At 47.7% G+C, this 71,001-nt stretch overlaps 2 protein-coding genes across 3 annotated transcripts; one reads left to right on the forward strand and one right to left on the reverse strand.

Moving 5' to 3' along the window:
• Window positions 1–204: 204 nt before the first annotated feature.
• Window positions 205–3,240, reverse strand: TP53RK (TP53 regulating kinase). 2 transcript variants are annotated; one of them, XM_090285311.1, is made up of 3 exons: window positions 2,793–3,240; window positions 1,314–1,402; window positions 205–968 (listed from the first exon to the last, which is right to left on the reverse strand). In XM_090285311.1, the coding sequence occupies exons 1-3, from the start codon at window positions 3,073–3,075 to the stop codon at window positions 486–488; spliced, it is 855 nt and encodes a 284-aa protein (XP_090141437.1). In that variant the 5' UTR covers window positions 3,076–3,240; the 3' UTR covers window positions 205–485. The 2 variants fall into 2 exon arrangements, with proteins under 2 accessions (XP_090141437.1, XP_090141436.1); XM_090285310.1 differs by lacking the exon at window positions 1,314–1,402 and having other exon boundaries at window positions 205–964; window positions 2,793–3,218.
• Window positions 3,241–7,034: 3,794 nt separating this feature from the next.
• Window positions 7,035–20,240, forward strand: SLC2A10 (solute carrier family 2 member 10). The gene is made up of 5 exons (XM_090286510.1): window positions 7,035–7,115; window positions 12,825–14,108; window positions 14,675–14,797; window positions 15,738–15,873; window positions 17,900–20,240. Exons 1-5 carry the CDS (start codon window positions 7,112–7,114, stop codon window positions 17,976–17,978), a joined length of 1,626 nt encoding a protein of 541 aa, XP_090142636.1. The 5' UTR covers window positions 7,035–7,111; the 3' UTR covers window positions 17,979–20,240.
• Window positions 20,241–71,001: the final 50,761 nt, after the last annotated feature.

Raw genomic sequence — 71,001 nt, forward strand, 5'->3', positions numbered from 1 at the left:
TACATGTAATGCACATGTAATCTTTCTTAGTCTCTGATTCTACTTCATTTTAAAAATGCTGGTTGCATCCCACTATACTGGTTTCAAGAATGTCATAAACAGAACAAAAAACCAACACTGGGGTTAAAGGGCTGGTAAAGACATACTGTCACCGAGACTTTGTTCCTGTCTCACCAGGAATCAAGAGAACAAACTTCTCAGTCCGTGGTTCAATGTTTTTTAATGGGCTGCCCACGTACCTGAGGCGTAAGCCTGTCTGAGGTTTATTTCACACTCAGTTCTGCCTAGAACATGGCTTACGAACATAGGACGCTCTTGAGAACAGTCTACTGCAGATAATAATGACACTTAACAAGCATGATCACAGACAGCACATATAAATATCTCGACACTTTTTTTTAGGTCTGATCCATCCTCATGAGCATCCCTTCAAGTTCACTTTGAAGTCACGGGCTTAGCTCCCTGTGGTTGTCACACACAGGCCTCTACCCGACCATGGACCTCTTCCTGCCCCTCAGGCGCACCTCGTCTAGTTTTTTGAGCACGGGCTTGGCCTTTTTGGAGGAGGTGGAGTAGCTCTTCAGGAAGGCTTCAAACACACTCTCGGTGTTGGGATGGGTACTGAGGAAGGCTTTCTCCAGCACGTAGAGGTCAACACCCTTGTCTTCTGGAAGTGCTGAAACGAAACTCAGCCCAAAGTCTATGAGCACAATGTTCAGCTGTTCCGGGGGGCATTTCAGGAGCATGTTCGAGGTGGTGAGGTCCCCATGAATGAGGTCCTCGTCGTGCATGCGAGCCAACACCTGCCCGACTGTCTTGGCTAAGCCGAGGAGGCTTTCGGGAGTTTTTTCAGCCTCCATAACGGATTGAATATAATCTCGAACAGTCACTGAGTCTTCGATTTCCTCCATGAATAAGCAGTTGGAAGCATAATCCACAAAAAAGACAACTGGAGCAGCGAGCCCTGCAATCAAGACATAACCAGTTATTGAATTAGATTCCTCTTTTCTAATGATAAGCTTAAATTTCAAAGATTGACCCACTTTTTTACAGTGCATACCTGCTTATTTCAGGAAAGAGATCTAGAAACGCTGTAGAATGGTAGAACTGAACTCTTCTGAAAGCTGCCCCTGCTCCTGCTCAGCCTGACTGTGCCTCAAACCACCCCCCAGCAAAGTCTGGCAGGGCCAAAGCTCCCTCCAACTTCCCACCCTTTATGATCTGACTTCGTTCCTACTTGTTTCCTAAAAACACAAAACTACACAGAAAGCCAGAAGGGTAAGTGCAGCCCAGATAAAGAACTCTCTATATGTCAAGGATAGAAACAGGAGGCCAAGCAGGGTACTGCCCAGAAATTCATCTTCCAAGTCAGAAAGGACAAATCCAAATCCTACCTCCCTACCTTAGTAGTTGTGAGGAAGGAGTGAAGAAAACAAGATGTTAAGCTGACTTAAAATGGAGTCTGTACAGCCAAGCTGACTAAATTTATTCAGACCAAATGGGCTGAAGCATGAGACTGTACTTCACTTGAATCAGGCTGAGGACTTAAAAACTTTTCAGTGGTGTATCAATACCTGGAGAGATATATAAATACTATAGATAACCTCTTAAAGAAGTTACGGGAGCATATTCATGGATCCAGACTGCCTGAGGTTCATTACGCAGACCACCACTCACCTACAGGATCACCATCTCAGACCAATCCAGAGGCTAAAAATACAGGACGAGTCTTCTCAAGAATGTACTTCTGACTATGAGAACTCTCAACTTTCCTCTTTTCTTTGGGACACTCTGGGTGTTACCTGGTACTGTTTCTGATTTGAAAATCATTTACACTGTCGACACTTATATAACCTTAAAGTCACATCAACTTCTCTGCACCTCCACTTCTGCTTCTATAACTTAAGAAACAAGACTTCAAAGATTTAATGACTCTACTGAATGTCAACCATGCTTGGAACACTTTTCTAGATACTGGGAATATATTGGGGCGGGAGGGGGGGAAGGCAGAGATAGAGCAGGAAATAACATGGCCACAATCCCTGCTTAATGAAACATATACCCTAGAGAGGGTGTACAAAGAAAACGTGAACACACAAATAGCTTCGTGAAAGCCAAACAGGGATATGGCTGCTAGTTTGCTACCGAATTTCCTCCAGATCTCCTAGCACCCAACAACGTCCTGGTGCACACAGGTGTCTAAAAAAATACCAATGTTAAGAAAGAAAGGTAGGAAGTGTAAAACTGAGTCAGAGAGATACAAACCGAGCACCTGGCTGGGTCACTAACTAGCTGTGTAATCTTGGGCAAGTTACTTCCCCTCTCTGAGACTCAGTTTATCATCTGAGAACAGTTTTACGGTGATGGTGCACCTGGTGTTTTAACGAAAAAACAAATAAGTGACTTAATGCCATCTAACTTTATTAAGCACTGTGTGCCATAGAGTCAAACGTAACACATGGTCCCCATGTCCCTACGAGGTTATTATTGCAACCGTGACGGCACAAATGGGGAAACCGAGACTGAGGGCGGTTAAATAACGGGCTCGGCCTCGAGCAACAGTGGCAGAGCCAGGAATTGAACCAGGCTCAACGGCTCCAGGACAACTGTTCGTCGCTCCAAGGCCAAGAGGCTCCTTAAGAACGAATGAATGAAGAGAAGTAGGAAAGCATGACATTTCTGAAATACCCAAGGCCACGCAGAAGGCACGAGGCGCAAGGGAGTCCCGTCCCCGCGTCGCCCGGGCCCAAGCGCCTCGGGCCTCCCCACGCCCTCGAGGTGGGCCGGCTCACCTGCGCGGCGGCAGCGGAGCAGCGCCCGGGCCTCCTGCACGGTCCGCCGCCGGCTGAGCCGCGCCTCCAGCGCCGGGTGCCGGTAGCCCTTGGGGAAACGGTGCTTCACTACAGCCGCGCGCCCCTGGAAGCGGCCGCGGAACACGCGCGCCTCGGCGCCCTGCTTCACCAGCTCCAGTCCGCTCAAGAAGCGGCTGCTCCGCTCCCGGGCCGCGGCCAGCGCATCGGCCTCCGCCGCAGGTTCCTCGCTCGTCCCGCCGGCCGCAGCACCGACCGCCGCCATTACTGCGCCTGGGCGCCCGCCGGCTCTAGCCGAGGGCTGTCGGAGATGCTTCGGCTCGCTCCGGAAATCCTCGGCTCTCTTCGGCCAATAGGACGCCGCCACTTCCGCTCTGTGGAAGCGGTTCCGCCTCCCAACCTTTGGGCTCTTGCCGAAGCGCCTCGACAAGAGTCTTGGGGCCCCTCCTCCCAGCTCTTCGGCTCTTTCCGGGGCTGCCTCTCATGAAAAACTTTTCCCGGAATCTGAGTTCTTTTCTGGAGCTGGGGGTTTCTATTAAGGAGGCAGCCACAAATGCCTGGCACAGTGTGTAAATCAGCAAAAAACATCATTTTTCTGAGTTTCGGCATCTTTAGTACGAAGATAATCAGTTTTACTTTGGTAATCGCTTATTAAAATGAAGATGTTGTTCGTGAAGTTGCCTGGTGGATGGCACACACTCTTCATATATCCACTTTCCTTCGCCTGCCTATCGCTGGGACTGTTTAAAATACTGTAGAAAGGCTTTTTGGTCCTAGGGCTGCTGTGACGCCAACTCTGTTCCGCGATTGCATTCATCACAGGACAGGTCGCCTTTTCAAACATCAGACCCTTTGTGGTGGCATACTGAGGTTTCCAGCAACTTTCATCAGCCCAGACTACTCAAAGTGTACCCAGAACCAACTCGATTTATAACGCCCAGCTCCCCAAGTGTGTGGCTGCGTTATCATAATTGCTAGTGTCCACATAGCCTTCTGTTCCTATGGTTACCAAATCTGTCTGAACCCCGCCTTTGGAAAACCTACTGTGCAAACATATTTACAAGTCCCAGACTTGCTATGGTCAGACTGGTTCTGACTTCAATGGCAGGAAACCCAGTTTAAAACTTTTCAATGGCTGCCCACTGTGCTTAAGATAAAGACCCATGAGGTCCTGCAGGGAACCATTATGTCCTGTCTTCCAGACTTATCTCCCACCGAATTCCCCTTTGCCCTTGATCTTCAAACACAATTGCCTTCTCTTAGTCTTTCATTCTTGCCAGGCTTCCTCTTGCCCACAGAGCCTTTGCACCTGTCATTTCCCATTGCTCTTCCCTCCCTTTGTTGCCTAGACCTAGCTAGACATGCTTTCATTCTCAGCTCAAATATAATCCCAGGGAAGCCCTCCTGACTTCTCAGATGAGGGAAAATCCAACTTTGATAAGCTCTGCTGTCCCTATGAACCTCTTTTCTTTTGCACTGTTCTAGACTGTGTTTCCTGTTTGTTTGCATGACTATTTGATTGGTGGCAGGATTTATATCTTCATGGGCCTGAGTTCCTTGCTAACTATTGCCTGGAAGTCCCCCTCACTTCTTGTCACATGGGCCTCTCCATCGAACAGCTCACACAGCATGACAGGTGCTTCATTAGCGTGAATGAGTGAGAGATCAGGAGAAGATGAGCAAGAGAAAGTCCTATAACCTAATCTCCAAAATGACTTTGTCACTTTTGCTGGATTCTATTTGTTAGAAAGGAGTCACCAGGTCCTGCCCACCCTCAAGGGAAGCCATATTTGAAGATGCTACTGAAAGGCTTGATTAGAACTTTTCCTTTCTCATTTTAGAAAACAAATAAAAAGGGATTTTCTATTCTCTAGGAGAGGAGAACATGACAGCAAGCATGCAAATATCCTCATGACTTAATGCAAGCCACAGAGATCAAAGAATATCTAGGGGCTTCATGCTCCTTCCTACCATATAACTTCTATAGGTCATCTCACAAGAATGGAAGACTTGCTGTGCCAGGTCTCCTGGTGACAGTTCCAAACACTCACAGACGAAGAAGGAAGTGTCAAGTGGCCATGGCCAAGAGACCTCCTTGGGCTCCTCTCCATGCCAGAAAGAGAGCAGAGGGTGATGGATAAGTGCCTGATTTCCCCATGACTGAGCTTGACTCCTGGCTCAGCTGTATACGAGTGTATGTCCTTGAGTTCTGTTTATCTTATTTACTTGTTTATTATGCTAGCAAGTTACTTCACCTCCCCTTGCCTCAGTTTCCTCATTCATAAAATTGGGTTGAATTGCCATAGTCCCTATCTCATTAGGTAGTTGTGAGGGTTAACAGTAAGCTAATGTATGTAAAGTGCTTAAATCAAAGTATATAATTATTTCTCCTAGTTTAAGCTATTGTTCCAATTACTGTTGCTGGATAACAATTTACTCCAAAACTTTGCACCTTAAAATAATCATTTAATTATACTCATGGAATGCGTGGGTCATAAATGTGAACAGTATGGATGGCTTGTCTCTGCTCTACAAGGTCCAGGGACTCAGCTGGAAAGACTTGACACTGGGAGCTAGAATTATCTGAAGGCTCACTCTGGAGCCAGTGCTGGGATGACTCAAAGGATAGGGCCACCCACTGAAGCATCCCCACGGGTCCTCTCTCTGAGCCTTGGGCTTCCTCACAGCATGGTGGCCTCAGGGTAGTTGGACTTCCTAGAGGCACGGGGCTCCAGGCACAAGTGTCGCAGTGACTCCGCCTTAGAAATCACACAGTGCTACTCTGTGTAACCTACTGGTTGAAGCAGTCACAAGCCCACTTAGATTTCAAGGGAGGAAACAAAGAATTTTGGAGCCATGTTTTCAAATCACCCCAGTTATTATTATTTTTGAACTATATAAGGGTCCCCTGGCTCAGAAGGCCTTGCCAATGCAGTCTTCTTCGCCAAGACACCTGGTTGTGTCTGTGGCACACAGTTCCTGCTGGGTGAGGGTATGTAACACATGTCAACCAATGGGTCTGTATACGAGCATACAATAAGATAAGCTTGTGGCCGTGTGTGTGCTGAGCTTGTATATGCGTTTTTGCTTGAGAGTGAGAATTAGTGGGGTTGCCCCAGCCTGGCTCCTTTCCAGAACTCCAAACTCTTATATGGAACACCCCACCTATTTCCACATGGATGCTGAATGAGCACCTGCAAAAGGGGATCTGTTTCCACCTTTGCTCCCTATAATCTGCTAGGACTCCCCAATTATTTCTTGAGTCTCACTCAGACTAAAACCACATTCCTGAATGATCTGGCCCTGGCAAGCCCCACTCTCAGGCCCCATCTCCCTTCACTCTCCGTCACCTGCTGTGCCCCAAACACTCTGGCTTCATTTCCATTGTTTTTTATACTCCACAGGCTCCTTCCACTGCAGGGCTGTTGCCTTGACCCTTCCTTCTTCCCGGGACCTGAGATCTCAGCTCAAATATCCCCTCAGAGCAGCCTTGCCAGACCCCCAAGCCAAAGCAGCCACCTCTGTCTGCCTGCCCCATCGCCCTCTCCTAGTTCTCTACCTAGCCTTTATCTTAGCTGCTGCTTCTCTGGCTTGTTATTTAACTCTCTTCTTCCCCCACTAGGAAACACATTGCACAAGAACAAACAAATCTGTGTTGTTTTCCCAGACCATCCCCTAGGCCTAGCACAGTGCCTGTGGTCATTTGGGAGGTGTTCAAACTTATGCCCGGTGGTTGAAGGATGAGTCCCTGGGAGTGTCTGAGCGGCTGAAGTGGGTATGTGTGTGTCCACATCACTGTAGAGGCGAGAAAGAGGGAGAGAGGGAGGGGGAGGGGGAGGGGGAGGGGAGGGGGAGGCGGAGGGGAGGAGAGAGAGAGAGAGAAAGTGTGTGTGTGTGTGTGTGTGTGTGTGTGTGTGTGTACAGGTTGGAGACTAGTATGGACTGTAGTAATCGGCGGGGGCTGGCAGGGGGGGGGGCTGTGGAGGGAGGGATGCATGTGTGGGCCCCCAACAGAGATGACAGTGGGCAGCAGCCTGGGGAAGGACAGTGGGAAGCATCCCTCCAGGGACTTCAGCTAGTGAAGGGCCCCAGCCAGGCCCGGGCGCCCCTCTCTCACGCCTCCAGGCACCGGGGGCCCGGGCTGTCCTACGTGGCAGCGGCGCTGGGGGCGGGCAGGCAGAAAGGGAGGGACGGAGGCGGGCCAGCCAGAAAGTTTGTCCGAGGCCACGGTGGGGATTCCGGCCCGGGGATGCGCGCCTGGCTTCTCAGCGTCCGCAGCACGCCTGGGTGTCCTGCTCGCCATGGGTAAGTCATGACCAGGCGCTTCCTGCCAGGGAGTCCCCGAGACCCCATCAGTACGAGCGCCCTCCGCCCCTTGCAGCACACCCTGCCCAGATACCGCCCACTCGGGCGGACTGCGAGCCCCACACACCAGGCCTCGCCTGGGGGCTGGGAAGGGACTTGGGCGCACTTCCTAACGTGCTCCTTTCTGCCCAGAAAAAAGTGACTTGGGGAGCTCCTAACTTAATATTGAACGCTCACTTGGGCCAGGCCCTCTCGTAAAGGCTTCGAGCCTTACAACAAGCCCAGGCAAGTGAAATTGTTCTATTCTGCAGATGAAGAAACAGAGGCTCCACAAGGAGCAAAATCCATTAATAAATTCATTGAACCGCTCTGTTCACCAGGCCTAAGGATGGCGCGGTTAACAAAGCAGACAGAACCTCGGGTCTGGAAATAACTCAGCAGAAGGGAAACAGAGGAGATTAGAATGCAGAACTGTGTGTGGGTGTAAGGAATTTCTTTGTTGCTATGGGGGACCAAGGTTTTTATATTTGTCTCTGGATTCAGAGCCTCAAAAAATCACTGGGTCATTCATTCACCTGCTGTGTGGCGGACATCAGGGACTCAGTGGAACCCCTAGAATGAGGTGGTGTGACCGTGATGAGGGAGGCAGGTTCTGTAGGGAAGCAGGAAGGGAGGGCCTCCTGAACTAGGAGACAGAGAGTAAGATGCTAGGAAAGTTTCTGGGCCAGTGAAATGGGAAAACTAAGACAAGAAAATTGAACAAGGCCAAACAGTTTCAGCAATTTACAGCCAGCTGGTGAATCACAAGACGTTATCTCCCCTAACCAAGGACATTGGAGAGTAAATGGTTTATACCTCTCCTTCCCAACCAGAGGATATGTAACCTCTCTGGCCATAAACCACAGGTGTCTGGGAGGAGAGGAACGCTAATGCCGACAGAGATGACACTGGGACAGAGGGAACCAGCTTGGGCAGGAGCTGCCGACTCCCCTTTCAGCTCCCCCTCCTCTCACTCCCAAAAGAAACAGCATGTCTGCCCTCCCCCTTGGAATTTCCCCCTTCCAAAGTCCTACGTTTCCCCTACACAAACTTGCTTCTGAAAGCTCAAGGAAGGGTCGATGTTAGGGCTTTTACCTGCCACCTTCTCAAATTGCTGGCCTCTGATATTAATAATTAATTATCATCCAATCGCTGTCTCTGCTTTTTGGCTGAGCGGCGACAGACTGCACGAGCCTCAGACTGAAAAGAAGTAGGCCTGCTAAGATCTGAGAGAATGGCTTCCAGATTAAAGGAACAGCAAGTGCAAGGGCCCTGAGGCAGGAGTGAGATGGTCCAGACCAGTGTGGCCGGAGCACAGTGGGCAAGGGCTAGATTATGCAGGACTTTGTAAGCTATGGTGAGAAGTTTGGATTTTATTCCAAATGACATAAGAAGGTAGAGAAGGGTTTGAAGCTTGGGTGGGACATGAACAGAATTGTGTTTTAAAAACTTTGGTTTGTTCTGTGGAGAATCACACTAGCTAACACTGGCTATAAGGTAGGCAGACATATGAGGCAGGTATTACTATTTTCTTCATCTATAGATGGTGGAGGCTTAGAGAGGTTAAGTGAACTGCACAAGGTCACAGTTGTGAAGAAGAGAAGCTGGGATAGAAGCCCAGCACTCTGGCTCTAGTCTGCATTCTTAACCATGGTACCATCCAGCCTTCCACGCACAACTGTAGACCAACTCTAGCTCTTGCTCCAGAGTCTTAATTTGGGGGTCAGCATTTGCTTTATTCCTGCCCGTGGCCCCTTCCAGGCCCTGGACCTTGCCAGATGCTCAAGAGCCAAGATCCTTGACTTCCTACATCCCCAGAGTTTGTTCATTCATTCATCCATTTATTCAACAAGTATGTACATGTATTGAGTACCTACTATGTGTCCCATACTTTCCTTAGCATCAGGGAGACAGCTGAACAAACAAGCAATTCCTGTTCCTTTGGGGCTGACATTCTGGCACAGGAGACCAACAAATATATGTAAAATATATAGTTATTTCAGATGGTGGTGAGTACCACGGAGAAAAACAAATAGGGAAGGAGGGTACAAAGTGCTGGATGTTATGGGGAAGTTGCAATTTTAAGTAGAGGTTCAGGAGAGGCCTCACGAGAAGATGCTGTTAGGCCGAAGAGCAGAGGGAAGGAGGGAAGGAACCCTTGGCATGGAGGGGAAGGCTTCCCTATCAGAGGTGACAGCTGGTAAAAAGCCTTGAGATGTGCTTGGAGTGAGGAGGAACACCAAGGAGGCTGATGGGGCTGGAGGAGCAGAGTGAGAGGAGGCAGCTGCTGCAGGGCCTTGAAGGTCATTGTAAGGATCTTGGCTCTTTTCAGAGAGAAGAGGGAGTGCTGGAGGGCTTTGAGCAGGACACCATCTGACTTAGGCTGTCACAGGATCCCTCTCATTGCTGTGTAGCGTAAGATTAGGTTCAAATGTCCTGGACACAGCCCCTGGAATGCCACTTGGTGATACCACCCTGGTCCCCAACTCAGTCATTGGTTATTTCAGTGAAAACCTCATTGAGCCCCTCTTGGGTGTCAGGGCAAAGCTGGCACCCTGGGGACACAGAGTGTCTCTGTCCTGTCCTGTCCAATTTAATAAGGAGGGCACACCAGTGAACCTGCAATACTGTGTGAGCAAATGAAGGGAGGATGCAGAGTTAGTTGGAAGTGAAAATGTGGCTTGGAAAGTTGAGAAAGACTTGTGGGAATGATGTACAATGACCCTGACTCCTTTGAGACTGTCCTTCATAGCTCCTGGGACAGTATCATTTCACTGTTTTGTGACGTCTGGTTTTCCTGAGAGCTTTACTTCCCCTCCACCTCTGCCTGGTATGTCCCTGCTCTCTGTCACGCCCCATGTATCTCTGATTGGCCCTTCCTGCTTGAAGTCAGTTCAGCAAAGCTCTTAAGTATGTGGGTTTGGGAGTGGGATTGGTCAGTGTTTGAGTCCTGATCCCGTTGCTTCTCAGCTGTGAGAACACTCTGACCCTCCATTTCCTCGTCTGTAAAATGGGGACAACTGTAGCTTTACCACCTAGTGTTGTTACAAAGGGGAACTGAGAGAAGGCACCTGAAGTTGCCTTGAGGAGATGCTCAGTACATGACTATTTATTAGGACTGTTTCATTTCATGTTTATTTTTGCTATTCTCTTACCACTATGACTAGAATCTGTTCTGATGCATTTTCCAGGGAAACTTGTAGACAGTCAACTTTGGCTCTGAGCCCTTTGGCTTGGTTCCCTTTCACCTCAAGAGGAACCCAGGATATGGCAAACAGATTGCCTCACATGGCCTGGAAGAACCTTCCTTTCTGGCTGTAAACTCCAAGAACCGAGGGAGGTGGGGCAAAGGGAGGTGAAGCCAGAGTAGGACCTGGGCAGCATAATCTCCCCAGGGTGTTTATTGATACTCCTGAAGAGGTAGGACAAGGCCAGCCAGTGAGTGGTAGGAGACTATTTCCCTCGGGGGCAGGGGTGATGGGGAGAAGAGTGAGCAGAAAGGGAGGCATTTTTTCACCCATGGAACTCCTCCCCCCTGCACAAAAATTGCCTAACAGAGATGCGGAGAGGCAGAGATAAGAGATAACAGATTGAAATCATATTATGCCAAGGTTTTCTAATGGAGTGGTGAAGGGAATGGACCATGGAACCAGATGTCCTGGCTTTGAATCTAGGCACAGCTACTTACTACTTTTGACCTTGGGCAAGTCACTTCTCTGATTGTTTATTCATTCATAAATAATACAAAACCACAGCTTAAAAAGTTGTGGTGAGAAGCAAATGAGTTATTGCTCTTAATGCACTGAAAGCAGTCCTTTAAGTGCAGTAACTCATTTGGGCCAGAAAAAACATTCAATAAATCTGGTTATAGTGTTATGAGTGTTGTTATCAGGTCTGGGTGGTTTGGCTGGGGCCAGCTCATGAAGGGCCTGGGGTGAGACAGATACTGATGGATTATTCTAGATACTTCCAGGAATATTTAAGTTTAAATATGCAAATTAAGAATACAAAGTAGCCCTGACTGGTGTGGCTCAGTTGGTTGGGCATTGTCCTGCAAGGCGAAAGGTCAACAGTTCGATTTCCGGTCAGGGCTCATGCGTCAGTTGTGGCTTGGTCCCCAGCTGTACAAGAGGCAACTGGTTGATGTTTCTCTCTCATATTGCTGTTTCTCTCCATCTCTTTCTCCCTCTCTTCTCCTCTCTCTAAAAATAAATAAACAAACCTTTTAAAAAAAAATCAAAGTGAATTGTATAACTGAACTGCTGATATGGTAGCCTCTAGCCACACGTGACTATTTTTACATTTAAATTAATTAAAATTAAATAAAATTAAAATTCAGTCCCTTTATCACATTAGGCACGTTTTAAGTGCTCAGTACCCACAGGGGCTGGTGACTACCATTGATCATCTCTCTCCCCAGCTCAATCCTTCAAAGGCTTCCACCCACTGACAGTGAAATTCATCATTGTCCTCATGACCTACAAAGCTCTATGTGATTTGGTCCCTGCCTACTTCTCCTACCTCATCATCTCCTCTAACTCTCACTCACTGGGCTCCAGCCCTTCAGTGATTAAAAGCCTGCATTCTCTAGCTACATCAGCTCTGCCACTTACTTGCTGTTGTGACCATGAGAGACTTTCTTAGCTTCTCTGAGCCTTGGAGGATGATGCTAATAATAATGTAATAAGGTTGTTGTAAATGAGGAATTAAGTGAGTGAATACATGTTCAGGTCCTAAAACAGGGTCAAGTACTTAGCAACTGCCATATAAGCACTAGCTGTTAATATTAATGGTTATTGTTCAAACATACCAAAACCTGTGCTGCTTCAGGGCCTTGGTTCTTGCTGTTCCGTCTGTCTAGAATGTTGTTCTTACCCTCACTTCAGTCACATCTCTGCTCAAATTTTCCCTCTCAGAGAAGCCTTAGCTGACCTCCCTATTTAAAATAGAATTCCTCCATCACTCTCAATCCCCTTTCCCTGGTCTGTAAGTTATACCATATATTTATTCGTTCATCATCTGCCTTTTTTCCACTAGAATGTCAGGTCCTTGACAACACCACTGTATTGCCAGCCCCAAGAATACAGCTTGGTGTATTGTAGATGCCAGATAAATAAGTTTTTAAGTGAATGGCTGGATGGATGGGCCGGCAGGTGTGTGCATGTAGGGGTACATAAGGAATGGAATACAAAGATGGAGGGGTGAAGGGATGTATTTGTGGGTAGATGAGTCAATAAATAGAGGGATGTTTGGCTGAATTAAGGGGGTACATGAATGGACAAATGAATGGATGAATACGTGGTAGAGTAGATGGATAAATGGAGACATATATGATGAAGGGAGGGGTAGATTGATCAATAAGTAGATGTGTGAATGGATGAAGGAAGGAGTGAATGGATGAAGGATGGATGGATGGAGATGGATCAATAAATGGGTAGATAGGTAAATGGGTAGAGTAGATCGATGAAGGAGTGGGTGGATAAAGGAAGGAGTGGATGGATGGTGGATGATGAGTAGATGGCTTGATGGATGATGGATGAATAAGTGAATGGATGGATGGAGTAGCTGGATGAATAGATGGAGCACTTGATAGATGGAGGGTGGTTGGATGGGTGGAAGTTCTGGCAAGGAACCATTCTGAACTTGGCCCCTGTCACTTTTGTTTTCCAGGTCACCCAGCACCCCTCCTTCCCCTGTGTGCCTCTGTGTCTTTGCTGGGTGGCTTAACCTTTGGTTATGAACTGGCAGTCATATCGGGTGCACTGCTGCCACTGCAACTTGACTTTGGGCTAAGCTGCTTGGAGCAGGAGTTTCTGGTGGGCAGCCTGCTCCTGGGGGCTCTCCTTGCCTCCCTGGTAGGGGGCTTCCTCATCGATCGCTATGGCAGGAAACATGCCATCCTTGGTAGCAACTTGGTGCTGTTGGCAGGCAGCCTCAGTCTGGGCCTGGCTGGCTCCCTGGCCTGGCTGGTCCTGGGCCGCTCAGCGGCTGGCTTTGCCATCTCCCTGTCCTCCATGGCCTGCTGTATCTACGTGTCAGAGCTGGTGGGGCCACAGCAGCGGGGCATGCTGGTGTCCCTTTATGAGGCAGGCGTTACTGTAGGCATCCTGCTGTCTTACGCACTCAACTATGCGCTGGCCAGTGTACCCCGGGGATGGAGGCATATGTTCGGGTGGGCTGCTGCACCTGCTCTCCTGCAGTCCCTCAGCCTTCTCATTCTCCCTGCCGGTACAGATGAGGCTGCAGCCCACGGGGACCTCATTCCCCTCCAGGGAGGTGAGGCCACCAAGCTGAACCTGGGGAGGCCAAGGTACTCCTTTCTGGACCTCTTCAGGGAACGGGATAACATGCGAGGCCGGACCACTGTGGGGCTGGGGCTGGTGCTTTTCCAGCAGCTAACAGGTCAGCCCAATGTGCTGTGCTATGCCTCCACCATCTTTCACTCAGTGGGCTTCCGTGGGGGGTCCTCAGCTGTGCTGGCCTCAGTGGGGCTTGGCGCTGTAAAGGTGACTGCTACCCTGACTGCCATGGGGCTAGTGGACCGAGCAGGCCGCAGGGCCCTATTACTAGCTGGCTGTGCCCTGATGGCCCTGTCAGTCAGCGGCATAGGCCTCGTCAGCTTTGCTGTGCCCATGGACTCAGGCCCAAGTTGCCTGGCCATGCCCAATGCCACCAGCCTCTCCAACCTCCCTGGAGACTCTGGCCTGCCAACGGGCTTGTCTTCACATCCACTGCCAACAACCAGCAAGAGCCAAGAGGAGCCAGTCTCATCAACCTCTGAGAAAACCAGGCATCGCCCCAGAGCTGGGGACCCCACAAGCCCTCCTGGGCCAGCCCTAAGCACCGCCTCCCACGCACCGCCTTCTCCTGCCCCAGAGCGTGCCCTGCTGCACTGGACAGCGCTGGTCTGCATGATGGGCTTTGTGAGCGCCTTCTCCTTTGGCTTTGGACCAGGTAGGTGGGAGTTTCTTGCAGGTAACTCTGAGCCTTCTACCATTCCTAGGGGGAAGCTTGGGGACGGTGTCCTTCAAGGTTTCAGAAGGACTTTAGAGGGGCCTTGACCGTGAAGCCAATGAAACTGTAGCTTCAGGGCCCCTCCTTTATTTGTAGACACTCCTTTTGAGGGCAGGGGCCTGAGTTTATGTTTGTAATAGTTTTTACTTAAAAAAATACCCCAAATTGTTTATGTTTCAGTCTTCATAATACCTGATCTTGCTCCTGGATAGCTAGCTCACTCAAAAAAACTTTGCTTGAAGGCAATTTAATGAATAGGATGACCAGCCATCCCGGTTTTCCCAAGACACTGAAAATCCTGTGTCCCAGGCATCCCCTGGGTCCCGGGAAAACTGCTGGTCCCTCTAAGGGGATTATTAGAGTCGAGTCGAGGAAGCAGGAGGGGAGAATGTGGTGTCAGGGGCCTGACACTGTTTGAATCTGATGGAGGGCTGTCTGCTGGACCGTGGGTGCCGGGCCCCAGTCCCGGCCACAGCCTAGAAGCGCTCCCTGCCCTCCTGTCCTAGTGACCTGGCTTGTCCTCAGCGAGATCTACCCCGCGGAGATCCGAGGGAGGGCCTTCGCCTTCTGTAACAGCTTCAACTGGGCCGCCAATCTCTTCATCAGCCTCTCCTTCCTCGACCTCATCGGTGAGTCCTCACGACCTAACTTCTTGACCCAGTTCCTTCTAGGTGCGGGAATAATGTCCTCCCGACAGGGCCAGGGCTTCCTTATCGGTCTGGGTATAAATGACAGAAAACCGGATGCGAACCAGTTTAGGAACAAAAGGGAATATTTTTGTAAGAAGAGCCATTGGCTTCAAGCATGGCTGATCCAGAAGCGCCAGTACAGTGGTGGCCATCTTTCTTCTCTCTCCACTCCGCCTCCCACACCGTGGGCTTCATTCTCAGGCAGACGCCGCAGGGTGGCAGAGATGCCGCCGGCAGATCTCAGACTGGAAGAGAGCTTTCCTTCCCAGCGGATCGTCCCAAGACCTGGGCCTGCTTCTCATTGGCTCAGCAAGGTCACATGCCAATTCCCTGAACCAATCACTGTGGCTGGAGGGTTATCTCCACCCCCCAGGCGCCACGCCTGGGTCATAAAGCCACGCTGGACCCAGGGGCTGGAGACGGCCTCTGAAACTGACAGAAGGGGTCGGAAGTTGGCGTGGACTCCTTCCCCAAAGGAAAATTGGTATCAGAAAAAGGAAGAGGGTTCTTTTTCGGAGCTGGGCTTTTCCAAGGCTGCATCCTGCAGCTGTTTCACTGCTGAGGGGACTGTTATTTCCCTCCGTTCACATTTTCAGATCCTGAGCGAAGTCCACCGGTTAGCGTTTCAGTTGTCGGTGAGGGGGCTTCCCCAGAAAAGACAAGATGCCCTTGTCAGCGTTTATGGATCTGAGCCCTGACCCTCTCCCTGTCTCTGGGACAACCAGTCCTACTCCTGCTTTAAGGTCCTTATCTCACAGTTGTTGGTTATTATGCAAATCGACCGTCTGGAGAATCCTCTGTAGGTGAACCCTTTGGATGTGCGACCTGGAACCAGCTAGGGGGCCGCGCCCTGCCCACACTCCCGTTCCCCTGTTCCCAGGCACCATCGGCTTGTCCTGGACCTTCCTGCTGTACGGGCTGACCGCTGTCCTTGGCCTGGGCTTCATCTACTTATTTGTCCCCGAAACAAAAGGCCAGTCGTTGGCAGAGATAGACCAGCAATTCCAGAGGAGACGGTAAGGGGGACAGGGCGGGCCTCAGGGGACAGTCCCATCCAGCCCGAGCTCTCCACTGCGGGACTTAAGCTGTCATACTTTCCCTCTGCAGAAGAGTGTTTTTCTTTTCTTCTTGCCTCTCTTTCTGCCTGGGGACGCTGCACATTTTGTCCTGTCTTCATACCAGAACTGGTTTCCTTGAGCAGTTTTTGTGTCTTCCTACAGCAGAGTTTCCTTTGACTTTAAGCCCAGGTGAAACCTTTAAGTGGTGCAGTTGTGAAGGAGGAGAATCCTAAAAGCAGACAATCTTAGAGTCACAGAAGCTTGGAGAAACCAAACATTATCACTGTGGTCTATTAAAATCGCATCCAAAGAACTGTGGGCTTAATCTGCTCATTCAGTGGGTATTTATTAAGCCCCTATTATGTGCCAGGCCACTAGTGTCCTGGGCCATAGGCTCTGTGGCTGAGAATAAGATGGAGAATACCCTTGTCCTCATGAAGCCTCCATTCTAGTGGGAGAAAAGGACAGAAAATAAGCAAGTCAACCTAGGCACTGACACCTGAAAGAAATGAAACAGAGCTGAGAGGGTCCGGTTGGTGAAGAGGGGCACAGAGGGGGAGGGGATTGTGGCTAAATTAGAATGGGGTTGTTCAGAGGGACGGCCTCTCTGAGGAGGTGCAATGTAAGTCAGTAAGAAGGAGGCATCTACGTAACGATGGGGGGAGGGCAGGAGCATTCCAGGTAGAGGGAACAGCAAGTGCAAAGGCCCTGAGGTCAGAGTGTGTCTGGTATATGCAAAGAACAATAAAGCCAATGTGGCTGGGACAGAGGGAGGGAGGGAGGGCTGAAGAGAGGGAGGAGGGCTAGAATATCAGATAAGCCAAGTGGGTAGAAGCTAGATCACATAAGGTCTTCAGGTCACAGAGAGGAGTTCATAAGTTTAGTACTATGGGACCTTGGGCTGTTCAATAGGAGAAGAGAGGAATGGGTGCATCAGAAGGGACCTAAAAGCACTATAATCCTAAACGTTTTGGCAAATGCCTCTTGTAGTAAAGGGGGGTTGCCAGCTGCCTGCCCAGTCTGTTCCTAGGAGGCCCTAAAAGATTGGAAAAATAAATCATTCTAATATTGAATTAGAAATTGCCTCCCTGCAGTGATCTGCCAAGCCACATCCCACCCTGGCCCCTGAAGGGATACAGAATTAGTCTAATGTATAAACTTCTGACCTAGTCCACCCCACCCCAGAGTGTCCTCTGCCAGCTGAACACCCCCAGTTAGTTAGGTGACACCTTCTGCAAGCCCCTCAGCAACCCCACTGTATTAGTTAGGAGATAGATGTGGCTGATTAGAATAGTCCAAATGATGGGGTCCGGGGCCCCAGGAGGTCATCCGGAGACCTAGGCTTCATCTCTCTTGTTGCTCTTGTTCCCTTTTTCACGTGGCCCATGACACTGAAACACCCACCACATTCCTGCAAGCGGAAGGGGGAGAGGAGGACACAAGCTGAGAGACTCGCTGGTCACTTTCTCCCATAGCCCTTTGGCCAGAACCTGGCTGCACCTCTGTGGAGGGGGCAGCTGGGAAACAGTTTGTAATCTGGGTAGCCATGTGCCCAGCTAAAAATCAAGGATGTTGTTACTAGACATAAAGTAGGTACACATACTAGGAGCTACCTGGATCTCTGCCATACTGGCTTTCTTGGGAGAAGATTCCAGATCCCTTCTCTGGAACAAAGAGTGAAGGAGGCAGAGGCAGGTGGAAGCCAGCTTTGGGATAAGGCAGGATGTGATTGCAGCCAGGGGGAGTGTCGGGCTGGACCTGGGGCCTCAGGGGCACATGGGGAGAGGGCAGACACAGGGAGACGCAGAGGAGTAGGTGGGTAATTCAGAAGATGGAAATGCATATTAAAGCAGGAAGTAGGAAGGGACTGGTAGGAGGGCAGTGCGAATGGGATGGGGGGGTCCCAGGGGATGTTCCATTCCCGTCTCCTCCAGGAAGGCTCCCAGGCCCTGCCACCCGCTGACTACTCACCTCTGCTTGACAGGTTCGCCCCCAGCTTTGGCCACAGGCAGAGCACATCTGGTGTCCAGTACAGCCGCATCAAGGTCTCTGCGGCCTCCTGAGGAGTCTTATCTGCTTGGAAAATGCTGGAACTATTGTTGTAGCAGACAGTCTCCAGCTTCCTGCTTGCCTGGGCCCCAGACCTCAAGTTCTAGGTGGTCCTTTGAAACTGACCTCTGCTCTGGAGGTCTTTTGTGCTCGGGTGAAAAGGATGAAAGTCCAAGAACCCCAAAGTTTTCATGTTGCATCTCAAGCTGAGGATTTCTGAGAAGCTGCCTTCTTGCCTGAAGTTCCCTGTTGATTCTGCACATCTGTGTAGTATTTATAATGAGAACATCTAATGGCGTTTCCACTGTTCCCTGGGCTTTCTCAAAGAATCTCTGGGGTACCAGTCCTGGCAGGAAGTCTCTCCTGCAATCACCCCTAAATCCATATTCTCTGCTTTCTTTTTTTGTCTGGTTGGGACTTTTCAGCGAGGCAGAAGCCTGCTTTTTGGCTCTTGGATATCAGTGTTGTTTACCCCTCTAATTCTCTTACTCAGGATATTTACCATTAACCAGCAACCCAAGAGGCTTGAGTTCTAGTCCTGATTCTGCTGGTGTCCTTGCTCCATGACCATGGGCCTCAGTTTCCCCATATGTACAGTGGGGCACCTGAACCAGGTTGTTCTTAAGATCTCTTCTGACACCAGTGAGCTGGAATTCTAAATGCTGGTAATACAACAAATATTCAACATGGGCCTGCTCCCAAGTTGCTTGTCATCTCTTAGGGGGATGTAAGCATTATTAGCGGAAAGTTCAGTAGAAGTCCAGAATTCTGTGCACTCGAGTCCAAGAGCGTGGAATGAGCTGCCGGAGCTAACTCCAGGATGGTGCTGGTTGCCTTTTCGTGCAGAAAGGAGACGGCTCTGGGGGCCAACAAGCCTGGTTGTCAGCGTTGCCTCCACCTCTTGGCAGCTGTTGATTTGGGTAACGACTCCCTCAAGCTTCAGTTTCTGCATCTTCAGTTTTGGGGGGTGATTATGCCCCTAGGGGTGTATTTCACCCTGTCTCCCTTCAGGAAGGTCTTCAGCTGGTCCCATTCAGCTAGTCAGGGGGTGGGGGTGCCATCTGTTCACCTCAGTACCCTGGTCCCCACCTTTGGGACATTGTAAAGGGTTGTCCCCCAACAGGTGAGTCAGATAGAGGTTGAACAGGTAGCTCAGGCCAGAGGCCACTAAAGGAAGGGACTGGCAAGGAGTTCCTGGATGCTGGGAACCAAGAGCTAGAGTAGGTTCAGGGTGCTGGCATTGGATGCGGTTTTGTCACCGTGCCTGCCCACCTGCATGCTGACACAGCTCCCACAGGACTCTGGTCCCTCGGCTCACCTCCTCTTCTTCCTAGATGCAGACGCTCCTTGACTTATGACATGGTTACAGCCCAATAAACCCATCATAAAGTCAAAACTGCATCTCATACACCTCACCTACTAAACATCATAGCTTAGCCTAGCTTAGCCTAGCGACTTTAAACGTGCTCAGAACACGCACAGTAATTAGCCTCCCATTAGACAGGAGCTGCCTTGTGAGAGCTGATTAAATTTTCAGGATCTTTGTAAGCTGGGTGTTAAACACAGCCGTTAAAAGACATTAAATTACTTGAACTTATAATTAAATACATTGTATTAAAAACAAAGGAAATAAATACTAAAAACTCATTCTTTATTTTGCTACATTTTACTGTTATCTTTGCTTTTGGGGTTATTTACGTCTCTTGTATCTTATGAGGGACATGGAGCGATTGAGCGTTTCTTCCTGATTCCATCTTCAGTGATGTCACATCGGTCATTTGAAACTGGCCATGGGGCGTGTATTTGCACCACAGAGATTGGGGAACATTACAAATCAGGGCTTGGTTTATTGTTTCGTTGACTTTACTGTCTTAAGAACGTGATGGCTAAAATGTTAATAGTGCAAATTAAGCTTAAAAGTAAGTCTGTTGTGTCAAGAGCGAGTACCTTGTGAGTGGCACAAAAAAACCGAGGAAATATTGCTCCAGAATGTGAGCTGTTGTCCAGTTCAGCAAGCAAGTTGCTCACGTAATTGATGAAGGCATTCTGACATACGTCTTCATTGTTTTACTTTCTTCTGGCTCGTTAACATGAACAGAAATTTCGACCAGCCTCCATGTTGGGACTTACACTTATGAGCAACTTCTTTCTCAGTCCTCTTGTTATCAGGCAATTATTCACAGTCTCATTTTGTCCAGTCATGGCTCAGTGGCAATAATAGTTGTTTGTGCATCCAAGAGTTTGGCAAAAAATAATAAACGTTCTGTGAAAATTAATTGGCAATATGGAATTTATAATAAAGGTTATTTTTAGTAAAATGTTTATATTATTTATAAATTTGTAAGTTTTGTGTAACAAACACATTCTTCATCCCTGTAAAACTGACACACACACACACACACACACACATTTCCCCCTGGAGAGCAGTTAAACACTTGCCAGTACATCACTGCTAAAATCTGTCCTTGGGGCTCCTTTGAATCAAATTCTCTCCCCAGGGACTCCCAATCCTCTCTCAGTTCTCCTTTTCTGTCAGCCTAGGAGAAATGCTTTTCTAGCCTTAAGGTGGATTCTCCCCTCTTTTGATCAGGGTCATAAACCCATAGATCAGGCAGGGAATGTAAAAGAGTAAGCCTGTTGTGTAAGACAGTAGGGAGCAGTGTGGTCTGTGGAAATGGGAGAACAATGGCCCTGTCTAAAAGGGCGGGCTGCTAGTCAGTTCCAGCTGGTGGCTGCCAAGTGAGAATGTGAGCCCAGTATGGCCTGTCCATCTCAATTTGCAAGGAAATCCAGAACTTCAGACTTCAGTGCAAAATTTCCTGATTTTTAAATAGTGTCAGTTGATACTTAATTTAAAAATAGCTTTTAAGCTCAACAAAACACACCTGCAGTTAAATCATGACCTGTAATTTGTGACTCAGTTCTTGGTGCCTTTCCCTCTGACATACTCCTTTCCTCTGGGGTTTTGAGGCTCCCAGCCTAATCTCCTTACAGAGTTGCGGCTTTTGGAAATCAGTACCAAGCAAACCGAGTAACCAGGCAGCTTGATTTAAATAGGAGGGGTGTTACTGAATGTGAACGAAAAAGACTTGCAGGTCTTCAAACATATTGGCACATTTAGGCGTGTGACTTGGGTAATTGCTCGTCTGTGTAACGGCGACAAGAGTACTTACTATTTAGAGATGCTGCGTGTCCATCACTAGTTCAAGGTTGGGCTCATAGTAGGTGCTCAAAATGAGGAGGATAATGAGAGCAAGGGAGAGGTGGCAGTTCAGAAAGGGGGGCATCAAAAATTCGTTTTAATTTGGAGTGACGACTAGATACTCAGAGGTCTTCAGCGCCTATCAGGAAAGAGACGTGGTCTGTTCGTTGATCTGCAGGGTGGAATGCTGGGAAATTCTCCTCCTCCCAGATAACTCCAGAATCACTTCAAACCCTGGTCTGTGCTTAGCGCTTTCACACGTGTGCCCAGCACTCAGCACCTGCCTGCTCTTTGCCAAAGTGCAGGATACAGACTGCTTTCTGAATGCTTTTCCTTCAAGTGATTTGCCTTTCAACCTGTTGTACAGATGGGCGATCTGCCCGGGCGTTCATCATAGGTTTTACTTACGTGTTGGTTCCGATGTGATTGAGGATCATGAGGTTCCCTGGCACAAAGATGATCTCAGAGGAGCTGCAGGAGGCAGAGGTGGGGGTACGATGGGCTACATAGAAAGGAGGTGACCTGGCCCAAGCGGAGGGCTCAGAAAGTGCACATGCACAGCCAGGACACCAGGTTTGAGTTCTGCCTTGGCTACTTGCTAGTTTTGCCTCTATGAGCCTCAGTTTTCTCATCTGTAAAACGGGAGCACTGGCAGGCCCAACCTCAAAGGTTTGAGAACAACTGATTGAGATAACATATGGGAAATCCCTTTCCAAACTGTAAAGGACAGTGCATCCATAGAGAGTGGGGATCCCCTGAAACTCCCCCCCCCCAGATGTGGGCAGTGCTCCCCTGCCCAAAGGCTGCCCCCAGACCCCACTCTGACTCAGGGCCAGACTCAGTTTCCGTATTTGTTCATTTTGCTTTCCAGAGCAAATATTTTTTCATCTGTGGCATAGGAGGAGGGTGGAATTTTGACACGAAGCACAAAATTTTCCCAGAGCCATGCTCTGAAAGTGTTTCCAGACCCCCGCACCTTGGGTCCTGTCCAGGATAGAAAAGAATTTTCATGGATGGTTTGGTACATGGATTTGGAGTTTTTCCTCTTCATGAAATCTGAAATGGAAAAGCTGACATTCTGCTTTTAATTGATCCTCACAAGATGCGAAAAGTTCCCAAGTAGGTTGTTAGGTTGAAAGCTTCATACTGTAGATGAAATTAAATACCTAAATCAAATTTAGTTCTTAAAAATTGTTTTACTTAATGAGATGAATGGCAGCCCACCCAAATACTACACACATTTCAGGATTATTTTATAATCCACTTAGCTCTACCATGTATTAAAATTGTATTAAAACATTTGTTGACTCAAATTTAGGTCTTCCTAAATTATCTACTTTATACAGTCTCAGTGTTCATTTGAATTCTTTCTTTTCTGTGACAAAGTTGAGGCTCTTTAATGATTGTTATTGCACATAAAGTCAATAGCTTTCACAGTCTCTGTGTGTGTTCCCATTGGATTTGGCACTACAAAGTTGCTAAAGTCTTCCAGATTTGGAGTCCGATGTCATCCCAGGCTGGGTTGCTGGTTCCTGAGATGTGATCCCAAAAGCTGTCTCTGTAGCATGTTATTCTTGCAATAATAAATATTACATTTATGTTAAGCTGATCGGTACGGTTTTAATACCTAAAGCAATAAAGAGATTTTTCTACAACTGCAAGTATAGAAGGGGAATAACATGCCTTGTATGTCTCATTGATTAGATGGATAGAAACCACTGTGATTACTGAACCTCTAATGACTCATGGCTGGGTGACTCTCTCTTTGACTTTCCAGAAGTCAAAGTTAAACCCAGTGCTAAATGGCCATTATTGTCTCAATGATGCAGCCAACACCAATTTTAGATGTCCATGAATTTCCTGTTCTGTATGGCTAGTCAACAAAATACTAACAATGCTTATCTCTAAGTAGTAGAATAAGAAGGGATTTTATTTTGGTTGATAATGTTTTTCTGGATTGTCAAAAATTTCAACAATAAACATAAAATATGTCATAAAAATTTAAAAATCTTAGTAAAATTACTATAAACAATAAAGATTGAAGTGAAGCTGTGGTATATTAGATTATTGTTTAGTAACTATTTACTCCTTCAACACTCTCAGCAGAGTATACCTTGTGGCCTCGTTGATGCTGTTCTTGTCCACATGATTTGCTTTGGCCAATAGGATGTGGGCTGAAGCCACAAGGTTCCAGTTCCCAGCCTGGAGATTAAGAGGCATTGGGTGTTTCCTCTCACTTCTTTGGGAACTTCCAAAATTTACCATAACAGCAGGCCTCAGTCCACAGAATGACAAACCTGCTACACACCTGAACTTGACCTGCAGCCAGATGCACAGCTGTACCAGGCAGCTCACATATCTGAAAGTGAGAAAGAATGCTAATTGAAAATTATGGGGTTGTTTGTTATGCAGCAAGTGCTGACTAATACAAAATCTAACCAGGCAGGAAGTGTTTTTACTGCATACTGAGTACACCCTTGCCATGCCTAAAAACCTTAAAATAATAATAATGACAATAATAATAATACAGTTTTTGCTTTCAAAATAGATAATAGTTAGAAACATAGGTAAAAACTTTTAAAAAAAACAAACCCATATCATCACTGAATATAATCACTAACAACATCTTGGTATATATCCACCTAAACTTGTATCTCTCATGACAGATGACACAAGTTAGATCAAAACCTTGGAGGCATCCCTGACTCCTCGCTCTCTCTCTCTCGCATCCAATCTGTCAGCAAATTCTGCAGGCTCGGCTGAATTTGACCTTTCCCATCACCTCCTCCATCCCCATCACTGCCGCAACCATGACTTCTCACCTAGATGAGATTGTTGCAACGTCCTTCTAACGATCTCCTTACTTCTGTTCTTGCCCTCTCATCTGTTCTCCACACAGCAACCAGAGGACCCTTTAAAAACCTAAGTCAGTCCATGTCACTCTTCTGAGCTAATCTCATGGCTCCCGTCTTACTCGGGGAGCATTCGTCACCACTTCTCAGGCCCTCCATGGTTGCAGGCCTTTCCTTTCTGACCTCATCTTTTCTCCCCTCCAACGCCTCTGACACACTCTGCCTCCCATCCTCAGTTTTCTGTGCCCTGTGGTGGGCATGTGCCCACGACAGATACTCATATGGCCCACTCCCTTGCGTCTTCCTGTTATTCAGGAAGACCTTCCCTGGCACCGTAGCTAAACATGCACACACATGTACAGTACATGCACACAAATGCACATTCCACATTCCCTGCCTCATCGGTCCACCTTGGCCCTACCACTCTCTAACATGCTACATAGCTCTCCGATTTGTAACTTCTTATCCATATACCCTGCTAAAACATAAGTTCCACAAAGGCAGCCTATTTTGTCTGCTTTGTTTACCACTGTATCTTCCTCCATGCAGAACAGCATCTGGCACATACGTAGACACTTAACAAATATTCGTTGAATGAATGAGTAAATGTAAAGTGGCTGGAATGTTGTGGATACATAATAAAGGGTAATCATTAGCACTAAAGAGGTTTTAAAAAAGATGCTCTCTTTCTCCTGCATTATAGATGCAGTTAAAAGCTGACAAAAATTGTTTAATGGAGTGTAAATATATGAAGTCATCAAGGCTACTGGTAGAATAAGCAGTGATATAACTAATAAAAGCAAGGAAGCAAAAGGAAGAAGAGGCAGTGGAGGGAATGTATGAGAACGGAATTCTTCATCTCTCATCAGTGTACATTTAAGGTTGAGGATTTAAGAAAAATTCACTCTACATTTAATTCTTAACGCAGAGGCCACAATGCTACAGAAGCTGCTCTTCAAATGTGTTCTATTTGGTCCAGATATTTAAAAAACTTTTTAGTTATTTGCAACTTTTTCCTGTTAAAGTTTACTTTCAATATTATTATGTTTGTTTCAAGTGTACAGCGTAGTGGTTAGACAATCATTTGTTAGTTGCTAACTTTTGAAATTTGGGATATTTCTGCCTTCTCTTGAAAAAGATAGGGCCTGCAATTCTCAAGTGCAGACACCAGGTGGCGCAGAGTAGCAGCTCTTCCTGTTACATGTGGCTTGAACCCCTTGGTTTGCTACTAAGCTTTTCATTCCTGGTATACATATTTAATGGTAACAACCTAAAAAAAAAGTAGATACAAATAATTCTAACAGTAGGCATGACAAAGCAGTGGGGCCTGGAAGAGTTGCAAAGATGGAAGAGGAGAGTAATTCCCCATTCAGAACCTTCTACACTGTGTGTGCGCTCATGGAGTTTAGGTGCATATGTCTTGTTTCAATAACAAAGGGACTAGTTAGGTGAAAAAATTATTTAAGAATCCACTTTTTACTTTAGAAAAAAATTTAAACACTGAAAAATATAAAGATAAAAAATAAAGAACTCCCCATGTCCTACTAGTTAACAAAACACAATTTGGTATATATTCATCTAATCTTTTGTCTATGAATATAAACCAAGCTAGTTAGAAATGAAGATAGGTATTTGCGTAGGTAGATATTTTCACATCATTGGGATCACACGGTATGTAAAACATGGAAGGCTTTACCTCTTTATACTATCAAGTATTTCACATGAAGCTGAGTTCATAAACATATTGTCTTTGCCAATGTTAAGAACTGTGTCAGCAATTTCTCCAGTGTCTAGCTTTTCTTCACTTCTGAGTGTGTAGAAAATTGAATAATGTGCTTACCAAGTCAACTTTCGTTTTCCTGGCAAAGACTGTATCTGCCAGTGGAAACGGAGTGTTTTCATTTTCTTTCTTTCTCCCCATCATTTTATGCTTTTCTGGTTTCTCTGTGTGCATATTTCTTCCCCTTCACTTGGCAACTATGAAGTTGCTAAGTTCTTCCAGATCTGGGGCCCAACGTCATCCTACATCTCTGGGTTTGAAGGGCAGGTTGGTGGTTACTGAGATATGATCCAAAAAGCTCTCTCTGAGGCCACCTGTCAATCAGATGTCAAGTCATGAGATGGGAGATGATGGCCGCACTGCATCTGGATGCCACTGTTTGTCACCTTCTCCCTGACGTTTATCTGCACCGTGCTGGGCACGCAGCAAGTTTTCATTATATTCTTGACAGTCTTCCAACTGTTACGCAACCAGATCAGGTAGCTCTTGGCAGGAAGTATAAGATTTTAGCCCCAGATAAGCTCTTCATTGATTTTGACCATCATCTTCAGACCTGAACAGCATTAAAAGCTTTCTTAATTCCCACCAATGGCCACACTAACTTCTCTGACTCCACCGGGAGGGTGATTTTTGAAGACAATTACAATGTGACCCTCTTGTTCGCACCTGAGATTTCCAGCCTCCCAGGCTCACCCTTCCTACCACCTGATCTGAAGCCTGAATGTGGGAAACCAAGAGGGACCACCCACTGCCATCGATGTGTCTTTGAGCTTGGGTGCAGGCTGACCTTCTGGGACACTGAAAGACGGAAGTCAGAGGTGCAGGCCTCAACTCTTTTCCCTCCAACCATCCCTTCAAACACACTCGTGGGATAATTCTTTATCTGGCTCTGCATGAGCTACTGGATGGTCTCCATAGCTTTTCTGCTCAGTCTTAGATAACGATAAAGACAGTATGATGAGAACAATAAAATGTCTTCCAGTCACTTCCAAGTGTAACAGCAGTCTAAGTTCAGTAATTAAAAGGTCATGTCAAAATTTTCAACTTCATTATTGTCACATCTTTCTCCTTCCCCCCTCCAATTCTTCTCCTCTCTCCCCCCACAACCTGACTCCAAAGAGGGGTAAGGGGTGTGAAGGCTTTACTTGGCTGGTGCTGTGAGGATGTGGCATCGTGCTTTCTAGACTCAGTGGGGGTTTGCAGCCTATTTCTTCTCTTGTAAGGGTGCATTTGGGGGGCCATTTCTTGGCAATTCCCCTGCTGGGAACCTCTGAATGAACTTCCGCAGACTCAGGCCTTGGGTCTCCTCTACCTGGCCACTGTCAATTTTGCCCACAGATCCCTGACATCTCCACTTGATCCCTCACATTTGCAGGTCTTCCTCCCATTGGGGATTTCAGGCGATCCTAGGCCAGCTGCTTCTGTGGGACTCAGAACCTGTCCCTGGAAAACTTCACACCCATGACACACTCTAGAGCCAATTCCTGTTGCTACTGGTAGTAATCCATCATCTTGCAAAGGCTGAGCAGCCATAATCTTGAACTCCTGTTCACCCTCAAGGTGATAGTTCTTGAGGAAGCTCTCTTTGGTGACCCACCCCATCTCCTGGTGGGCCAATGAGGGCATTTCATCCCCTACCTTCCTAGCTACAGTGCTTCCCGGCTACAGTGATTGGTTCAAAGATGGGGGCATGACCAAAGCTAAGCCAGTCAGAGCCAAGAATGCTTCGTCCTGGGAATTATTTTTAAATCTCATGAGAGAGACTGTCTTTTTTTTTCTTTTTAACTGATTGCTGAGGAACTAGGATGTGTGCCTAGAGCTGTGTCTGCTACCAGCAAGGAGAGCTTGGTTGAGGTGAGGCTAGGACCGAAGGCAGAGTGAGGACAAGCAATGAAATAGATTCCTGGTGATGTTGTGTGGGTGTCTCCTGTCCAAAATCGGACCCCTCCATGAACATTTTAGATATGTAAGTTGATACATTTCTTTTGTTCTTTTAAGCCAGTTCAGTTTAGTTTATTTTTTCTTTCACTTTCAATCCAGAGACCTGGCTGACACAGAAAGAGGAGGAATCCTATCTCCGGAGGAGAAATTAGACATTTAATCTGAGACCTGCCAGGTCTTAAGTGTCTCCTTTGCGTAACTCCCATCAAGAGATTCATTGATCTATCCATTCAACAAATATTTCTGAAGCAGCTTGTTTTCCTTGACACCTTTGAAGTAACTGTTATTATCCAGACTTTATAGATAAGGAAATTCGGGTTTCAGCAAGGACACGAAGCCTGCTCAATGTCACACACACTGGATGTCAGAGCTGGGTGTCCTCCCCACGTGCGTCTGACTCCACAGCCCTTGTTTTCCCATTGGCTGCACCTGCCGCTCTCAGAGGAGCTGCCCTTACCAGCCAGGGTCTGGCTGCTTGTTGGATCACATTCCAGGAATGAGCTCCTGGGGCAGCAGGGCACAGACAAAGGGTGACCTTCCCAGGGCAGGGGTGGGCCGCAGCCTCTCTGCCTCCCAGAGAACTTCAGATCGTATCCATGTGATGCAGTGAGTCTGCTCATACTGCGGTCTCCTGTGGGACTTCATGCCTTGCGTCTGGTAGGTGCTCAATCATAGTTTAGTGAGTAAAAAAAAAAAAAAAGTGGATGAAACGTTTGCCATGGCAACCACAGTGCAACAGCTATGATTCAAAGTCCCACGAATTGCCCCTGAAAAGGGCTGCATACACATGCAATTCTATGTCTAAGCATTTATCCCACGGGTACATTTGCACACAGACCCTTTTCAGGACCACAGCGCAGGGCTGGGCAGGTTGTGCACTGCCCAGCAGTTGGGCGGCACCCTTCCCACAGCGTGCTCGGGGCGGGGTGCGAGGGAGATAACTTTTCAATGTCTGCCTTTGCGTGCTGTGTGAACTTTTTCTTTTGACAGTAGGCATATATGACTTCTTCCAAAGAAAACACTTGATGCTTTTAAATTCCTTAATACATCGCTTGGTACATCAGCGCTCAGTAAGTATTAACAGCCGCTATTATCATCGTTACTGTTTCTATTGTTTTAAAATTCCTATGGTGTTATTACACTATAGAGACGCACGAGGGCGCACCAAGCATCTAATGAAGTGTTTTTCACAGCCGCAGCCCTCTGAGGCTGTAATTTTGAGGGTCCAGGGGTGGAGGGGAAAATATTAGGGGTCCTCTGTGAGTGACAAGGACAAATCTTGGCTCCATCTTGGTCCAGTCGACCAACCTTTTAAATGAAATACAGGCTCCTTTTCTGAGCATTTCTCCATAGGTGATGGTGGTGGTGAGGAGCACGCCTCCGACACCCGATCACGTCCCCATCTCTGCAACAGGGATAATAAACCCAGCGTGCAGGGCTGTTGCCAGGATTAAGCAGGGACTCTCGGAGATTAAAAAAAAAAGAAAAAGCCTGAACTAGGTCTTTCTATAATGAAAAACCAGAAAGAAAAAAGAGAGAAAGGAAAAAAAATGCCCCCAGAAGTTCCCAAAATTGAAGTCACTCGTACGAGCTTACTTTTAAAACTCATTTGCCTCTAACACACCCACCCACATACACACACACAATGTAAAAACAGTAACTCACATGGGCGGATAGCAGGACCCAAGTTTAATGATTTTCTATAATCTCTTCTGCTTCCGGTTCTGGCGGTGCTTCTCTGCGACTTGGATCTAACCTTATTTGAAGATAACACATAAAAGCCTGTGCTGAGGCTTGTCTGCCTGACAGGGGTCCTCCCTTCTGCCTGGCTATAAGAACTTTGTTCCAGCATAGAACAGATGCAAGGTGCTCCAAGAGACACTCTACCCCTAGCTTAAGGGGTCAATTGTGATGGTCTGAGTCATTCTCTTTTGCCGGCAGTTGGTTTATAGGTGGGCCTATGCCCAGGTTCTGGCCAATGAGATGTAAACGACTTTCTCCTGGGCTGTTCTGGGAGAAATTTTCCTGTGTGATAGGAAAAGAGGATGAGAAACATCTCTTCTGTCTGTCCTATCTTTGAATGTAGTTAGAATGTCTGGAGCTGCAGCAGCCACCTTGTCACCATAAGGAAAAGAGCAAGAAAACCACAGAGGCCTGTTGGCAATGCCTGAGCTGCTCTGTGCCCACGAAGTGTTGCCTTTTATAGAATGTCATAGAAATGAGTCAAATAGCAGATAGCCTTTTGAGAATGGTTTCTTTTGTTCAGCATAATGCTTTTGAGATTCACCCATGTTGTTACACCTACCCATAACTTACTCCTTTCTGTTGCCGAGTTTCAGTCCCCTGTGGGGATGTCCCAGTTTGTTTTTTCAGCCCCAGTGAGGGGCATCTGGGCTGTTTCCACTTTGCGGTGATTACGTACGAATGAACTGCTCTAAACTTTCACGTACAGGTTTTTGCATGAACATAGGTTTTCATTTCTTTAGGTTAAACGCCCAGGGGTGGAATTGCTGGGTCGTATGGCAAGAGTGTGTTTAACTTTATGTGGAAACTTCCAGACCGTTTTCCAGAGAGTGGCCACACCATTTTCCATTCCCACCAGCTGTGTGGAAGACTAAGCTGCTCTGCACCCCCACATCTGTCCTCCTCTCACCATCGTATCTCCACCACCAAGCATAGAACCTGGCACATAGTAGGTGCTCAACAAATATTTGCTGAGTGGCTAAATGGGTGACTTGAAGCTATCACATTGGGAGGCTATGTGGATTTAATGGGATAAAGTTTATAAAGCTCTTGGCACAGTGTCTGGTTCTTAATATGCACTCAAGACCTAAGGGTCTTTGTTGACATCAGAGGCCACTTGGCCAGGGTCAAGGCCCCCACATCTCCACCTCCTCTACCTGATCTCTGGTTCCCTGAGCTGCAGGCTTTGGAGACAGAAATATCTTCTCTTCCTAAGAACTGAGCAAGTAACAATCCCCCTACTCTTAGCAGGACCCCAAAACCTGCAAGCACTTCCTGAGCCAATCTTGTGGCTCTCTCTGCTCCTGCGTAGGAGGAAGCTGGGGAGACTTGGATCCCACTATATTTTCTTTGCTTCCACACTCAAGAATGGGAGGTTCACAGGCCAAAGAGCGGAGCAAATGTTTGTTTTCCTAGCTGGCCCTGTCCCCTTGAGGGGACACCGATGCCCCCACCCTGCTGAGTTTAGCCAAGCTCTTTGGCCTCCCTTATCCACCCCCACCGGGGACCTGGTTGCCAGAATCTTTTCACCACCTTTTCTTTTTTACAATAACTCTGACCCATTGTGCTATTATTTTTCTAGGTTAATTGAATACGTTCTGCTCGCTGTGGAGGCCCGCAGACAGTGCCAAGCACAACAGGCCCAGCATGAAGGGGGCCTGGGAGGCCCATCCCGCCTCTGCAGCTTGGGGCCTGCTCAGGCAGGGGCGGCGGCGGCAGGGGGCGGCCTTTATGGGGGACCAGGAATGTGGGCTAACCCTGCATCCCGGCAGCAGCCAGCTGGGGTGGGAGTGCGGCCAGGGAGGAAGGAGTTTTAGGCTTATCTTTCCACTCCCTTTCTTTCATCATAGCAGATTATCCCTAAATTCTTCAGGAGTTCATGCTGGTATTTCCTGAGCATCTTCTAACAGCAGAAAACTAGCGAGGTGTGAGGTGTGATAATAGAAGCCAAGAGTGTAGCAGTTCTTAACCAGGGGTGAGTTTTGTGCCCCCCAGGGGACTGACATTTGGCAGTATCTGGCGACCCTTTGGGTTGCCATGACTAGGCGGTGAGGGGCTGTTGCCATTTAGTGGGTAGAAGCCAGGGATGCTGCTAAACTTCCTACAATGCACAGGACAGCCCTCCACAACAAAAATGACCTGGCCCTGACCAGACTGAGAAACCCTGATTTGTCACTATCCCATTGCACGGATGAGGAGACTGAGCTCCAGAGCAGTTAAGTAACCTGTCCTGGGAGACACAGCCAGGAGGTGTCAACCCAGAAAGCCTGACCAAGCTGTCCTCCTGAGCCTCCCACTATTAAAGACCATGGGGGTGGGGAAGGGCGGGGGCCTGGGAGGGAGGGTGCCCTGTCTGAGCTGGGGAGGCGTGAGAGGTGAGAGGTGGAGTTCGGGGGTCTTCTATAGAGGATGAGAGGACAGAGGACTTTGGAAAGATTCCAAGGGGATGAAGGACTCTGTCATGATCCCTCTTCTCATCCACTTCTAGTCCAGGAAAAATCTGCTTCCAAATTTGCTCACTTTTCCCTTGTCACTCCCAAATGCTCCGCTTCAGGAACTTCCCTGCAGTACCAAAGTATGAGCAGCAGAGGGCGCAAGAGTTCCTCCGCTCTTTTCCACCTACCGCTTTCCCATTGTAAAGGAATTAGATGTGCCTTCAGGAAAAGTGCGAAAAATATAAAAAAGCAAAACAAAGAAAAATAAAAATAAATTGCCCGTAGTCCCACCTCCAGGAACAGCTAAAAATGTAAATAGTGAATCTTCCTGTCTTTTTCCCAGGCAAGGTTTTTTAACTTTTTTGTTTTGTTTTGATGGCTTCCAGCGTAGGTGTAATCGTCCCGGAGTCATGATTTGGTGACCTGGGTTTTTTCACATAAGGTGTATCAGAAGGTTTTTCTACCGCCTAACAAGCTCTTCATGCCGCCCTCAGTCACAGTGACTAACGGCTGTGGAGGGGGTGGATGCCTCCGCTCAAGTGTGTGCTAAGCTCCGACTGTGTGCCAGACTGTGTTGAGCACAGTGGGGGGACTGTAACAAGCCAGGAGACCCAGATCTGGGGAGACAGACACACCCAGGATCATCGCAGGTGCAGAGCAGTGCCGGGCCGGGGACGACACCCAGGTTCCTGTGATGGAGCTTCTGGGGGCGGTTCCTGCCTCTCAGAGGAGGGACCGGGATGAGGACCAGAGTCAGCCCAGAGAAGGAGCTGGAAGACAGCGCTTCCCCCGGGAACATGCCAGGCGCATCTGAAGAAGGGGCTGGGAGGGGGGCACCTGGCTGAAGGCCTGGTGAAGTGAAGGGAGGGGGGCAGCAGCCAGGCCAGGTGAGTCTTGTGGGTGGCTGCAGAGGGGACTTCGGTCTTCATTCTAAGAGCAGTGAGATGTCTCTGACAGGTTGATGAGCAGGGGTGTTGGCCTCTTTACATGTTTTCTTGGGGCTGAGGGTGCTGCAGGAGGAGCCTGGCCCGGACGCTGATGCAGTTGTCCGGCAAGAGATAACCGTGACTCAGGCCAGGTCAGGAGGAGACAGAAAAACATGACCAAATTTAAGATTTTTTTTTGGAAAAAAAGTCCCTGGGGCTTACTGAGGGATGGGGCGTGGGGAGGGAGGGACAGTGAAGGGCACCTCCTGGGTTTCTTCTTAGTTTCTCTGGGCTCATAGCAGTATCATATATGGAGACTGGATGCATTTGAAACAAAACACAGACAACATCTCACCAGCACCTAAAGTGGGGTTTGGCCTGTGGCCGGCCCTCCTGAAACAGGTGGGTAATAATTGAACGAGTAAGTGAGTTTGTGTGTGAGTGAATGAATGACAGATGGAGGAGAGCCATGAGAAGACCCCCTGGAGTGAGAGAATAAGTGTGAGCGGAGGCCAGGAGATTGCGCTCCCCAGAGAGGGACTCAGAGTTTCCGACAGTGGTGGATGGAAGAGTAGGAACAGATCCCCAGGAAATACCAAGCCTCCGTGCAATATTACAGGTTTTGAAATGTAGCCTTAATATGATTTTTGCATATTGGGAGTAATAAAAATGTAGGCGCTGTATGCTCAGAACATGCTCCCTGATTCAATTTCCACTCTGCTTGTGAGCGTGTTGTTAACGTGTCTGGTCCCGCGGGTTAAGAACGACAGATTTGTCGTAGGTTCGAGTGGGGAGGCCCAGAGAGCCGATGCTGTGCGGAGCGACCCAAATCTTTTGACAGCAGCCCACGGTAAACACTGCAATTTATATGGTGACCCAGCACATGCATGAGGGCTTGCATGCACACATGCACACACACACATACAGGAAACTATACAATAATTATCTTCTTTACGCAATGCACTCTGATATTTTCTATTTCATTTTTTAAACTGGTGGTTACAACCCACCAACTTGATTATAGACCTTTTTAATGGGCCACAAGTCAGTTTGAAAATATCAATCCTAAAAAAAAAAAAGAAAATATCAGGCCTAACAGCTTCAATGTACAGATAGGGAAACTGAGGGAGTGCTAAGGTGGGCTAATGATCTTGCTAAGGTCACACAGCATGTTAGTGGCAGTTCTAGGGCAAAGGGACTTGCACTTTTGTTCCATTGTAGACATCTGGGCAGCAGGGAGTCCAGGGGACAGTAGAGAGCCTTGGAAGGGAGGGACTCCAACATTGAGGACCGTGATTTTGCTGTGGGGTCCTATCTGCTCCATTAAACGCTCCCTCCAGCTCTGTCCTGCCAAGCCACCCTCTATTGCAATGCTTATCGTCATGCAATAGATTGTCATCGTGCTTATGGCCAGCAGACAAGGTCTTATTAATTTATTTGTTTCCTCATTATCTGTTCCACCCTGAAGCACCAAAAACACAATCTGCAGGCGAGCAAGGACTTAATGGTACTGGGCTCTGCTGTGTCCCCCGCACTCAGAAAGGCATCTGGCACTTAGTAGGTGTTCAATAAACCTTTACTAAATGAATACAAGAATAAACGGAGCAGCTGGCACATGGCATCCAGGTTTTGATGAAAGCCAGTTTCCGACCACATGCAACTTTCACAAATGGACGTTTGTTTCACAGGCAGTGGACCCAGCCATCCAAGTCTGTCTGGATGTGCAGTGGACTGTCAAACCGCCATCCTTTTGAGGCTCAGAAAGTGCTTTATAGGAAAGGCTCATTGGGGTAAAGGCAACAATATTCCAGCAGCAGGATGTGTCTAACATCCATGGGGGCCAGGACCAAGGCCATTTAGGAATCACATCTTGGTGCCATCCCCTGGATCAGCCCTGTTCTATGTATCTCTCTCGATGCTGGAATGTTCTATCATATGCTGATCAGTACACTAGTCTCTAGCCACATAAGGCTATCGAGCACTTGAAGTTCAGCTTGTGAGACTGAAGAACCGAATCATCAATTTTATTTTAACCTTGGTAAATTTACATTGAACTTGAAATAGCCACAGATGTGGCTGTGGCTACGATATGAGATAGCACAGTCCTAGTTTATTAAAACTTGCTCATGCAATGGCAGGGAGCTGCTTTAAAATATTTCTCCAGCTGTGGCCAGTAGCTCAGTTGGTTACAACGTCATCCCAATATGCCAAGGTTGGTGGGTTCAATCCCTGGTCAGGGCACATATAAGAATCAACTAATGAATGCATGAATAAGTGGACCAACAAATTAGTGTTTCTATCTCTCTCACCCTCCCTCTCTCTCTCTAAAGTCAATGAAATAAAATAAAAATTTGTACTCCTGGCCAAGATGGAGGCATAGGTAGACACATTGCAACTCTCTCCACAACTAAGAAGAAATACAATTACCTCAAAACTAGAGACAACCAGAAGTTCCAGAAAATCTAGCTGCATGGAAGTCCAGCAAACAAAGATATAAAGAAGAAAAGCTCATCCAGACAGGTAGGAGGGGCAGAGCTGGGGCAGAGAGGATACAGTGTGGTGGCAGCGGCAGCAGCAGGCTGGCGGAAAGCACAATAAAACATTTTAAAAAGTCAGGAGGGACACCTGGGAGCTCTCCAAGCACCAGGCCAGACCGCACAGCTCACGATCCCGGTGCTGGGGAAAATCAAGCCTCATTGCTTCTGACTGTGCAAACCAAAATTGAAAAAAATGAAGAGAGGCTTAGGAACCTCTGGGACAACTTTCAACATGCCAACATCTGAATCATAGGGGTACCAGAAGGAGAAGAGGAAGAGCAAGAAATCAAAAGCTTATGTGAAAAGTAATGAAGGAAAACTTCCCAAATTTGGCAAAGGAAATAGACATACAAGTCCAAGAAGCACAGAGAGTCCCAAACAAGCTAGACCCAAAGAGGACTACACCAAGACATGTCATCATTAAAATGCCAAATGTTCAATATAAAGAGTCTTAAAAGCAGCAAAAGAAAAGGAGAGAGTTATCTACAAAGGGGTGCCTATAAGACTATCAGCTGATTTCTCAAAAGAAACTTTGCAGGCAAGAAGGGGCTGGCAAGAAGTATTCAATGTTATGCAAAGCAAGGACCTATAACCGAGATTACTCTATCCAGCAAAGCTATCATTTAGAATGGAAGGGCAGATAAAGTGCTTCCCAAACAAGGTAAAGCTAAAGGAGTTCATCATCACCAAGCCATTACTATATGAAATGTCAATGGGACTTATTTAAGAAAAAGAAAATCAACACTATGAACATTAAAATGACAATAAACTCACAACTAAAAAATCTAAAATATAAAAACAAAAACAAACTCAGCAAACAACCAGAACAGGAACAGAATCATAGGTATGGGGATCATTTTGGGGGGTTATCAGCTGGGAGGGAGAAGGGGGAGAAATGGGGAATGGTTCAGGGAATAAGAAGCATAATTGGTTGGTACAAAATAGACAGGGGGAAGTTAAGAATAATATAGGAAAGGGCGAAGCCAAAGAACTTATAGGCACGACCCATGGACATGAACTAGGGGGGTGGGATTGCTGGAGGGAAGGGGGGTACTGGGAAAAGAGGAGCAAAGGGAAAAGAAATTGGGACTACTGTAACAACATAATCAATAAAATATACTTAAAAATTTTTAAAAATATTTTCTTCTATTCACTATCTTAAGTAGCACTGAAGTCACTGAAGACGATCCATGTTTAAAATCTACTTTGCTAATTAATCATCAGCCGTGGCATTTGCCAATGATCCTTCATGTCTAACGTTTGCTGTGCCAATTAGCAAAACCTCCGGTGTTGACCAGACATAAAGCTGGTGGGACCACGGAAGTCACCGCCGCTGGGGTGTGGTCTCTCCCATTACATGATATGGCAGCAGTCTGGAGGATATATTCCTATTTAGAATGACTGGCACCACTGAAGTGGAGATTAGAATTCATTAATACGCTACATCCCCCCCATCTCTGCACAAGTGGCAGAAACAATAAATAAATTTGTATGTAGTTACGGTTGTAGGGACATGAAGGGTATTGAGATGGTGACTAAAGGGAGACAGTTTTGATGAAACCACAGGTGACTTTTTATGTTGAAGATGTTTGAAGCTGAAGACAGAAAGAGAAATCCAGCTCTGGCCAGAAACTGCGGATGCAAAGGTCCCGGGGTGCACGCAGTCTGTTTGAGGGACAGAACAAAGACCGAAATGGGAAACCAGTGAGGGGCCAGGCTTTCCAGCTGGTCTATCAGAGCAAGAATTTGGGATCTGGTCCTCCTGGTGGGTTTTCCCATCCTTTCCTTGAGGCGTTGGTAGGTGCTGGGTTAAGCAAAGCTCAGAAGAAGCCAGAGATTTCCAGTTGAAACAACAACAAAAAAAACCCTTTGTATATGCTTTCTGCTACAGGATCCAAGTTAGTATCGATATTCTCGTTAAAAAATAATAATAATTTCCATTAGATTGAGGCCGGAATGCCCGGTGAAGCCTAGTGTGGTTTGCCAATTGATTCACAGAATGAAATCTTATCTAAAATCTTTTTATTTTATGCTATTAAGGACACAGGAGGGAACAGCCAAGTAAAAAATTTCCCTTCTAGGTTAATGCACAGGGTCAACTGAAAGTGGCCCCAGGGCTGTCTTAAAAAGATTGTCATTTGCAATTTCCCATTATTTTGTTTCCCGTTACCAGTAATTGAAAAATTATTTTCTCCCCTTCGAGTGAAGTTAATGGATTGACGTCTCCTTAGGAGCACCTCCGATCCTTATTGGCGACTCCTTCACTGGGCTGGCATCACCTCCAGTGCCCTGGGGACCCCTGGCGGTCAGCATGGTCTGCTCACATTTCTGTCTGCTCCTCTGGGCAGTGGGCCAGGGGTAGGGGGTTGAGGGAAGGAGGGGGTGCAGCCCACAGTCCTGAGACCACAGGCCACACAACAACGCACCCTTGTGGGGGGGTATCTCTCACGCTGACCACGTGATGCCCCGTGAAGGGTGACCATGACAAAGGGATGCTCGGGTCTTCCAGGAAGCCAGGAGAAGAGAACCATCTGATGTACGCGGGCCAGGACAGAGGTCACTTTTTCCTCCCGGTCTCCTTTTCTCTTCCTTTAAAGATAACGAAGGGCTTTTATTCCCACGATACATGTTCTCTCCTCTCATTAGAGAAAACAGAAAGGGCAGCAAGCCACTGTCCCTTCTTTGCTCTCTGTGCTGCAGCCCAGGGGCCACCTTGATGCTTTGTACACAAACCCCTGCACTTGCCATTTCTTCTGGCTGGAATCTTCTTTCTCCAAATAGCCCCACTCCCTCCTGTGTTCCCAATCTGCTCAGGTGTCACCTTCTCAGTAAGGACTTATCATCACTCTACCTGAACGTGCAATCCCCACACTCAAACCTGGCGCTCCCTGTCTCCTTGCCTGGCTTTATTTGGTTTCTCAGGCACATGTCAGTCCCCAACCTGCTCTATAGTTTACTGGTTTGGGAGTTTATGGTCTGTCTCCAACCACCAGGGAGTTGTACAATTCTCTACTCCCTGCTTTTTCTTCAGTGTGTAAAATAGCATCAGGCACACAGTAGATGCTCAATAAATATTTGTCAATCAATGGACGAAGGGGGCAGGAAAACATCACCCATGCTTTTCTTTTCTTTTTTAATTTCTTTTTTTTTTTATTATTGTTGTTGTATTACAGTTGTCCCAATTTTTCCCCCATTGCTCTCACTGATACTTTTCCTTCACCTTCAACCTTTGGTAGTATGTTGGTACATTTGCTTTTATATATATATATATGTATGTGTGTATATATATGTATCTATATATATATGGCCTTCTGTTTTCAGTTTTACAGTGGAGTCATCTTATATACAAGGTTAGGTTATAAAGATAGATGCCTATGGAAAGAAACTGCAAAAATGCCCGAGAAAGCCTATTAAATTGCCCTTAAATGTCTACACAGAGTAGCTGGTTTACATTTAGGAGATGAGTCACATGGAAATTGTGTGTCTCGAGACACCAGGGTGTTCTGCAGAGGAGACACTCACAGGAGAACAAGAACCCAAAGATGTTCCCCAGATTGTCACCTCCAACTTCACACTCAATTAGTAGCAAGTTGTCATTAAATTAGAGGAACTGCCTGCACTGTTTAAATGATTTTTTTCTTCTTCTTTTAAATGTTTTTGATTGAGAAAATACAGGTGAGTTTACGTGCATGTAATGGGTACATATACAATGGCTCTGTTACAGCTCCAATCAGACCGGATAAAATAATTTCAAATCCTGCTTTTTCCTGATGACATAGTACTTATTTTCTATGTTAATTCAAAAACTCTTCATAAATATCACCTCTAAAGGCTACGTAATCTGCCATCGGGATATGCCTTCATCTACCCCACCCATCCCCCATCCTTGTACACTGAGGTTAGCTTCCAATTTTTTTGAAGTATATTTTATTGATTATGTTGTTACAGTAGTCCCAATTTTTTCCCCTTTGGTCCCCTCTTCCCAGTACCCACCTTCCCTCAGCAATCCCACCCCCCAGTTCATGTTCATGGGTCGTGCATTTAAGTTCTTTGGCTTCACCCTTTCCTATATTATTCTTAACTTCCCCCTGTCTATTTTGTACCAACCAATTATGCTTCTTAGTCTCTGCACCACTTCCCCATTTCTCCCCCTTCCCCCTCCCAGCTGATAACCCTCCAAATGACCCCCATACCTATGATTCTGTTCCTGTTCTGGTTTGCTTATTTGGATTTCGTTTTTATTTTTTAGATTCAGTTGTTGATAGTTGTGAATTTGTTGTCATTTTAATGTTCATAATTTTGATCTTCTTTTTCTTAAGTAAGTTCCTTTGACATTTCATATAATAATGGCTTGGTGATGGTGAACTCTTTTAGCTTCACCTTGTCTGGGAAGCACTTCATCTGCCCTTCCATTCTCAATGATAGCTTTGCTGGATAGAGTCATCTTGGTTATAGGTCCTCGCTTTGCATAACATTGAATACTTCTTGCCAGCCCCTTCTTGCCTGCAAAGTTTCTTTTGAGAAGTCGGCTGATAGTCTTATAGGCACCCCTTTGTAGGTAACTCTCTGCTTTTCTCTTGCTTCTTTTAAGATTCTCTCTTTATCTTGAACATTTGGCATTTTAATGATGACATGTCTTGGTGTGGTCCTCTTCGAGTCTAGTTTGTTTGGGACTCTCTGTGCTTCTTGGACTTGTATGTCCATTTCCTTCGCCAAATTTGGGGGATTTTCCTTCATTATTTTCTCACATAAGTTTTCAATTTCTAGCTCTTCCTCTTCTCCTTCTGGCACCCCTATGGTTTGGATGTTGGCACGTTGAAAGTTGTCCCAGAGGTTCCTAAGTCTCTCCTCACTTTTTTCAGTTCTTGTTTCCTCATTTTGTACTGGTTGACTTTTTTTCTTCCTTATGTTCCAAATCATTGATTTGAACCCAGGTTTCCTTCCCTTCACCATTGGTTTTGTGTGGATTTTCCTTTGTTTCATTTAGCGTAGCCTTCACATCTTCCCTTATGCGTTTGCCATACTCAAGCATATCTGTCAAGTCTGTGAGCATCTTTATCACCAGTGTTTTGAATTCTGCATCTGTTAGATTGGCTTTCTCCTTGTCTGTTAGGTTGGCTATTTCCTCATCATCTAATTCTCCCACTGGAACCTTGATCCATTCCCCATTTGGGGCCATAGTTCTCTGTCTCCTCATCTTGACAGGCTCCTGTGTTTGTTTGCCTCTGCGTCTTAGGTAGAGCTGTTGCTCCTGTTACATTGTAAGGGACGGAGCCTTAGGTATTTATCAGTACAGAGAGACCTGATTCACCAGGTTGTGTCGCTGTATGTGGGGGAGGGGTCCAAGAGGGGACAATGATGTTTGCTTAGCACTCGCCCCTTTTCCAGGCACTTCTCCCACTTCCATATGGGACTGGCGCCCCTCTAGCTGTTTCCCTGGTCGTCGTTCCCAAAGTGGGTGGATCTGTGGACATTCTGGGATTGTGGGGCCCTTTAAACAAGCGGACTCTGCTGAGAGACCGGCAGTTTCTTCCTCTGCCCAACCCCCCCTGGTTTGCACAGTCAGAAGCAATGAGGCTTGATTTTCCCTGGTGCTGGGACTGTGAGCTGATCGGTCCGGTCCGGTGCTGGTGCTGGTGGTAGAAGCGCTCCCCAGGTGTTCCCCTGACTTTTTAAAACATGTGACTGTGCTTTCTGCTAGCCTGCCGCTGCTGCTGCTCCTGCCACCACCACACTGTGTCCTCTCCATCCTGGATCCGCCCCTCCTACTTGTCTGGATGAGTATTTCCTCTTTATATCTTTGTTTGTTGGAACTCCATGCAGTTTGATTTTCTGGAACTTCTGGTTGTCTCTAGTTTTGAGGTAGTTGTATTCCTTCTTAGTTGTGGAGGAAGACGCAGTGTGTCTGTTTAGGCCTCCATCTTGGCTGAAGGCCTCTGATAGTGTTTTTAAGCAAAATGGTTACAGGGGCTTCAGTGTTTACCTAAGCATCTCAAAAGCTCCAATTTTTCACAATAATAACAAAACACAAGAATGATAATCTTCACATGCAGTACTCTTTACTCAATTTCAGATTCCTTCCTTGGGTCGAAATGAGGCGATTTCTACAAGTGGGTGCCCAGGGAGTCAATGTCCGGTTAGCAAAGCGAGTAATCGCCAAGGAACATGAGTTTGTCCTAGGAATGGGGGTGGGGGGGTCACTGCTGGGAACTGGGCCTTCCAAAGAGAAGCAACCGGACCACTAGGGGAAGCCAGTTGGGAGTATGGGTTATTACAGAGAGATGATATTAACTTAGACATAAATTGGAGCAGGTAAGGAGAGTGAGCCATAATAGTATGAAAAATAATAGTGTCCAAATTTACTGAGTAGCTGTGAAGTTCTAAGCACTATACTAGTGCCATATGACCATCCTGCCTAAGCCTTTGACGATCCTGTAAGGGAGCAATCATCATCCTCCCTCATAACTGCTACAGAAGAGGACATTGAGGCTCAGAGAGGCTCGCTGACTCAGCATCACACAGCTAGGGAGCAGCAAGGCCAACATCTGAACCCAGGATGCCAGATATCAAGGCTCATTTCTATTTCTAAGTCCCCTTTAAGAAGTCAGAATCCAGGTCAAAAGGACCCAAGGTTGTGGCCAGGAAGGCCCAGGATGTACCTGATCAGAAGGACAAGACCAGGCTGGCAACACAAGACTGAATGGTACAGAAACGCTGAGAGGTGACACTGACAGAGAGGCCTCTTTTCATTGGGTCAGAGGTGGTCTACCCGCTGACTACGGTGACTGCCAGGTGTGACCATGGCGTGGGGTCTTGTGCTGATGTCGTCTGCTTACCTCTTCACCTTTTTCCATCACTCTCTGCCCAGGAGGCTCACCCACGTGCCATCTGTCAACAGGGTTGTGGGGCTGGTGGGTTCTGATTTGGTTTAGGCAATGGGGAGGGAGATGTAAACGATCTCCTGACTCTCTCTACCCAAGGTCATGGCTCCGTGAAGTGGCCCGTCCACATGGCTCTCTACCCAGGTTCCAGTGACTGCTTTCTCCCTCATGACTCCAGGCCTTGGCATGATATCCCTTACAATGACTCCATTTAATTCTGTTAAATCCAAGGTTTCTTCCTCGGATCCTGACTTATTCAGGCCTCTGTGAGTTCACCTTTACTCATTTCTCAGCTTTCTAAGCCAAGACTGCAAACGGCGGCCCTTGTGGGTGGAACCTGGCTGTCACACATGCTTCATTGATCCACGTAAATGAGTTTCAACCTTTAACCACGGGGAGAGTTCGCGTAAATAGATGTTCACGTAGAAGTTTAGATCCAGCCACAAGGGGCCTTTTTTCCTGGCAAGTCTCAGCCAACACAGAGGAGCTGACGCCCCTGTTGCTTTTTTAGAAGGTGGCCTGAGCTCTCCAGGTACCATAATGCCACCTAACGCACCTTTCTGATTTACACCGCCTGCCTGGTCAGGCACTGCGTTTAGGGCCTCTCAAGGATTCCAGGGGGGCAGTCAGTAGAGGAGGCAAAGGGCAAGCCGTGATTGCCCACAAGCTGGGCGGCTAGGGTGGGCACGGGGGGCAGCAAGGCGGCTGTGGGGTAGGTCTGTCTGAGCGGGAGCGACTGCACTTTGATCGTGGGTGACGCTAGTTAGATTTGGGAATAGCGGCCTCGGAAATTAGCCGGCGGTAAGAGCTGAGAGGGAACTTGAGAGCCTCTCATTGGAGCGTCTCTCTGTGATATCAAGTTCAGATGGAACCAAGGGAATATGAGGCTCTGGATAAAACGGCCACCTTTGCCCTCCTCGGGGGTTTCCTCCGGAGCTCTGGGAACAGGTAAGAGGGAGAAGGTCAAGGCCCTTGACCTTCTAATGAGAGGCTGCTGCAGATTTCCCCGGATTTGCTTATCAAGTTTACCAGCTCCAACTCACCAGGTGCAAGTTTAGGCCTGGAGAGAAAACGCGCGTGCACACACACAAACACACACACACACACCCCAAAGCCCAGCATGGGAATGCTTAGGTAGAGCGTTAGGGCACTATCTCAGTTCAGGCCGGTCCTGAGTTGGCCCCCATGATAGCCTTATGGGGGACAGTTTTCAGCCTTGGGGTCTGCAGCCTGCTAGGATGGTCATTAACACCGACATCAGCTTTGGCCATCTGACGGACTTCAAAACCCGGTTCGTCTCTTAAAGCTGGGGACCTTTTGCAATCGAATCATCCTTTCCGATCTGGCTTCAGTCATCTGTAAAATGCATGCAGGTCATCGTAGCTGAGTCCATGCTGTTCCAGGTGGCTCAGGACGAGTGGCCTCAGCTCCCCTGGGAGCTGAAAGACATGCAGCATCTCGGACGCCACCCCAGACCCACTGCTCCAGATACAGTGTTTGACAAGACCCCCTCGGGCTTTGTGTGCATGCTCAATTTTGAGAAGTATTGATCGAACTCACACGGTTTCTGTGAAGAGTATGTGCAATTCATTGAGTCCGCACGTTTATTCAGCATTTACTATGTGCCAGGCTCTGCGACAAATGCAGGAAGGACAGCAGAGGTAAACCCTCACTGTTGTGACATTTGCCTTCTAACGCGAAGAGACCGACAAATAGACAAGATAAGTACGTAAAATATGGGATATGTTAGACTGCAAATAGGCATAAGGGAGAAAAATAAAGCAGTGCTCCCAGATGGGAATGACAGGGAGAAGGATTACAATCCTCCAGTGGGTAGGATGACAAGAAGGTGACATTTAGCAACCATCTGATGGAGGCGAGGAAAGATGTTTTCAGGTGACCTGAGAGGGACATGCAGTGAGCCAGCAACAGGAGGAAGCCTCATGTGTTTGAAAGATCCTCAAGGAGACCCAGCTGGTGTGGCTCAGTGGATTGGGCATCATCTCACAAACCAAAAGGTCGCCGGTTCGGTTCCCAGTCAGGGCACATGCCTGGGTTGTGGGTTCGACACGGAAGGCAGCCAATCAATATTTCTCTCACACATCGATGCTTCTCTCCTCTCTAAAATTAAAAAAAAAAATAATGTCATATATATATAAAATGAAAGATCCTCAAGGAGATCAGTGTGGCTGAAAAGGAGTGAAGGGAAAGTGCTAGATGAGTTGGGAGGGAAGTGAGGGCAGGGGGCAGATGATGAAGTCACGAGGACCCTGGCTTCTCCTCCAGGGAACAGCACCCCCCCCTCCCACACCCCCTCCCCAGAGGTGGGGAAAGCAGCAGCCAGCCTGTCCTCAATGTGCAACCAAGCAGAACCACCACTGTAGCTGCCATTATTCAGAGGTTATGGAAGCACGTGGGACTCACCCTTGAGGTTTCAGCTTCAATGCTTCTTCTCCAGAATTCCTTCCTTGACTGCCCAGGCTGGAGGGGGTGCAGCTGCTCAGGCACCCAGTCTTCTGAAAGCTTTTGGGTGGAGCTGGTGTGGGGAGCTGGCCCGCCCTAGTCGCGGTCATAGCTCAGAGCCCTGCTCCTTACTTGGCAGGTAATAGGCGCTCGATAAATACTTGTCAGGTAAAGGAATGAATATACTCAGAGGCCTGGGATGTGAAAGGGAGGGCGTGCTCAGGAAGGCTGAGCGTGTGGCCGGTGAGGAGTGGCAGGGTATTGTTAGAAGCAAATACTTGCATTTTGTCCATTCAAAGCACCCTCTGGAGCCTGACGCCCAGGAACAGGACAAGAGTCCTGTCCGTCTTTGGTCACCCAGCTGGGAAAGGTGACCCAGAGGCCACACAGACTCTATGCCAGGAAATCCTGTTCTTTTTGTGTGTGCCAAACTTGGCCAAGCTTCTTTCCTCCAGTCTCAGGGCTGCCGTGTGTGTCAGCCCAGGCTCCTCCACAAAGCCTTGTCCCCAGTGGTGATGCTCAGGCACTGCTGGCTGGAGCATGCCGGTCAGAGAGCCACTTAGCAGCACTCAGAGAAAGTAGGTGTGTGTACGTTCTCTGAGCGGGCGACCCTCCCCAGGACCAGAGCCCAGAGCAGGGGTTCTCAGCCAGGACAGCGTTGCACTCCAGGGGACACTTGGTAATGTCTGGAGACATTTTTGGTTGTCACAACTGGGAGTGTGCAATGGGCATCTAGTGGATGGAGGCCAGGGATGCTGCTAAGCCCCCTACAGGGCACAGGATGCCCCACAAGAGAATCATATGGTCCAAATGTCAATCATCAATGTCGCCTTAGGAGCCTTTTGGGGCATTTTTCCTAATTGCCCTCCATCTCCAGTGAAATCTTAATATCCAGTGACACTGTATATTCTGTAGATCTGTTTATGTGCTGTGGGTATAGCTGCACCTTACACATAAAAGAAGTAGGATTTTAAAGTGGTACAGACACATGATGGAAGGGAATTCTCCATGCTACAACATGGATGAACCTTGAGGACTTTGCTGAGTGAAATAAGCCAGTCACAGGAAGACAAACACTATACGATTCCATTTATGTGAAGTGCTTAGAGTAGTCAAGTTCATAGGGACAGAAAGTAGAAGGGTGGTTGCTGGGGGCTGGGGAGGGGGGACGGGGAGTTGCTGTTTAGTGGGGTCAGAGCGTCAGTTCTGCAAGGTGGAAAGAGCGGCGGAGATGATTGTGGGGATGGCTGCACAACAGCAGGAATGTACTTAATGCCACTGAAGCGTATGTTGAAAAATGGTTAAATGGTGAATTTCATACTCTGTGTATTTTACAATTTTTTTTAAAGTCATATTTTTCCAGCCTTCTAAGAGTCAATTCTTGCCCCCTTGGGGGCATATCATACCTGTTCAAGATCGTGGTCGAGAGTCCTAGCCCAGGACACACGTGTTTAGACGGTTGTCACAGCACCGTTGGAGGGGGTGGGAGGTGGAGTGACCTGCCTGTTCCTCCACTGTGACAGTGGGAGGGGCTCTTGGGAGGATGGGGCCCGGCCAGCCCTGCAGGGTGAGGGGGAGATGCTGATGGAAGGACTTCATGGTCATCGCTCAGAGGCAGCCTGTCACAGGTGCTCCGCAATCATACTCTCCAGGTTTTCAGAAAATCCATTAACAGCCAAAACGATTCTTTGCTTCCTCTCCTTGGCTCAACGACAATTTCAAACTGACCTCTGCACTAGATGCCAGATAATTCATTATCCCAGCCACCCTACTGAAAACAAGACGAGCTTTTCCTTTCTGTTTTTTGTAAGGTTCTTTCTTGAAAACAAGATTCACTGTTTCCATCCTGCACTTGGCTTTCTTTCCTCTCCCTTGTACATTCTGGTGTTCCCTTTATTCCTTGAAACAGATGAGGAAGATGTGTCTTCCTTGTGTGAGAACGGAACAGCATGCAAATATCTAACTCAATGTCTCTGAATTACCCTGTGGCTGTGAGTAAAATGTGCCAACTGCACGCTGAGGAAGGTTATGACAGTTACAAGCTCTGCCCCACATGTGCACATGACAACATGGAGAGGTATAGATACGCCACGTGATGCCGTCACATAGAAGTTAAGCACAGATGCACGCAAAGCAATGATACTTGTTTTACAACACCCCACCCCCCAAGAAGGATGCACTCAGACATGCCAGTGGGAATGGGAAATGGAGATGACAGGAACTAAATAGAGAACTTGACCTTGACCTTGCCTAGCCAAGGATGACCATGTGGCAAAAAAGGGGATGAATGACTCAGCCCTCTGCACCTGGGGTAAAAAACAAAGCAAACAAACAAAAAATAAAGAAAAGAGGGACAGTCATCTGTCACATGATGCCATATGTATAATTTTAGAATTCCTCTACACACAAAGCAATGCTTGCCTGTATTAGGCAGAAGACAAACATCTAAACAGCTGACAATGGTGAGAGGTGGAAACAGAAAACAGAATAAAGGGAATTGATACACAAATGAACAAATCATCCAAGTGCTGGGGGCTGTCTGGATCAATTATGATAAAATGTCATCACCTGAAGAGTTTGTCTACCCCCCCCCCCCCCCCCCCCGCCAACTCTCTCAACTCAAGGTCCAAATTAAGCCCCAAACAGGCACAAAGCGTCAGGTACTAGTTAAGATCGTTAGCTTCCACTGATCCCCGCTGAATTGACTTGAGCTTTACAGGGCCACTTTCTTATATAGAAGCCATGGGGCCACCCAAGACTGAGAGGCAGGAGACCCTATGCCAGCTTCAATTCAGAGGGCACCTATCTCTGCGGCTTCTCTCGGTTTCTCTCTGAGGTCCTTCTTCCTTCCTCTCCATCTTCAGACCCCTGTTCTCTGCTTCTGCTCTGGGAAGAACGGTCATTCCTTTGGGCATTGACTCAATCCACACCATCATGTCACCTTTGCCAGACTGAACTAGAGCTTTATCAGTTGACCTGGAGAGGGTTACATGAGATATATTTGAATAAGAGGAAAGACAACAGGAAGAAAGGAGTGTAAAATAGAATGCCATTTTTATAAAACTAAGAATAAGTAAAAAAAAAATGCCAACCATTTGCATATATTTGTATGTATCACATAATTGCAGACAGAGATATAAACATAGGCATAAATGAAAATATTTTGAAAGGATGCATTCTGAGTTGTTATTGTGGGTCACTTTGTGCTGGGTTACAGGGGCAATGTAAGTGGAAGGGAGAGGAGACAGGAACAAAGGAATTAAGGACTACACTTAAAAATACGTACCTTTACATGTATGCATTTATGTAAAACTGTGTATAAAAAAGGAAATTAAGCAGAAGAATTAAGAAAGAAACAGCGAGAGCGAAAGAGAAGACATAAAATTGCAACCAGGCTGAGATTCAAATCCTTAGGCCTAATTCCAAATTCCCAGGAAAGGACTCTCATTGGTCCAGTTTGGATCAGAGACCACCTTTGGGCCAATCAACTGTGACCAGGAAGCAGAGTCATTGGGTACAAAAATGCCTGTTCCCTCTTTATTCATGTAGTGGAGGGGATGAGAGGAAAGGTCCAGGAACCTGGGAACTAGAGTAGCTGGTCACATTAAACAAGCGTTCTGCTGATTCCTAGACCTGGAAGAGAAAGGCCGGGGTGGGGGAGGGGCATGAGCCAAGTAAGATCGGGGAGCAGCTTAGGAATTAAGCAGTTGACTGAGGCAGGGGAGAACATAGGCAAAGGTTCAGGCAAGGCAGAACATGGGACCGTCAGGGGTCTTTTAGTAATTCCTGGTGGCGGGAGTGAGAGGAGAAAATAACGAGAGGGGAGATGACAGTAGAGGCAGAAGGGCAAGACCACGAAGGACTCTGCTCGCCTCTGGTGAGCGAGGGGGTCAGCAAGTTTATGGGCCAGATCACACCAGGTCTTGCCCACCATTGTATGGACGTGGCTTTTCCCTAGAATGAGCTGGACGCCACTGGCTGGCTTTGAGTAGAGGTGAGACAGAGTCTGACTTAGGTTCTAACAGGGGGTGTACCACTGATATCTGCCCCCCAAAACTCAGCCAGGCCGTAAAACAACTGGAGACTCGTTACTCTTATCTCAAGGAGTTTCCAAGATGAGAATTTCAGCCTGTCACTCCAAAATGCAGTGAGGCCATTAGCTCCCCATCTTAATCAGATCTCTCCTACCCAATTAAGCAATTTGAGCCATTTCTAGAGAAGATTTTGATATTTCCCTAAATCTCTGGCTGCTTCATTTGGACCGGGTGTTTAGGCTGAATGCAATTAACACATTCCAAACCTGGTTTCCCCAGAAATCCAATCAATTGTAACTCGTTTTCAAATCACACGCTGTCTCTAATTGTGAGCTGCGGCCTCCGCAGGATAGTGATTTAAGTCAATTATTGCATCGCCTGTATGAAAATAATGCTATTTATGTTGGCAGGGCCCCACATTACTGATGAGCCTCCTTGAGCTAATGGAATAATGAAAACACAAAACAGATTTGCTGTTCTTAATAAGAGAAAGAGATAATGAAGGCAAATTAAAATAAAGGCTCCGATCTGAATGGAGAACAGATAATGCAGTTTCTCCTTTTAAATTAACACTCAGAGTCTCAGATGCTGATGGCAGGGAGGCGAGGAGGAACTCAAAATTCTATTAGACACAAGGGTGCCATTGGGCTTGGTTTTGATGCTTGCGGTCCTCCATTCCACTTCCTGGAGTTTAGTTATGGGACACTGTAGGAGCCAACCCTGCAGGTGCACCCCCCTCCCCAGCTCCACCTGATTTATTGAGTAAACCCGCTTTCCGCCAGCGACCAAGTTCTTTTCCCTACGTGCATCAGGCCATGTATTCCTCCCTCAATTCTATGAGCTTGCTGGTGTTATTATCACCGTTTTGCAGAAAAGGAACCCGGGATTAAAGAAAGTGGCATGGATTTCAGTCTGCATGTGAATCTTGACCAGGGCTTCTCAGCTTCAGCGCTATTGTCGTTTGGGGTTTTTTATAGTGTGGGGCTGTCCTGTGCCTTGTAGGACCGTTTGGTAGCATTTCTGAAGGATGCCAGTTAGTGTTCCTGTCCCCTCCAGTCATGACAACCAAAATGTCTTCTGACATTGCCTAATGTTGTCTTGGGGGCAATCTGGCCCCCCACTGAGGCCCCCTGGTACTGGCCCACCACCCAGGCATCCCCTCTTGCTGGGAAGAGCAGGGAGCCGGTGGCTGGGCATCAGGACTCCTAGGTCTGCATCCGGCCCTTGCTTCGTTGTGAGACCCAGGAGCAATCAGAGCCCCTTGCTGGGCCTGGTTTCCCGACCCGTTAAATGGGTGTAATTACATTGGGAGCTGGAATCTGGCTTGGTTGAAGAAGCTGGCCAAGGTCATGGGAGGCTTGGTCTAGTGAGAAAGAACATCCAGGGGAAGGGCAGAGAGGAGGGCACCGGAGGGTCACCATGGGCCAGGCCAGATAGCCAGAGGGCCCAGAGGGCAAGAGTAAGGCCAGCTGAGGCTGAGGAGGGCTGGGGCAAAGAGGGCCAGACTCTGGGAAGCCAAGAGAGTTGGACTTCCCTCTCTCTCTTTTTCCTCCTTTCTATACTATCTTCTCTTTCTCCTCTATCTCCTCTGTGCTAGGCACACAGTGTCTTATTCTGATATCTTAACTTTGTATCTCCATTTCATAAATAGATAGGCACAGAGAGGTTAAGCCAGTTGCCAAATCCACACAGCTAAGAAGTGGTGGAGCTCTGATTTTAATATTGGTGGTCTGGCCCTTGACCTCTGCTCCTCAGAGCTGGTGACTGCTCAGTGCACCTGGGGAATTTAGGCCCAGGCTAGAGGGACCCCTAATCTCACCAAAGGTTTCATGCCCTAACTGTGGCATGACCGATTGGGGCTCCCTGTCCTGAAGGGACCGTTTGGGAAGTGGACATCTCATTAAGAGGGAACTATGTTCTGGTAAGCCTCCCATGACTCAGGTTACCCCAGACCACAGGATATTTGCACAGGGTTTGGATGAGAATAGCCAGAAGGACAGAGTTTGGCTTTCCCAACAGTTCATTGACATGACATGTGGTTTGAAGACCAAAGGAAAGTGATAAATGAAACAAGACAAGACAAAAATATACCTGTATGTGTGGACCAAGAATAATCCAAGAACAACAGCTGGTCAATAAGAAAAGTGCCCAGCATGAAGGTTGGCCCATTGTAGGTGCTCAGTAAATTCCTGCCTTCGTTCCATACCACCTGCGGCTGGGGGTCTGTTTGGAGTAGTTTTTACCGTCTTCCACCTGCTCCTCCCATCACTTGCTGAAGATCACTCTCCCTTAGTGGTTCACCCTTCTTTTCTGAGGCTAACGCTGAGCTGTGTGACCTTCCGCAGGTTGCTTGACCTTCCTAAGCCTCCGCTTTTTAGGGGTTGGGGAGGACCCATGGTCTCCCAGCTCTAAAATGGTAGGAGTCTTTACTCTGCTCCCTCTTGCACCCTGCTATGCTGCCCCCCCCACCTGTTCTCTTTCCTTCTGCCTACGAATAGACTCATCACTACATGCCTCTGCACACAGCTCGAAACCTCTGTCTAGATCATTTCCCCCTGAGGGATGGGGGAGCAGGACAGGATAGAGAAGACCCTTCCTTTTCTGAGGGCCTCAGGCTAGATATCAGGGCACTCGGCTTGCCTCGTCAAGAACCTTCTAGCGCAGGTAGATCTCAGGTGATGTCTGGTCGACAAGCTAAATATTTATGGAGCTCCTAAGATTTCCCACCACATTAAGCCTGTTGCTTTATCTCTCGTCTGCACACAGACTCCTCCGTTCACCTTCGGGCAGACATTTCCCAGAACCCTCTCGGTTTCAGGCTGCGTCTCTCAGGAGGGGGATGAAACCATGTCCACCTCTAATCACTTCCAGCAATAATAATAGTTCTTCATGTTGTATAGGATTTCTCAAAGTTCATCTGCGTGCATTGTCTCACTCATTTCTCACAATAGCCCCGTGACGTAGACTTTATTTTGAACCCCATTTTAGTGAGCGCAGCGAAGCCACGTGTTTCAGGTCTTACAGCCATCAGCAGTGTCCCTTGCGCCCTCCTCGGAGGCCAAAGGCCGCTCACCCCGGTCCAGTCACCGGCGGGCCCAAGGAAAAGAGTATCATTGGAGGCTCACATACCAAATGTCTAATATGTGACAGTGATAAAGGAAACTAAGCTTTTTTTTTTTTTTTTTTTTTTACCTCCTACCCTGACAAATATATCTGGAAGGTTTGAATTTAATGATCTCACACTCCTCAGAGTTTTGCACCGGAATGTGCTAGAAGCCACATCATATGTGGCTTTTTTGGTTTCATGAGCCAATGAATTTTCTTTGTGCTTAAGCCAGCTTAAGTTTCTGTCACTTATGACTGGAAGTCCTGATAATACACAGCTGAGGAAGCCAGACTAGGGGACAGGAAGGTAGCCTGGCGGCCCCCTTGTGAACTGTGAAAGTCAGAGACCCCCGGTAATTTATGACCAGAACTTTGAGGTAAAGGAAAAGTAATATAAAGCTGAGTCAAAGAGAGGGACCGAGAAAACTTACAGCTCCATACACACCACACACCCTTTTCCCAGAAAATAATACGGAGATACTGTGGGCACCTTGACATTCTCGGCCATAGAGTATCACAGCTCATCTGGTCCCACCTCTTTATTTTACAAAGTAGGACAGGGAGGCTCAGAGAGAAGTCACTTGCTCAAGGTCTTACAGCTAGTGTGTAGGGAGAATCATTCAGCAAATCGGCAAATATATTTCAGCCACACACCGTGTCCAATATCTGACAGCGAGCGCTGGGGAGCCACAGGGCAGGGGCTGGCAAAGTGGCCCACCACCTGTTTTTGCAAATAAAGTTTTATTGAAACATGGCCTTGCCTATTTGTTTATAATTGTCTGTGGCCGCCTTCGTGCTGCAGGGGCAGTGTCATAATGCAACAGAGACCATGTGTCATGACAAGGTTGAGCTTGACCTTGAGTTCTGACCACCTACAAAGAGCTACACCATGTCTTGACGCTTCCATTGTCCTCTTTGGGAGACCCAGGGACCCCTGAATCTGAGAGGGTCTCTCCCCTTGGAAGGAACCAGGGCGGTAATCTTAATCTTGACTTCAGAATCTTTATTGGAAAATAAACACCATTAATATTCAAGAAATCCCATCCCAAGATCCAGTCAAAACATCCCCATGTGGGATTGATGTTATCCTAATGGGCTCCAGATGTCCCCTGGTCTCGGTGTCCTGGTGACCTGAAAGAGGGAGGCAGGCCCGGGGGGAGACATGTGACAGATTAGGAACCTGAAGAAGCATCTTTGCCACCCCGATTTCTCTCTGCGTGGGGAAGTTTGGGGACCCCCTTCCTGCCACCCTGCTCAACTTCACCAGACCCCATCCGCCTCTGCCCTCTGTGGTCTCTACAGCCCCCTTCTCTTGAGTTTCTCTATCAAATCAAATGAAATGCCCAGCCTGGATGGTTAGGGTTCTCTCTGGAATCAGAGCTGAGGCTGACTTCCTGCAGGCTCGGCTGAGCTGGCACCCTTATCAAGTCCTGTCATACCAGGTATTTTACGTATTTTCACTTCATGATCTTTTCCACTCTCTCGGATGTCAGCTTCACGGGGCAGGCGTTCCTGTCTGTTTGGCTTTCTGTCATACAATCAATGCCAGGCAATTGGGAGATGCCCAACACGCCTCTATGGACTAAATCAATGTCCAAGGGCATCCCCTTTTACAGGTGAGCAGGTCGAGGACCAGCAGAGGAAAGGGCTGGTGCAGGTACAGCCAGTCAGTTAAAACCTGCATCTGTGCTAGCGTCCTCAGGGTGCCCTAAGGAAGTACGACAAACTAAAACACCGGGAATGTACTCTCTCACGGTGCTGGAGGCCAGAAATATAAGGTGGGGGGTCGTTGGGGCTGCTCTCCGTCAGAAGGCTCTAGGGGAGGACCCTTCTCGCCTCCTCCAGCTTGTGCAGGCCCCAGCAGAGTTGGTGTTCCTTGTTCCTTGCCTTAGATCTGTATCACTCCAGTTTCTGCCTTCATCTTCACAGGGGCTTCTCCCTGTGTCTCTGTGTCTTTTCCCTTCTTATTGGATCTAGGGCCCATCATGAGCTAACTACGTCTGCAAAGACCCTATTCAAAATCCACATTCTGAGGTTCCGGGTAGATGCGAATGGGGGGGGGGGCACCATTTGGCCACTATACGGGCAGAAGTAAAGAGAACTCAGGTCTCCCCCCAACCCCCGCCCCCATGGAACTTCCCGAGGAGCTCTGTTTGGGGAGGTGAAGTTGGCAGCCTGCGGCTGTGGCTGTCAGTCTCCCGTGAACTTGTCAAGAAGGAGAGGGGAAAATAAACTCTGGGGTTAATGAAAGCAGCTAGATGATCTCGGCTGATCCCCGTAATCCCTGCTCTGAGCTCAGCTTTCCATCGTCAGCTGAGGCTTCGTTCTTTCTTCTTTGCAGTCTCCCCAGAGAAGCACACTTCCAAATGTAATAAACTGGCTCCTTCCCGAGCTTTCCCTGAAATCATGTAACAGCAGGATGATTTTCAAACGTCTGTCTTGACCCCATGATTAATGAACCCCAAAGAGAAAAACGGGATGGGGGAGGGGCGGTGGTGGCGAGTGGATGAGGACGTGGCTGTTTGTGTTTGACTCTGTGCCCGACGTGAATGTGGGAACAGCCGGCCTGCGCGGCTGTGTCAGGCCAGGGATCTGGGGCTGCATGTGAGCGAGTGTATGGGCAGGCTGACACCGGCGAGCGTGTTTACATGAGTGAAGAGAAATGAGTGTGCAAATGTATTTGCAACTGCGTGTGCTTGTGTGCACGAGTGCATGTCATTACGTGGGCGAGTGAACTGGAATCCGTGTGTGTGTGTGTGCCCAGGCAAAGGAGATAAGTGTGGTTGTGCGGGGGAAAATGTGGACGTGTGCCCACGCGTGATTGTGTGTGCTCATGGGGCCGTAGGTCAATGGGTATGAAGGACTGAATGTGTGTAGTCGGCCTGTGGGAGTTTGGGTATTTGCGAGTGATCAGGGTTGTGTGGAGCCCTTGCAGCACGGGGACTATGGTCAACGGCATTGCATGCTTTTGCTAAGAGAGTAGAGCCTCAATGTTCTCACTGTAACCCCAACAAAATGGCGCTTACGCGGGGTGAAAGATGTGTTACCTAGCCTTATTGCGGTAAGCATTTCACAACCTCTACATGGTCAAATGATCGCATTGTACACCTTAAACTTACACAACTCTATATGCCAATTATATCTCAATAAAACTAGGAAAAAATTCATGGGACAAAAAAAGGTGTAACTCTGAACATCATGTTAATATTAATACCCAACTCCCTACGCAGTTTGCCCCTCCCTCATTCCCTCTCTGACCTTACCTTCTAACACTCTATCCCTCACGCTCTTTCCTCCAAGCACACCCGGCTCCTTGGACACAGCAGGCTCATGCCTGCCTCAGGACCTTTGCACATGCTGTTTCTCTGCCTGGAATGCACTTCTTCCAGACACCTACATGGTTCCCTTCCTCACCTTTTCCTGACTCTGCTTATCAGAGTCAGTTTATCAGAGTCTCCCACTGTAGTCATCTCCCAGTGCTCCCAATCCACTGTCCCTGGACTGGGACAAAGGACACACTAGGAAGAGGGGCTGGAGTGGTGGCTAAAGCTGGACAGTGAGTTGGTGACTATAGGAAAATTTTCACTGGCTTGACAAGATATCTCAGATAACATATAATTCCTTGTTGTTAATTTTTGAAGGAATTTCTTTTTTTAGAATGTTGGGCTGGAGGGGAGTTTAGAAATTATCTAGCTTCGTGCTTCTTAAATGACTTGTGGTCATGAACTAGCATTAATTCTCTTTGGATAACAAGTGACAAAATATAATACCTCAAACTGGCTTAAGCCAACAAGCAAATTTGTTGGCTCACAAAACTGTAATATCCTCAAGTAGAACTGGCTTCAAGCTGGGCTGGACCCAGGGACTTGCCCGTGTTATCAGGACCGGTCCCTCTCCGTGTTTAGCTCTGATTTCCTTTGTGTTGGCTTCAGAGCAAGGAGGCCCTCTTTGCATGGTGGCCTCAAGTGGCTTTGGGATGTCACTCAATTCACTTGGCAACCCAAGTTCATTTCACTGTAGCACAAATTTTGGGATGACACTTGCGGGCCTGGACACTCTCAAAAGGTGGCTTGATGTGTAGAGTATAGTGACAATCTGTTATTTTTGCCAAGCAGCAGGCTTTCACCACATGACATCACCCCTGATTTTCAGCCAGGAAACCACCTTCTCCTGCTCTTGGTCCATAAGCCAACCGGGTAATCAGTGCCCCTGACCGCAGAGATTGGTGTAGGGAGTCACACGTGTCTTAGCTTGGGCTATTATAACAACATTCTCTAAACAAACATTGACTCCATACTGTTCTGAAAGTTGAGAAACCCAGGATCTGAATAGCGCCCACCTCCTGGTTTGCAGACAGCTGTCTTCTCCCTCACCTGGTGGAGGGCAGTAAAAAAGCTCATGCCTCTTCTTACAGGACACCTTCACTCCGAGAGGCCCCGCCTTCTAACACCGTCACCTTGGGAGTTAGGCTTCAACATCGGGATCCAGGGGCACACAAACATTCAGTCCATAGCAGCATGACTTCAGGCAAGCCAGAGAGGGCGATCCAAGCAAATCTCGTGGCTTCTGCTTGAGCAACTGTCAAGGGAGTTTATCTCTCTCTCCCTCTGGGCTTGGTGCCATGAGTTTTTATCAGGCTGGAGTTCGGTCAGACATCCTGAGATCCTAAAGGGAAATCCTATCTCAGATTCAGCCCCAAGGAGATGGTGGTGAGAGGTGAAATCGATTGAGCACGTGCATCAAACTGCCCACCCTCCTGGTTTTTTTAGTACCCAAGATATTCTTGGGGGAGTTGCTGGTGAGTGGGTACGGAGGTTCTGTTTGGGATAATGAAGATGTTCCGGAAATGGATAATGGTAATGTACTTAATGCCACTGAATTGTACACTTTAAAATGCTTAAAATGGTAATTTCTATATTATGTCTATTTTATAGCAATAAAAATATACCAAAAATACCAAAAAATTCTGTTCGGATTGTGTTTTTACCTCATACAATCACAAGTTCATGGTAACAGTAGTTACATGTCTTAAGCATATCAAAAAATATCTGTCCTGTGTCCCATCCCCTCATGGGTTCCACTTGCAACCAACGAAGCATCTGGACGAAGGTTTTGGCAGGTGCCAATGTGCCTCTCTCTTCTGAGTGTTGCAGGTGTGTGTTGACAGGGTCCCTAGCAGGAGAGTTCACGTGCAAAGACGGGCCCCCAGCAGTGGCGTTCAGGCACAGCAGCAATGTGGGAGCGAGGAGGCTTCCCTGAAAACCCACAACAGATCATTCAACGAAGAGCACTTCCTGAGACACCTGCACCCCCTTGGGCCCTGGCATCTGGGCTGCAGGAGCCTCTAGAGACTCCCTGTCCCTGAGGAGCGGCCCCTCCTCCCCCTACAGGGAACGGACCAGGCTGTCCCACTCATCCACTCTGCTTGGCCTTAAGTGCTTCCCCCAACTTGATTTTTATCCCTTTAAGGCGATTATATGTGATTTCCTGGTGACAGATGCTGTCAGATTCCCAGGCCCAGTGGGGCAGGCAGTTGGGGGTTCCCCACACTCCCTCCCCACCTTGTCTGGCAGCCTTCCTCCGCCTCCCGACCTCCCAATGGTTATGAAAGCAACAAGCAGCATTTCTGGTCCAGCTGCAACATTTCTGAAGGGTCCCTGCCACCCTGCTAGATGGCGGACCCCCCTCTCCCATCAGGGGCTGGGATAGATCTGCCCCAGACTGCCTCGTCTCAAATTTCTATAGCTCTAGGTCATCTGCTCATTCATTCATTCATTCATCCATCCATCCATCCATCCATCATTCTGGCCACCATAGACTCTCTCTCCTCCATCACACTCATACCTCTCTGCTCTTCTAGCATACCCCACTTTCCCCATGCCGACCCCCAGCCTTTGCACTAGCTGTGCTCTGGGCCCGGAGCACCCTTCCCCAGAGCTCCTCGTGGCTGATACCTGCTCGGAGAAGCCTTGCCTGACCACCCTGACTAAGCCAGCCTTCGCCCCTCTGACATTTTCTAAAGCATCACTCTGTTGATCTCTCCAAAGCACCTGCATTATCTGACGATTTTCTTATTGATTTACTGGGTGCTTGTTTAGGATCTGTCCACTCCAACCACAGGGTCAGAGGCGACCTGGTCACTTTGCTTCCAAAGACCAGAGTTACCTCTGGCCCAGGTTGGTGCTCGAAACCTTTGGAAGTCTTTGGTTGGGTGTCTCCAGAAGTAGACCCTGAGAAAGGGATTCTAGTGCATGAAGTGTATTTGGAAAGTTTGGGAAACCCCAGTAAGGGAGTTGAGAGGTGACAGGGGGAGGAGGATGCCCCCTACCCCGCCAGGGTGGGGTATCTAGCAGTTTTCCACAGGGTGCTCCGGGTGACTGTGTAGAACATGCACCTTAGAGTTAGTTCCTTAGTAGCGATCTTAGTTATCAGATTTGTTATCAGAGAGAGAGAGAGAGAGAGAGAGAGAGAGAGAGACCACATTCACATAACTTTTATGATAGTATGTGTTATAATCATTCTATTTTATTATTATTAGTTATTGTTAATCTCATACAGTGCCTAATTTATAAATTAAACTTTATCATAGGTGTGCATGTATAGGAAAAAACATAGCATATGTAGGGTTCATTACCATTCATGTTTTCGGGCATCCACTGGGGGTCTTGGGACATATCCCCTGTGGATGAGGGGGGACTACCGCACATGTTTCTGTGGAGCCTTGTCTCCAGCTGCCTTCTCCGCACCTCCACTCATATCTAATAAACATCTTAGATTAACACGTCTAGAAAAAAAGATTCTTGGTTTTCTGCTCTCAAACATGCTTCCCCCACAAAAGATTTCTCTGTCCTGGTCAATGGCACTTGCACTTAGATGTCACCTTATCAGAGAAGATCCCTCTGATGGCCAATGTGAACATGAAATAACATCCCCCCCATGGCACCACCTATTTCTCCCCTCGCCTTTGTTTCTTCACTTTCGGCATCGCCACCTGACCAATTGTATACACTTTCTCACCTGCCTCACTGAACTGTCAGGTTCTCATGAGCACGAATATCGCTATGTTCCCTGTGGTGTTCCCAGACTCTAGATCAGTGTGTAAGACATATTGAGGGCTCAGTATGTATCTGTTTGAATAAATAAATACATAAAAAACATGAATGAATGAATGATTCTGTCTCCACTACCAGATTGTGAGCTGCATGAGTCCGGGGCTACGTCTGACTTGCAGCTGAGGCTGCAAGAATCAAAATTCCCACCAGCAGTGCCTTCAGCACTCCATATAGTTACATCATTTTACAAGATTTCTAGAACTGTCGTTCTCAACCAAGGGTTATTTTGCCCACCAGGAGACATTTGACAATGTCTGTGGAGACACGTGTTTAAATTGTCATGACTGGGATGTAGGTGCCACTGGCACCTATTGAATGGAGACTAGGGATGCTGTTAAATACCCAAAACAGTTCTCCACAACAAAGACTTATCTGCTGCAAAATGTTAATAGTACTGAGACCGAGAACCCCTGGTCTAAATGAAAGTGGTTTCAGGGTTGGTCCAATCATTCTACAAGGTCAGGACTCAGACAGAGTCTGCCCCTCTGTGATTCTCTTGGGTTCCCCAACCCTGGTTATAATATATGGTTGCCATGGCTCCAAACATCACAATCATCATTTCAAGGAGAAACAACTAAATCTCTGTCTGTCTGTCTGTCTGTCTATCTGTCAAAGGAAAATCTTTCATTATATGGCCACTGACACACATGGGGTCACATGTTCCCCCACAGCCCAATGGAAGACAGAGTTGCTGGATTTGCTGGAATCAACTGACTCATACTATGGAGCTGGACCCAACGCCCAGAACAAAGTCGGGGTCATGTGAGCGACAAAGAAGGGAAATGGCTTTGGGTAGTCAACTCAACCCACAGTGTCTGCAATGGACATTTACTTCATGTTTCATTTCTTATGGCGTCTGCCTCCAAAACCAAAACCAACCAAATAAGTAAAAATGCCTCACTCTTTCTTTCCATTACTTCCCACGCAGAACCCCATTTTGCTGACCTAGCCCCATTTTCTCCACTTGCTGGAGAGAGGAGGGGCACTCTTTCCACTGTCCCATCAGACTGCATTAGATCCTAGGCTTGTGAACCCAGTTCAATCAGAAGCCTCTTCCAGCGTCCCTTTGACAAAACCAGCCAGAAGTCTCTTGCTGGCTCAGCAGATCTAGGTTGCTGGTAGCAGGGGCACAAACATCCAAGTTCACCAAGGAGGCCTGACCCCAGGAAGGCAGGTGGGAGTTAAGCAGCCTGAGCCGGTCCGCAAATGCCAGACAGCTGTGCACATCTTTGGGGCAGAGATGAAAAACAGATACTTAATGTATCTGCTTAGAAATGAGGATTTTCTGGTTTGGCTATGCCTGTCATTTCTAATGTGTCTCTTCTATTATTTACAGTGTTCGTGCACCTGACCTTGTCAATTTCACCCTGAGAAGCAACTTGGTGAACTGCCCTCAGAGTCCGACCCAGACGCTCCGGGAGCTCTCTGCCCAGCCTCGACCCTCTCGAACCTTCGAAGGGGAACAAGTCTGGGTGAAGATGCTCATACAAGAAGAGGTTCAGGGAGCTGGAGGTAACACTTTTCATTTCTGGACAGAGCCAAAGCAGACTGATTTCTTAATTTCATCCTCCTCTGTCTAAGCCCCCAGGCCAGGTATGGCCCCATTATCCAGCCCATACCCAGTCCCACAGTCTCAAGGTTATTTTTGTTTCCTTTCTGTCTTTCATACCGCACAGTCTGTCCATCAGTAAACCCCACTGGCTCTTAATAAAAATACGTTTCCCAAAGCCTCGATATCCCTCTTTGTGCAACCAATGGAAGGAAGCGGTCTAGGGAGGCAGGGAGTGTAGGTCTCCTTGGCTGCCCCTCAAAATCCACCCTGGAGAAAGACTCCTGGGGGTGATGGAGGGCAGAAGCAGAGTGAGGGTAGGATCTTTATTCGTGCCTCACCCCCCTTGCCCCTTGCCAAGCACCAAGGGTTCCCAGGCCCTTCTACCAGGGACCAGTCTCCCTGTCTGGTCTGGTGACTGCCCACTTCCTGCATCCCTCTGGCTTGAAAGGTAATCGCTCCCCAGGTGTTGTTGCCCCCAGTGAACCACACTAGTCTTTACTGTTTCCCCGGCCTCCCTACACCTTTGTGAATATTTCATTCATTAAATCCCCATCTAGACTTCCGGCCAAGATGGAGGCTTAGACTGACATGCTCGGTCTCCCTCTACAACTAGAAAGGAATACAACTAACTCAAAACAAAAGATAACTAGAAATTCCAGAAAATAAAACTACACGGAAGCCCAACATACGAAGTTATAAACCAGCGGCGCTCATCGGACAGGGAGGAAGAGCGAAAGTGGGCGGTGCAGTTTGCGGTAGAAATAGGGACAGTGGCAGGGAGAGCAATCCCAGCTGCAGTCGAGCCCCAGCAGCTCCTGTCCCCAACGCTGGGAAAAGCAGCCACTGCATTGCCTTGGATGGTGAGGCCCAGAGGGCAGAAGGACGGATCCCGGTCTCCCAGCGGAGAATAACGTCAGGAATCCATCTTGGACCCCCGCCCACACACAAAGTGCCACAGCGCCACGAAATAGGTTGCGGATCGCCACTGGTCTCTGGGTAGTGACAACAAAGCACCACAGTGCAGCGAAAAAGGTTGCAGATCGCCGCCGGTCACAGGGTTGTGATGAGTACACAGGCTCTGCCCCCTATAGCCTGTCCCAGAAGCAAAGCAAAACACAGATCTGTCAAAATGAGTCAGACAGCTATAGAAATCCCGGTGACACAGCTCACCAGGCAACAGATGAAGAAACTGACAGATGAATAAATAAGAAACCTTTCAGAGGCTCAATTCAGAGCTATAGTTATTAGGTGACTTACAGAATTAACAGAAGATTTGGAACAAGAAGAGAAAGGACTGAAAGCCACTCTTACTGAAAAGAACAAAAATGCATATGAGACAAGTGGTGAGGAAATAAAATCTAGAGATCAAATCAACAAACCAGAACATAGAGAAGGAACAAACAGTCAACCAGTGTGGAAAGAGGAAACAGAAAGCAAGGAAAGTGAGAAGAGGATCAGAAACCTCTGGGACAGCTGTAAGAGATTGAACATACGGATTATAGGATTGCCAGAGGGCGAAGAAGAAGAACTAGAAATTGAAAAATTAAGTGAAAATATAATAAAGCAGAACTTCCCAAACTTGGGGAAGGAAATAGACTTACAGGTCCAGGAAGCACAGAGAGTTCCAGAAAAACTGGACCCAGGGAGAAACACTCCAAGACACATTATAATCAAATTGCCAAAAATTAAAGATAAAGAGAGAATCTTAAAAGCAGCAAGAGAGAAGAAAAGAATCATGTACAAAGGGTTCCCAATTAGACTATCAGCTGACTTCTCAAGGGAGACCCTGCAGGCAAGAAGGGACTGGCAAGAAATATTCAAAGTAATGAAAATCTAAAACCTACAGCCACGAACACTCTATCCAGCGAAATTGTCATTCAGAATAGAAGGACAGAGAAAGTGCTTCCAGGACAAAATAAAACTGAAGGAGTTTGTTAGATCCAAACCACTGTTATATGAGATGTTAAAGGGAATGGTTTAGAAAAAGGAGGGTCAAAACTACGAACATTAAAATGAAAACTGCATCTTAAGAACCAACAACAGAAGCCAGGGAATTGAAACAAAGGCAAACTAAATAGGCAACGAGAGTGGAAAAAGAACTATAGGTATGGGGAGCATACTGGGAGGAAGTCAGCAGGGAGGAGGAAGGGGGGAAGGGAGGGAGATGGTACAGAAATTAAGAAGCATAGTAGGAGGGAGTGGAGTAGACAGGAAGAGGTTGAGAAGAACTATATGCACAACCAATGGGCATAGACTAAAAGGGGGGCTCAACCGGAGGGAGCGGGACCACCGGGTGGAGGGGAGCAGAGGGAAGGGAAGTTGGGACAACTGTAACAGTATAATCAATAAAACATATTTTATAAATAAATAAATAAACAAACAAACAAATAAATAAATAAATAAAAATCCCCCTCCATTGCCCAGAGTGAATACGCCATCTGCTTCCTGCTGGATCCCGACAGACACACAGGCTATCATCTATTCGTCGTAAAAAGTAAAATTAGCCGTGTGCGTGTAGGCTCCAAGAATTGTTGGGAAGCAAACACTCAACTGTCCATAATCATTGCTGGCAGGAGGTGAGATAAGGGTGTTTGTTTGTTATGCCTAATGAATATGTATTGTTTTTGTAATTTAGAAAGCTCTTGACTGGAAACAAAACACCAGCAGCCCCACCAGCCCCCACGCTCTCCAGATTGGCCGGGCTGACAAATGTCCTTCTCAGGGAATTCATGTGGAGTTCAGGGATGCTCTGATCCAAGACAGTGCCAGGGTGCCCTGAAACAGCAGCTTCTAGAAGTGGCTTGGAAAGTAGCACAAGAGAAGCATCCCCAGGCCAGGTTGCCTGTCCTCCCCCAACATCTGATGCCCGATTGGAAGGAGACAAGAGGAAGGGGACTGGCCGTATGCTGGAAGCTTCAGAGCCATCTCCTCAAGTTTTCCGATGATCAGTATGCAAGAAAACCAGCATTGCCACAAATAAAATATATTTGCCATTCACTTCCTGAAATTCCAAATGGCTACTTCTGATTCAAGTCCACGCTTCTACGATGACACGTACGCAGCGACTCTGGTTTGTTCAAGATGTATCACTGGCTTGCACGACACTAGCTGTACTATTTGGCATGGATATATATTTGTATCTTCTGTAAATGGTGTTGTGCTGTTCATCTCTTACATCTTCCGCTCCACACAGGACTCGGTTCTTAGGACCCAGCCATGGTGTGGTGTGTATGCCTCATTCATCACCCCAGTGGCTGCTCAGAGCTGTGAGTGTGCACCCACATTTACCCATAATGGACGCTTAGTAGCCTCCCTCTGCTCCCACACCACTGATGCTGGAATGGCATCCTTACACTGGGGCTCTTATGGACCTCGTAGGAATTTGTTGGGGTTGGTGGCCTGGGAGGAGAAGGTTGGGTCCTGGGCTTTTCCACGTACTTCATTTGACTCAGCTGTGCCTGGTTACTCTTCAGAATGGCTACATCATGATACCCTCCCACCAGGGAATATTTATCCGTTTTTTATTACTTTCAACGTTTTGAACTTCCATTGTTATGTGCACAAAAATCCATGACTTTTGGCTGGGGTTTTTCTCTCGCTCACATGCAATTTCCCCTGCTCTTTACCTTGCATTTTAGTTCCTTGGGCACCAGAGCCTGAGCGCTTCCCAATTTCCATGCTGTCTTTCTGACTCAAAAGCTCGTGTCTGCTAATCCTGTGTGATCAGGATTTATGTCAATGGCCATGGCCCATGCGTGCCCATTGTCAATATGGGCTAATTCCTCCTGATGGATTCTTCAAAACAGCAGCCCTTTGTGGGCAAAGAAGAGACTGTCTGTCCAAGGGGAGTAATGAACATCTGCTGTTTATGTCTGTCCAGAATCCATTTTTCTTCTTCTAGCCAAAGGACCTGGTTTTCATCCGGGGATTCATCCCTCCCTACTCTGTGGGGATCCATCTGTCCTCCAATCCAAGTCCTGACCCATCAGAATACTCCACACTCCCCGCCAGTGACTGGTTCAGCAATGGGACACTGACCTGGGTTATCTAATAAAATTGGAACCTGGGATGTTAGCTGGAACTTTCCAGGACAAAGTGGTCTTTTTCTTCTGAGGTTTGAAAATATAGCGTGGAACTGCTGGAGGCCACCTTGGCCGTGATGTGAGGAAAACACACTTGAAAAAGGAAACAGAGGTGGGAGGGGAGGAGAAGGAGAAGGAGGAGGAGAGGGCGCAGAGGGGAGAGGAGGGGAGCGGAGGGAGAATCACAGATTCATTATTACATCAACATTTTGGGGGCTGCTGGATTTAGCCAGGCCTGAAGCACATTACCTCTGTTTTTGTTTTTGTTTTAGAAACATGATCCAATACATTCTTTTGTTTCAAATAAGACAGCTTGAGTTGGATTTCCATCGCGAACAGCTGCAAAGGGCCTCATACAGTGTGTGGCAGGCCCAGTGCCGATGGAAAACAAAATCCATGTGCGCCAATCACCTATTAGGCCCCTGCCCACCTGTTGAACCTCATATTCTACCTCGCATTCCTTCACCCACTCTGATCCAGCCGCTGGAGCTCGCCAGCTTGTCCCACCTCAGGGCCTTTGCACTTGCTGAGCCCTCTGCCTGAAGTGCTCTTCTGCCCGATTGTCACACAACAGTTTCCTTCTCGTGCTGCAGGATTCAGCTCATATACTGACTCCTCAGAGGGACCATGTTGAAAAGCTGATCTAGATGTCTCCCATCATCCTGTTTTCAGCTTGGCAGGGCAGCCATACCTATGTGATGTTTATTTGTTCCTTTATTTGGTTACTATTTGTCTCCCTTGCAAGATTAATGTTTGTTTGTTTGTTTGTTTTTTCTTTTTTCTTTCTTTACCATTGTAGCCCTGATGTTTAAAACAATACCTGGTTCATGGAAGATCCTTAATAAATACATCTGAAATAATGAAGGAAAGACAGTTGGCAGAGAGGAAGGAGGTAGGGATGGAAGGGGAGAGGAATAGAGGGAGGGAAAGGGAAAAAGAAGAACAAGGGGTGGGGGAGGGGAGATTCACAGCAAGACTCCACGTTGAAGAGCCTTTTCTTATTTCTTGGTCCAGAACCAAACTCAGAAACAAGAGCCTTTGAAATCCCATCTTGGAATGTCCCTCTGGCCTGCCACTTAATTAAATGACCCCATAATGAAATTTCTCCCCATTGAGTCTATATTTAATAATTAATTGACCTCTTCAGCCAGCCAGGCTTGGAGTCTCATCAATTATACATCTCTCACTTCTGCACTCAACACTCGCCTCTTAGGAAAATAGAGCCCAAATGGGAACAGCTCTGAGTATTTGGAGGCCAAGAGGGCCCCTCTGGGGGGTGAAGGTCTCCAAAAGTGTTGACCTTCTGGGGATGGATGGGGCAGGGTGGGATGGGGCACATCCAGTCTTGGGCCTGAAGCTTTTACGATCTGAGGGGCCCTCTTTAAGAAGAAGACAAAATTACATATACCAAATCGGGCATGAACATAAATATTTAGAAAAAAAGAAATGACAAGCAATAACTTTTTAAAAGCAGACACAAACCACAAAATCCAGCAAAGAAAAAAAAAATCACAATATTTTTATTAATAAACTACCTGGCACATTTTGAGAGCTATCAATCCCACCAGGATTTAAGGCTTTAGTCACTTCACAAGAAAACTTGAAGAGCTCTAAAATGTTTTAGCTCATAGAAGAAAGACACAATCACCATTTCCCCCTTTTGACCACGGACTTCTTGATCATATTCTTATAAATATGAATGTCAACAGAGAAAAAAGAATGGTAACTCATTTTTACCTCTAAAAAAATTTGGTCAGAGAAAACATTGACAGTTTAGACAAGTTTCTTTTGGCTTGATAACCTGCTATTGGTAATGTCGCATACTGTATTAGTCTTGAGGGCAGCCATAACAAAGTATCACAGACGGGGGCGGGTGGGGGGAGCTTAAACAATAGAAGTGTATTTTCCCACAGTTCTGCAGGCTGGAAGTCTGAGATTAAGCTATCGGCAGGGCTGGGTTCTTCTGACACCTCTCTCTTTGGCTTGTAGATGGCTGTCTTCTCCCTGTGCGCTTCTGATCTAAACTTTTCTTTTTATAAGGACACCAGTCCTGTTGGATTTTGGCCCACCCTAATGATCTTGTTTTAACTTCATTACCTCTTTATTTAAAGACCCTAACTCTAAATACAGGGCTGTAGGCTAGGATTTAAACCTAGGAATTTTGGAGGGACACCAATTAGCTCATAACACATACATCTGTAGGATGCTCGCCAACTTTGGGGAAACCACTGTCCAGTTTCTTTCCGACATGAGCTAAAACATTTGAAGGCATTTGAAGTTTTCTAAGCACAGTGACTAATCTCAAATAGGCGCGGACTGATGACTGCCCTCAACTAGTTGGCCGGTGACATCCGTCCTCGGGCTGGGATGACAACTATGGGGCCACAGTGGGCAGTGGGAAGCGATGCTCACACCTGGAGGACAAGCAATGACTTAACCAAGCACAGAGATGACTCTGAGTCACATGACATGCCTCATGTGGCCAATGGAATACAACCACAGCCCCACTTCCCTTGGGCCAGACTCCTGCCGTGTCACCCCGATACAACGGTCTCAGGGAGAGTAGTTAAAATAGTGATTTGTGCACATTTCACAAACACGTGGCTCCGTGAATTGTGGTGCTAGGGCCCTTCACAGCATTTTGAAAGGTGCTCAGCAAATGACAGGACCTGAAGTTGAAGCTTCCACAACTTCACGAGACACCTGGCTCCAGGTGTGTAAAACCCAACGCTGTCCTGGCCAGGCCAGAGTTCCGTGGAGAGGGAGAAAGCAAACTGGGCTTTCTTGTGATGGGGGAGGAGGTGTATTAATTTCCTAGGGTTGCTGCAACAGCTTACCACAAACTTGGGGGCTTACACTAGTCAAAATTTATTTTCTTACAGTTCTGGAGGCCGGAAGTCCCAAATCCAAGTCTTGGCAGGAGAGAGCCCTTTCTTGCCTCTCTCGGTTCTGATGGTTCTGGGCAGTCACTGGCTTGGGACAGCATCGCTCCACTCCTGGCCTCCATCCCACTTGTCCTTCTTCCCTACCTCTCTGTGTGTCTTCTCTTCTGTCTCTTATAAGGACACCTGTCCCTGAATTTAGGGCTCACCGTAATCCAGGATGCCCTCATATTGAGATCCTTACCTTAATTACATTTGCAAAGACCATTATCCCAAATACGATCACATTCACAGGTTCCAGGGTCAGGACTTGGACCTATTCTTTTGGGGAGACACTATTTAACACGCTATAGAGGAGTCAGCAATGTCCTCACCTGAGGAGCACAGGCCTACTTCTCAATGGTTTCACTGAAAAGGAAGGACACCTACTCACGCCTGAAATCCCACCAGTACGGCTCTGCTTGATTTCAGCCCTTCTACCTGTCACCTGTAGGTGAAGCTCTGAACGCAAATACTTAAAGGGGACAGGAGCTTCTCCAACACAACAGAGCCGCCTGAACTTCAGTGATGATTTCTCTCTTCTGCACCATAGCCTGTGAGGGACGGGAGCAAGTGCAAAAGATCCTGCTGAAGGCTTCCTGGCCCAGACCTGAAGGTGGTGTCCACCATTTCTACCACATTCTGTTGGTCAGAACGCAGTTACAGGGCTATGCCCAGTTGCAAGGGATGCTGGGAAATGTAGCTGAGGGCTATGCTTAACACATATGTTGGAGATAACTATCAATAAACATATAAATATATGGTATGTCAGATGGTGATGAGTACTATGGAGACAAAGCCAAATAAAATGAAGAGGTAATTCTAGCACAGAGCATGATATTCAGTAGCATGGTCAGGAAATGCCCCAAGGAGAAGGCAACACTGAACAAAGCTCTGAAGATACCAAGCATGTGAGCGTCTAAGGAACGGTGTGGCAGGCCATGGGAATAGCAGGTGCCAAGGCCCTGAAGAAAGGGCAACTGTGATGATTCTGAAGTACTGAGAGTCAGCCACGCTGTTATAATTGAACTGTTTCTTGTCTGCTTCCTCCACGAACATGCCAGTCTGGAGCAGATGGGATTTTCATCTGTTCTGTCCATTGCTGTTTCCTGAAAGCTTAAGGCGGTGTCTGGCACTGCGTAGGCACTTGATTGTAGAAAAGCGGTTGAATGTGGCAGGATTAATACGGACCAGGAAAAAGAGGTGTCTTCAAGCAAACCCCTCTCTGGGCCATGATAGGCACCACCATTTTATTCTTGCGAACAGGGAATTGTTAGAGGGTTTTTCGGCAGTGGGGGACAAGTTTTGACTTTCATTTTGAAAAGATCGCTCATACTGCTGCTGGGAGTGCTGCAGGCAGGAACCTGGCACCTAGCGGGTCTGATGCTGAGAATGTGGGTCCTATTCAACTGGCCTCTGGGGCAGCCGAGTGACAAGGTGTCCTGAGAGGTGGGGGGTGGGACCAGGAGGACCCCTTGTCTCTGAGTTGTGCTGCTGAGAAGGGCCTTATCTTGCATCTTTGGAAATCACATCTACATGAGCACTCCTCTCAGTCCCAAGGACCAAGGAGCAGCAGCTCATGCAAGCAGGGAGCTTGCCCTACAGAGGCGTGGCTTGCCACCCAACGGGACCCTCTGCCACATCACTGGCCCACCTGTCCGCGAAGCCTAAGGAACTATAATTGTACAAAGCAGCCCTGGAAACGACTTAGGAAAAAGCACAATTTGATTGCGTCTTGATTGGTATTGGGGGGAGGGGGCTGTTCAAAAGCATTGCAAGATAGGACATAATTTCAAAACTTTCCTACAGCATTTCATATACATACCCGAAGTAACAGAATAAATAAAATGTATGTGGAGGGGTCTCCCTCAGCACCACTGAGAGCCTCTTGGGGACAAGCCTGGACTAGGAGTCCCTGGTGGTGCTGCCACTTGTTGGGTGTCCTTGGGCGTGAGGCTGGTCCCACCTGGCTTCAGTCTCTGCCAATGAGAAAGGTCACAGGATCTAAGGTCCTGGCGGGAGGAGACCCCGGGTGTGACAAAGGACTTCGGGATCCCGTCTCCATCCCCTGGAGCACCACCTTTCCCCGTATCGCTTGCTCTCTCGCTCCGCCCTCGCCCCACCTCCAAGCTGGAATGCCCCAAGGAGGTCGCGGCGGTAATGACCCCTCGACAGCTGCGCTCCCACTAAGCAGACGCCCCCTCCCGGCCCCCGGCGCCTCCGGAGACAGGTTCGCACCTGCTCGGGGCCATTTCTCATCAATTAGGCCTTGGCAGCGCTTGAATGGGGCCCGGCCAGGGTGAGTGCCGGCCGCCTCTCCCGGCACCGCCCCCCGCACCGACCTCCCCCGGCGGCCCGGAGCACCCAGATGGCAGTCCGGGCGCAGCTGCCAGTCGGGCTCGCAGGGGCCACAATCGGCCCAGTGTTCGCAGCCCCCAGGTTGGGCAGGGGGGCGGGCACACCTGCGCGGCACAGATGGTGCCGCCTGCGGCAGCAGGCACCCAGGATCCTCCAGGGACCGGGAGGCGGGACGAGAGCCGGGCCCCCTCACCGCGAGGAGGTTCCTTTCAAGCTTGGAATCGGGGGAAAAGGGCCACCGAGAAAATGGTACAAGCCACCTCGCCGTGCGCCTCTGGGCAAATGACCTCACCTGTCCCCCTCGCTGCACAAAGAGTGAGCCCCAACAATAGGGGGTTAGCTACAACATGTACTGTACAGTCCTACAGGGCACTAGAGAAGGCAAACAAGGCACAGAACAACATACAGCATTTGGTCTGATCCTGATTGGGGGACGCAGGCTTGAATTCTGACCCCAGCCCTTTGGAGCTCAGCAAGCTTGTTCAGGTCCCTCCACCTTTTCCAGCACCACGTTTCCCGTCTGTAGAATGGGGTATAACGGGGCTGCGGGAGAGTTGAGTGCCTTGAAAGTGTCTAACGTAGGACCCGGTACGCAGTAAGTACTCAATAATGTATTTTTCTGGTTTCTTATCATTAAAAGACACATACTCGTTGTTAAGAATTTACACTTTATTAAATCATATAAGGTTCAAAGCTAAAGTATCCTATACTTTCACCTCCACCTGAGATAACTATTATAATAGTTTTGTGTTTTGCCCCAAGATTTGCTTTCTACATTATAGGTACATACATAAATACAGACTCCGAAAATAAATGAGAGGCAGTTGAACCTGGTGGTTGGCATCTTGGACTCTGGGGCAAGACCTCCTGCATTCGAAAAACCTGATTCTGCTGTGTTGCCTGCTGTGTGCCTCTCAGAAAATTACTTAACTTTTCTGGGCCCAGGTTTCCTCATCTATAACCTTTTAGGAAGATTGTGAGATCCACTGAGCTAACGCACACAAAACATCTCAAACAGTGCAAATAGAAATATAAGCTTTACTGTAGATATGATTTTATAACTTTTTTCTTAATGCTTCTTAGATGTTTTCTGTGCTGGCAGAATCAAAGCAA

Source organism: Furipterus horrens, unplaced genomic scaffold, assembly GCF_987537825.1.
Source record: "Furipterus horrens unplaced genomic scaffold, mFurHor1.1.pri manual_scaffold_8, whole genome shotgun sequence".
NCBI lineage: Eukaryota > Metazoa > Chordata > Mammalia > Chiroptera > Furipteridae > Furipterus > Furipterus horrens.

Excerpts from the sequence above, each read along its gene's own strand:
- TP53RK (XM_090285311.1), bottom strand. The coding sequence starts at position 3,075 with ATGGCGGCGGTCGGTGCTGCGGCCGGCGGGACGAGCGAGGAACCTGCG. Across the intron at positions 1,403-2,792 it reads GCTCCGCTGCCGCCGCGCAG|GTAGGGAGGTAGGATTTGGA; the intron begins GTGAGCCGGCCC and ends ACAACTACTAAG. Across the intron at positions 969-1,313 it reads GCCTCCTGTTTCTATCCTTG|GCAGGGCTCGCTGCTCCAGT; the intron begins ACATATAGAGAG and ends TATGTCTTGATT.
- SLC2A10 (XM_090286510.1), top strand. Across the intron at positions 14,109-14,674 it reads CTCCTTTGGCTTTGGACCAG|TGACCTGGCTTGTCCTCAGC; the intron begins GTAGGTGGGAGT and ends CTCCTGTCCTAG. Across the intron at positions 15,874-17,899 it reads CAGCAATTCCAGAGGAGACG|GTTCGCCCCCAGCTTTGGCC; the intron begins GTAAGGGGGACA and ends TCTGCTTGACAG.